Consider the following 72089-nt stretch of genomic DNA (forward strand, 5'->3'; position numbering starts at 1 on the left):
TCCATTCATTCCTATGGAACCGCAGCGGAGCCTTCATACTGAGTTTACACTATATACTCAGTGTGAAGGCTAAGCAAAGCATTGTGGGAAAGAGTACCGATCTCGATCCCACCTAAAAAGATCGTGTTCGGAATTCTGATCGCGATCGTGAAATTTTCTCGATCGCCGATCAGAATCCGATCTTTTCCGAACACAATCGCTCAACCCTATTAGGGACCTGGTATTGGCCCAGAACCCTAACCCTTTATGGGACTTAGTATCGCTGTACTGTTACTGTTCCTGTTAATCTGATTTGTACCTGTGGCCTCTTCAGATTGGAGCTCATTTTAGCACTTTATTTTAGTGTAACCCTCCAAGTTATTTTACATTTTAGTAACATGTTGTCAAGCTTTAGGTGTGTGTAGGAGGTAAGGGGGCGCTCCACTGAATCTTTGCTACAGTCTGACTACAGCTCTGTAGGAAGAATGAATAATACGTACTTATGTGGAAAATACTTGAAAATGTTACCTTTTTCGCCTCTCTCCATATTGTTCTATTTTATTACACAATTTACAAGGCTGCACTGTTTGCCTAAAAACCAGTTTGATGTTTACCTGTTCCCTCTTAGTTCTGCGAGCTTTTATAACTAGTATTAAAGGAGATCGTAATGGTCAGAGGTGGAAAATTTTTGCAGACCATGACCAAAGTCATATGGACGTTACAGAGGCAGAGGCTATGGGTCCCCCTCTATGTGCCAGAACTGAAGATAGCTACGTATTACAGGGATACCTATTCATTGGTAATGCCACATTTTCCCAGGAGCAGGTGAAGGTAAAGACTGACCCACACACAACTTTTTTAAACCACTCAATTTTTGCTGGAATTTTTTTGCTACATATTGGTTACTTTTAGATGGAGATGTAGCGGCGTTACCCCAAACCACTGCAAATGGTTATACTGCTGCAGCCTGATATTTTATTGCAAAAGACATTGGTTAAACTCCGTGCTGCATTGGAGTCCTGGGTTTGAATTCAGGACAACATCGGTAAGGAGTTTGTATGTTCTTCCCAATGTTTGTGTGGGTTTTCCCCGGGTACTCCGATTTCCTTCCACATTCCAAAGACATCCTGATAGGGTGTTTAGATTGTACCCGTTTAAAAACAGAAGGATCAGGCTTGTTGGAACCCAAGGTTATTTCTTTTACTTATATAGCGCCTTACAGATATTGTATCATATAGGGCTCACAATTTGTATTATGTCTACGGGAAACCGCAGTAACCCACACAAACATGGGGAGAACATACAAACTTCTTGAATCATCTTTCCCTGTTCTGAGAGGAGAATTCGGGAGGTACCCATACACATTAGATGGTCATCCACACAGGCCAGGATCAGCAGGTTTTGGCTAACGTCTATGACCACCTATAATTTTAATATCCAACAGATTCATAATAAATATCTAGAAGTTACAATCCCAGCTACTCGCTAAACCTACATCAATATCTGCTGTGCAAGGTACAACAAAAGCGAAATTAGTAAATCAATAGATAAAACTAAGACTATATGTTGTATAAATTGGCGATCTCTATAGTTATTGCTTTAACTAATACCAGGGTAAGTTCACACAGAGGAATTTGCTGCAGATTGGAGGAGGATTCCGCCCCCGAATCAGCGGAAGATTCCACCCAGATTCTGCCTCCCATTGTTTTCAATGAGATTGCAAGAAAATTCTGCTGCACACACTTGCATGAAAAAGGTGCAATGAGAGGCAGCCTCGGGTGTGGTGTCCAGAGCATGCTCACTAGATCGCTGATGAAGGTCGTATGACCGAAACGTTCCTCTGATCTAGATTTTTTCACATGACAATTTTGCCTTATGTTCATGGCGTAACAACTGCTTCTGTAATACATCATTGCACCTTTTTCATGCAAGTGTGTGCAGCAGAATTTTCTTGCAATTGATGTGGGGTTGAAGGACCTGTATCTGCTAAGCACCACAGCAGAACGAACTTTGAGTGTGCGGTACCATTGTTTTTTCTTACCATTGTTTTCAATGGGAGGCAGAGATTGGAGCAAGATGCTGAAAAAATAAGCGTTCTGCTCAATATCGCCATGGATTCCACAGCTTGAGACTCTCTGCCGCAACAGGGAAACTCGAGACTCCTGACGCAGGGAGCCGGAAAATGACTTACCCTTAATACTAAAGGAGTTAGCTAGCTTTTTAAAATTGATGCCCTAACCTATGGATATCAGTTTTAGATTGGTGGGAGGTTCTGCCGTCACCCTACAGATCAGCTCTTTCAGCTGAGAGCTACAATACTACTCACCATACCTTTAATAGCGGCCATGATGAGCACTGGGTCAATTGTCCTATTAAATCCTATGAGATCTTCAGTAGCCCATCGGACTTACCACAATTGGAGATGGTGGACCCCCATAAGTTCATCATCCAATTTCATTACAATTTTTTTTTTCTTTCATCACATTCTAAGGATTTGTTTTCCATGGGATGAACTCAACTTTTTTGCGCTGCATACAATTTATCAATGGGATTTCTTTTATCCATTTAGATTTTTCTATGCATTGTTATATAAATAATCTGTTATTTTTACAATACCTTGTATTTTTTTTTTTCTGGTTGAGTTTTTAAGTAAATTTTATTGAACCTTTTTTTTTTCTTGTTTAGTCTCCAGACAGCACTGGGGGTGGTCCCCCTGCGCTCAAACAGCACTGAGGGCATTCCCTGTGCTGCCTGCAGAATCTCTATTGTCCTGTGGCCAAACGGACAATCGCGTAAGAGGCCACAGGAAAATGGCTGCTGCACATGCGCAGTCGGCGCTTTCGGTTGAAGACGCAAAGAAGAGGCGGTCGCAAGAAGAAGATGGAGAGTCTGCAGACGGCACAGGGGACACCCCCAGTGCTGTCTGGAGACTCATTTGCATACGGTGAAGACCATTAATATCACCGGAACGGCGGCGTGGAGAAGACATCTAAAGGTAGGGGAAGAATAGCTTTTCTTAAGGCTATTCCAACGTGGTAGGCATGAAAAAAAGGATTCTAATGATAGAATCCCTTTAAGACTTAGTAGCACAGTTACCATAACAACCAATTACAGCTCAGGTTGCATTATTGAAACTTCACTACAAAAATGTCAAAGGGAATCTGATTGGTCAAACCCACTGATTTCGGGAAGACCAGCCATTTATCATACAGGTATATGGGAGCCTCCCAATTCCTCCCCGACAGGTGATGTCAGGGAAAGAATGATCAGGCATGTTGAATCTTAATCTTTGCCCTCACAGTAGATAAGCTAGGGGCCCACGTGGTGTAAATGTCGCAGTTAGGTAAAATCGCAGAATTCTTCTATCCCTGCAAAGTGAATGGGATTCTAGCAAATCCCATCAGCACAGTGCGGAATAATAAGCGCAGTGGGCATGCTTTGATTTCCAAAACCACAGAGGCTTAGGAAACTGCAGCATGTCTTTTATGCCTATGGAAATGCCAGCGGTTTCCCTAAAAATATAATGGAAGTAGAAAGTCTGCAGAAGAAACCTCTGCGTACATTCTGTGAAGAGCGCTGCAGGAAAACCGGGATGCGTTGCAACTGCAGTTTTTCCCTGCGGCCTGCTACGTGGGGCCTTAGTCTTAAGAAGGGGGAAGATTTATTATCATCATTTACATCATTAATCTGGTGCAAATGGTGCAGGGAATTTATGCAAGCTACAAGTTGGCATACATTTCCCTCCAGGTGCAGAGCCCGATGGAGGCTTGTGTCTCCTTTACGAGAAGGCATGCGCCTTGTTATATAGAAGGTCCTACCCCACCAAATCCAGGGCTAGGAAGATTGATGTTTCTAATCTGCCCCATAATGTTTTAGTATAGGGTCATGTAAATGGCGACGGCCCCTGGTTACCGATTGTGCCCTGTTTCCTCGCATTGAATATCAGGAAGGATCCTTTAGCGTTTGTGCCTTCAGATACTAATGAAAGGAATAAAAATACATTTTACACTTTTACTCCCAGAGGATTCCTTCATTCCCCGGTGTCTCAGGTTATATTCCTGGCTAAACCCTATTACTCAACAACACACCATCGCTCTCACTATGGAGAGGAAGAGATGCTAAAATTATCACCGGAGGAAGGGAGAATTTAACTCTTCACTATAAGGAAACAAGAAATAGATGTCACAAGTCACTTACCAGATCATGGAGCCAGAAATATTGGAATAACATTAAAATAAAAAATAAATGAAAATAATAATAATAATAATATTATTATTATTATTATTATTATTATTATTATTATTATTATTATTATTATTATTATTATATGAAAAAGTTGAATAACTTTACTATTTCCTATTTTGGTATCCATCTTGAATTATTTTATGTTTCTGCATTCATATACATAGATGCTTTTAATACTTTTAAGTCTCCTTTATGCAGACGCCATGTTAGATCATGTGACCTAAATGTTTAGTATTCTGTGTAAGAACCGAAGGTCAAAACAAGGAGCCCCAATAAGGGAACATGCGGATGTTTGGGGAGTTTTTGACTGCTTGTATGCGTAGCCTCCCTCCGTGGGGAGGTGGGGGATTCTTGTTCTTTATGTTATTTATGATGTTTCATTATCAGATTTTTTTTTAATGTGTTTTAACATAATTGTTGAATATAGTTTGTATCTATTTTTATATACATTCTAGTATTCTGAATTCTTTGTAGAGTAACGTAATAGAAGGTGTGGTTTTGGGGACATGGATTCAGGAAATGATTGGATTTCTAGTTCTGGTACATAGCCAATTCTTTGACTACACTTTCATGTATTACTGACTATACATATAAATGTGAGGTTCTTAGCGCACAGTTTGGTGAATTGTGCGAGCCCATCTGCCATGTGACAATGAACTCATTCACTGTGTTCCTAGACTAACACTTTACTTGTATAATAAATGCTGTACTCTACTATAGACAAGATCCCAGAGATTAAGTTGTTATAGACCTTCTGTAATAAAGAGTATATAAGAAGGTCATCTCATGTCCTATATAGGGTGTTAATGAAGGGACCTATTGGAAAAAGGCCACTGTGCAAAATCTGTAATAAAATATTACTGAGGCCTAGTATATACAGTACAGACCAAAGGTTTGGACGCACCTTCTCATTCAAAGAGTTTTCTGTATTTTCATGACTATGAAAACTGTAGATTCACACTGAAGGCATCAAAACTATGAATAACACATGTGGCATTATATACTTAACAAAAAGTGTGAAACAACTGAAAATCTGTCTTATATTCTCGGTTCTTCAAAGTAGCCACCTTTTGCTTTGATTCCTGCTTTGCACACTCTTGGCATTCACTTCAGTGTGAATCTACAGTTTTCAGTTTTCAGATTCCCACCACTGAACCTCCACCTATAGAGCCTACATAGTCACCACATACTGCTGATCTGTAGGTGACAGTTCTGATATTTAGTGCAGAAAATCCTCTTTCTTTCTTGAGCGACTTCCATGTTCCACCACATAGGCAGCCAAGTCACTATGTGTGCCCCTTATTAAAGTTTTGCTGAATTAGCACTTTGTCTACAATGTACATGCGGAGACACAGCGTCTATGACCCAATTTGACCATGTCCTATTTTTCTTAGCAGGAAGTCAGATGAGCGGGCAGGAGCGGGTGAGTATTGTTTTCCAATGGCCCTATTCTTTGGTGGAATATTATAATTTGTTTTTGCTACTTGTGTCAGCAGGGGCAGCCATCATTAGCATAATACAGAGAGAGAGAACTTGTCCCTGACATTGATTTCTCTCCAAGATCACCCGGCTTATCAAGCGCGTACTTTGTATTCAGATACTGCTGCCATGTAATAACATTCTTTATATAAGGTTCTGCATTCCATCGGATGACATACCATCATGGAAATGTGCAGGGATATAGGCTAAAATAACAAAACACAATTTACGGTCTGATAGAGGCCAAAGTTGAAGGTACACAGTAGCACAACAATGTCAGTACTGACACAAATGATGGCGGGAAAAAAATTGCTTAGAGGGATAAATACAAGTTACAACTGCTTCAGTTCAAAGGTGTTGGAGGAAACATTAATTTGTTCCAAGTTTATAGGGAAGGACAAAAAAGTAAGTGTTTTGGGAATAAACCGAAATTTGCTATTAGATAAGAGATAAAAAAAAGAAACCCTGCCAGCATTGAGTGAAGCGGCTGACTCAGTAACCTCCTACCATTGATCCAGATACTCTACGTTTTTGATGACATGGTGGTTAAGTGAATGGCAAAAAGGGCGATTGCCCTAAAAAGTCCACTATTATGAGGTCTCCGTCCCATTATCCCAATAACATAAGGCCCACTAAGAACCTTACACTAGGTTCACTTACCATAAACCTATGCAATGGCACCAATTGTGGAATTATCTATGTACATAATGTGTAACCTATTTTTTCTAGCACAGGTTACTGTACAAACAAGATAGGAGTCCACTGTATGCAAATACTACTGAGAACATCCATGTGACCCCATAATCTTCAGTCACCCTCTGTTCTTTCATAGTGCTACCCTAACCATCCTCTGTCTCTTACATAATCTATTCCCCATGGCCCCATTCTCTAACATACCAATAACTGTTTCTCACAATCAGGTCACCACGCCCCCAATAAACTACATTTTTGTAGTTCACCACCCAGGTATCACTATTATACTCCAGGTTGCCTCCAGGTAAGGGGTGTAAACCTGATACTGATACTAATATTCCTTCACCTCTCCTGGACTCCCTTGCCATACTATTCAGTTATCTTCCAGCCTCCTGGGTGACTTCATGGGCCCCGGGGAACTACTGCATCCTGTGATTGGGCCACAGAAGTTATTTGGAGCATGCCGGTACCGGGGCTGTTTTAACATATTAGTGGGCCCAGAGCACGTTTCATAAGTGACTCCCACCATTACCACCACTTAGAAATATCTGACTTGCACAAATTATAATACCCCTTAGTGGCCCCCACACAGAGTAATGCCTCCCTAGTGGCCCCTCCCTGTTTAATGTCCCTGTCCATCTTCCCTCACAGCATATGGGTTCATATAGTGATGTAGTACTGACCCCACTGTAGGCCGTTACACAGTAGTAATGCCCCTTTGTGCCTCCTACACAGTAATTATATCTTTTTTTTTTGGGCTGCATAGTAATAATGCCCACTGACATACCCCCTACAAAGTAGTAATGCCTACCTTTGTGGATCTTAAATATTATTTCTGTATCAAACCTCATAGGGGGTTACTGTTTTGGTGCAGAAAGTGTTGAATTGAGTACCTAGAGCCCACCAGTAAAATTTATTGAGGGAATACTCTATACAGCTACATACAAATATTACCTGAGACTCATTCAATGATTCCTAAAATGTCACAAACATAAATGTATTTCTCATTAGTAGGTTTCTATCCCCTGGGGTCCGCTGCCTGGCATTTGACCTCAAGTAGTGCTTTCTTAGCTGCAGTATGATTGAGATGATGGGGCCCATGCAGGAAAGATACTACCAAGGGCAACATCAGCACCCGGCTTACCCAGGCAAGTGCCGGGCCCCGAGCTCCTAAGGGGGCCAACTCAGCAGCTGACTGCAGCCTTATTTACTTACCGATTCCCGGTTCAGGAGTCAGGCCGGGCCAGGTAGTTTGGTTCAGACCAAATAGGTCCGAACCAAAACTGCTATTATTATACTCTGGAGTCTCTGCAGATCCTGGAGTATAATGATCAGAGGCCCAGGGGAGGTAGGCGAACATAATAAACTGTGTTACTTACCTCTCCTGTGCTCCGATGCGACTCCGTACCATCTTTGGCCTTCTTCAATAACCTCATGTGGGTCAGGTTGATGTTGTGACATATAATGACACCAGTATAATCTATGTCTTTGAGATCTTTGAAGAGGGCTAAAGACTGACCAGGGAGAGATGCCAGAGCCCAGGAGAGGTAAGTAACTTTTTTTATGTTTGTCACCTCCTCTGGACCTCCAATCATTCTACTTGAGTTCTGCAGAGACCCCGAAGTATGATATAGTCTGCATGAGTATAATAATAGTTTGTGGATTATGAGCCACAAAAATGTTGGTTATATTATAGTGACACATAGCCTGTATATGCTGTATAGTATACAATGCACGTACTGGGTCACGTGGAGGTGAACATGGACTTTGACAGAGATACCCTATGCATTAACCTGCAGTTCTCTACACCACAGAATAACAGGGAGCAGTGGAGTAGCTATAGGGGGTGCAGTGGAAGAAGTTGCTACTGGGCCCTGGAGGCTGAGGGGACCAAAGGCCTCTCTATAACATAAGACAACACCAGTATTGTACAAATTTTGCATTGGAGCCCATTAGGTTCTAGTTATACCTCTGGCATGAAGTCTATAGTTCCTTGCTCTACAATAGATTTCAACTGCGTCGCTGTTCAGAGGATGATACAGCTTACAGTTGACACCATGACAAAAATCTGGTGCCGGATGCTCATGGTGGTGCTATTGGGGATAGAGGCCCTGGATAATTGCTTCTGCAAGGTCCACACTTGTGTTGGGGTTTCCATTCATGATGTCCTTGGGGAACCGAAAAATGTAGACCCAATCTGCTTATAAACCAGTTACCTGCGGAAACCTGCATACACTATGATGGGGTCCATCAGCTTCCACCCAAAAAATGCGGAATATGCAAAATAAAAGTCTTGCTTGCAGAACTTTTTTTCTTTGCATTTTTCAAGCAGAATGGGGGACAGAATCCCCGAATGGTCACCCAATGCAGGTGTGACCATAGCCTTAACTTGTCTGCTCCTTGTGCTGCCTCTGTCTGTGTCATTGGTGTTCTATGATACAGTAATGGTTAATACCAGTATACCTGGTGATGAAGTCATCTCCACATTTTAACCTTTTACAGCTGTTACGATGTACCCTGACATTATAGTTTTGTTGGGCTTTATTTGCCCTCCTTTGCACAAAAGAATTGAAAAAAGATCATGTAACTAGTTCCTAAACTTATTTTTGGGCAAAAAAAGTAGTAACCCTAGGCTGTAGCCAAAGACCATTGCGGAATTTATGACAGATACTCATGTTAGGTAGACAATATGGACCATCATACTTTGTCTACCACATCGTTGAGCAATGGTCTAATAATACGGTATATACATATGTCTTCTCATAACAGGTGGGCTCTAAAACTGCGATCCCAAGTCATAAACTAAATCCCGCCAGACCATTAATAAATAAATATAACACAGATATGTTTTAGTGGTTTCTTTTTTTCTGTTCTCAAAGACTCTTTATTTCTAAAAGCGGAAGATTAAGTGCCAACGAAATCCGTACCTTGGAACCTTGGATTGTGGCTCGGCGTGATCCTAACACGACAATACATAACAGGGCAAGCTTTTCATCATGGCTGAAAACAGATTGTGGTAACGTGCTCTTCTCACATTAACCAAGAGGCCACTGGCAACCGGACACCGCGGGAGAAGGAATTCATGTCAAAGTCTTTTAATGTGAGATCACAATGTGATAATCTATTCTGGATTGTGGTGAAACCTTGTGTCTGTGCACCGGTTCCCAAGTGCCCCATAATTCTATGAAAGTTGGAAAAATAGGAATTTCAAGAGATGAATGTTGGAAAAGACATATTTATTATATTGCTATTAAGCTCGGGGAACTGGGATTCTTAGGAGAACAAAGACTTTAACTGTTAGTGGTTTATGGCTGAAGAGGTTCGGTTTTCATAGTCCATGTTCCTCAAGTCCGCACAATGAGGCTTATAGAAAGAGCACCTGTCACCTCTACCGGTCATGATCTCAGAGGTCCATTAAAAGGCAATTCAATAGGAAACAGCTTCTTAAACAGATATATTGGGCTATAGGGGCCACCAGTTCTGGTCAACTGGTCAATAGAAACTTGGTGGTTGCAAATTGGGCAAAGGTTCTTGGTACATGAAGTCTACTTGTGCGGAGAAAGATTATTACGATGGTAAAACAATACAGTAAGACAGTCAACAGATAGTAAAAGTTTCCTACGCTCTTCAGTTCCTTTTCTATTGGCTCGAAAATCAGTTTGTAATAGAAGTTACTGGGAGCCATTCCTAAAAATGCATTTACTAACATCTATATGGAGTTTTTATGGTCTTTGGCTTTCATCAGTTTCTTCCCACACGCCACAAAAATGTACTGATAGGTTAAATGGATTGTCCAGTGGGAAAAATGTTGGCAAAAGAGTAGGATAAAAATAAATCAAAGTGATACCTCAGTGATTACAATGCTTCGTGGTCCCCACTGGTCTCTACTTTCTGGTACCATCTCAACAAACAGGACATACTTGCTCTGAAGATCGCAGAGGACATCTGTTGCAAATTTCGGACACTGATCAAGATGGAACCGGGTAGCACAGACCAGCAGAAACCAGTTAAACCTGGGGTAGGGAACCTTCGGCTCTCCAGCTGTTGTAAAACTACAACTCCCAGCATGCATACTTGCTCTGCTGTTCTTGGAACGCCCATGGAAGTGAATGGAGCATGCTGGGAGTTGTAGTTTCACAGCAGCTGGAGAGCCGAAGGTTCCCTATCCCTGAGTTAAACAGTGGAATGTAAATGGGATTTGTCCTGCTGCTCCTATTGCCATGCTTAGTAGTCCCTGCTGGTCTCTGCTTCCTGGTCTAGGCTTGATACAGAGAAAGTGGTTGTTCAGTTAGCTACTGGTATCAGTCAGTGACTGGCTGGCCAGAATGTCCCTTTATTTCAAGATGAGACGAGGAAGTAAATATCAACGGGAAACAGGTAAATGTCAGAATATGAGTGTGGGATTGGCGAGATCAGTATTGCTTTATCATTATATTATTAATTATTATTATTATTATTATTATTATTATTATTATTATTATTATTTTATCCACCCTGAACCCTCTGCCTAATTTTTTCCCATTTTAGTTTGCTTTATATGAAAATACCCCTTGTGTGAAACAGGAATATTAAAAATTGTGAGCCCCAGTAAAGACAGTGACTGATGTTATGGGAACCCATCACCATGAAACTGCTGTACAATCTTCTGGCATCAAATGGCATCACAATGCTAAGCAGATTGATCCATAGGATTTTTTGGAGAAATGGGTTAGTATAAATTGTCATTAATTAAAACATCTGATTATTCTGAAGTTAGGAGTCTAGGTGGCGGTGTCTCGGACTTAATAGGCCAAATGAGTAGCTGCACAGACATAGCTGTAATTCATCAAGTAGGACCACCCACTATGCTCTAAAGTCCAGAATGAAGAGAAGTTTAAAGAAAACCTTTCACCACCCCCAACAAGTCCAGCTGTTCCACTGATTCTGGCACAGTCAGTATTTTTTCTCTAGCCCCCACCATTCCCCAGCAATCAATGCTATTAGTTTTGGTCCCTGATATACTATTTAGTCTCTGTACTGTCAGGTGGATGTGCTCAGGCAGGAGTGGATAAGGGGTGTGACTCTGAGCTCTGACCCTGCTGCCTCTGAGTGGAGCTCTGAGTCACACCCCCAGCCTGATACCACACCTTCTGACGTTATAGAGATGAAATAGTGTCAAAACGAACTGCACTTGTAGCTCAGGAATGGTGGAGGCTAGAGAGAAAATTCCAACTGTGCTGGAGTGGAACAACCTCTATTAACAGGTGCTTAGAATTGGCGGTGGTGGTGAAAGGTCCTCTTTTTAAAATATATGAAATCTTTTTACACAAAACTATATATCAATCTGCGCAGCTCCTTCTAAGATTCTAAGTCTAAGGGCCCGTGCACACGGAGTTAAAACGAGCGCATTTTAGCATAATACACGTGTATAGAATACACACGTAAAAATAACACTCCCATCGACTTCAATGAAATTTTTTACTTTTTGGGTGCATTCACACTGACTAAACGCTAGCTTATTCTGAACGTAAAACACGTGCAGAATAAGCGGCGTCTAAAGCAGCTCCATTCATTTCTATGGGAGCGGGGATACGAGCGCTCCCCATAGAAATGAATGGGCTGCTTCTTTCACTCCGTGCAGTCCCATTGAAGTGAATGGGGAGTGCCGGCGTATACGGCAAGCTCTGCTCATGCCGGAGCGTACACGCCGGCACTCCCCATTCACTTCAATGGGACTGCACGGAGTGAAAGAAGCAGCCCATTCATTTCTATGGGGAGCGCTCGTATCCCCGCTCCCATAGAAATGAATGGAGCTGCTTTAGACGCCGCTTATTCTGAACGTGTTTTACGTTCAGAATAAGCTAGCGTTTACTCAGTGTGAATTCACCCTTACACATGTAAAAAACGCGTTAAAATACGCGCCAAAAAACGCAACGCGTATTTTGACACTTTTTTTTTTTACACGTGTAAACTTGCATTAACTTCGTGTGCACGGGCCCTAAGAGTCTAAGATGGACGCATTTTAGGTTTAGAGTATCCCTTTAGTGATGTGTGATGTGGAATATGTTGCTGCTATAAAAGCAAATGTGTATGATTTACCACAAATTAAAAAATAAATACATTTTAAAAAAAATCGTCAACCTTCAGGATCTCAAGATTTGTGGCAGTTCTCTGTCTCCTGTCACTCATATAAAATATCTATTTTTGGATTGCAATGCGAGACAGAAAAATATGAAGTTAGGACGTCATCGTAAAGTGTCGCTAGTTTTAACTGTTTGTTTGACTGATTTGTTTTTATTTTACTTTTCTGGCCTTTAATATTTAATCTATTATTAAATTAAAAAATAAATAAAACAGTGGCCTAAAGCTTTTACGGAGTAGCCAGAGTCCAATTCATTTAGCCTTCGTGCATACTACTCATGGCAACAAAGTCACCCCAACACTGATGGGAATTTTTTTGTAATGTTCGAGAGGTCACTTAAAACTTTCTTCTACTATATGTAGCACTGTCAATGACTAGTAAAAGACTTGCATTTTTTTAAGATTCCAAGTTTTCCTCCTTTAATAATTTGTATTCGTCTTTTGGGTATACATGGTCCTCTCTCTTTCCTTCTACAGGCCATACCCTCATATGTCATACGCCATGATGTCATTGGCACGGCGCTGGATGTCCATGAAATTTGAATGGCAGTTACCTGGATGAGGGGGAGGTGAAGTCTACCCTGTTTCCCCGAATATAAGACAGTGTCTTATATTAAATTATCTTCCGATATATATGACCTGTCTTATTTTCGGGGGATGTCTTATGCAGAGGCTGGAGCGGGGGACAATCAGCAGTCATGCGGGCGCTTCCTTAGTGACTGACGGTTGTAGGTGGTCCAGGAAGTGAAGGGGGGGGGGTGTGTCTTATTTTTGGGGAAACAGAGTAACAGTATATTAAGCAGGTTTGTCCAATCAACTGTTCGATGACATAATTGGCGGACAGCTTAGTGGCATGAGGCTATGGCACATAGGGCTTTGATTTCAGTTATTTAATTACTGTACCATCTAGTAGTTCCCAGAAGAGTCCCAGTTGCCGACGGATCAAACTACGCTTCGGGCTAGGGTATTATGCAGTGACTAGCTTGGGACTGTCCTTGTTAGGGCAGGAAATATTTTGGAGTTCAGGATAAAGTATTTGGAGAGTTTCTGATACACCTACAATGGCGCTTCTCTTGTGATATCAACTTATTTCCAACATACCCCATCAGGCGGTAAGATTGTTCCTTTTAACAAATATGAATGAGGCTGCCCTATCGTTTATTATTTATTGCTTTAAGGACTGGCTAGTGGCTATCAGATTACAAAATATCTTTTGGTCCATATTATGCATATAATTGGTGTGCATACGTGTCTGACATATAGTATTTACTGTGTTTGACATCAAATATAGGTCATCAGTGGCGTAACTACCGTGGTAGCAGCAGTAGCAGCTGCCACAGGGCCCGGGACATTGGGGGCCCGGTGGCAGCCGCTACCGCTGCGTTTTTTTTAATAGGCCGTTACCGGCTGGCGTTACTCCAGCCGCTAACGGGCCCTATATACTTACCGATCCTGGCAGGGGCCGGGATCGGTAAGTGACACTGCGGGCCCCACAAGCACTATTATACTCAGGGGTCTTTTCGGACCCCCGAGTATAATGATCGGAAGTGCAGGAGCAGTAACTGAACATAAAAAACTGTGTTACTTACTTCTCCAGGCTCTCTCAGACGTCACATGATCGGGGCCTGCGTTCTTATGCGTCGCGACACAGGCTCCCGGTCACATGACGTCCCTGACGTCATTGAAGATGGCCGCCAGCGGGGAGTCGGGAGACAGGTAAGTTACAGTGTTTTTTTTTTTATGTTGTTCTTCCCCTGGGTCTCTGATTAATATACTCTGGGGTCTGAAAAGACCCCAGAGTATAATAATTGTTAATGGGTGTCCACAACGGGGCATAATAGTGGGTGAAGGGGCCACAATGGGGGATAATACTGTGTGCAGGGGCCACTATGGGGTATAATACTGTGTACTGGGGCCACTATGGGGTATAATACTGTGTACAGGGGCCACTATGGGGTATAATACTGTGTGCAGGGGCCACTATGGGGTATAATACTGTGTACTGGGGCCACTATGGGGGATAATACTGTGTGCAGGGGCCACTATGGGGTATAACTCTGTGTGCAGGGGCCACTATGGGGTATAATACTGTGTGCAGGGGCCACTATGGGGTATAATAATGTGTGCAGGGGCCACTATGGGGTATAATAATGTGTGCAGGGGCCACTATGGAGCGTAATAGTGTGCGTAGGAATGCGGGGGGTGGGGTCGTGCGGGGTTTTCTGTGTTGGTCGGGGTTTTCGATGTCAGCCGGGGGGTGGGGGGGGCCATGTCAAAGGTTCGCCACGGGGCCCCGCCATTCCTATGTTACGCCACTATAGGTCATCAATAATTGGTCTACAATATGTGTCATTAGGAAATGATTTTCAGGAGAATGGACCATCCAGTGTCAAATATATATATCTATCAAATCCATCGTACAAACACCATGGACACCCGATGGACCCAACTGAACGATAGTGGATCTGATAGTCTTCTGCAGTGTCTTTATTTTGATAAGAAAAAATGAAGTTGCCTTCAGAGCTATTTTTCCCCATATAAGGCTGAGGCTCCATGTTGCAGAAACTAAGTTTTTTTTGTGTTGTTGTTGCTTTTTTTTTTTTTTTTGAGCCAAAACCAAGAGCGGATTGAGCAGAAGGCAGAAGTATAAGAGCTTCTTATGGATTTCCCATTCCTTTTGTAGTCATTCTTGGCTTTGGCTCAAAAAACTGTAACAAAAACAGCTGCATTTCCACAACGTGGGGCTTCAGCCTAAAAAGAATCTGTAACGGAGGCTTCTATGACGGAGGTGTTAACAAAAATTCTTTTGTGTAATATTATATCTTCATTTGCTCAAATGTTACGGCTAAGAAGATGGACTTTTCTGCTTAAAGTAATTTTACAATTCTCATAGAAAATTTACCAAATTTGGTTGACCCAATGTGGTCAGATGATATGATGTAGTCCCGACCACTTACACTTACTCATCCATTAGTAGATATTTTTTTTATTTGACCCTTGAATATCACATACATGGATCTGCTTTGTGCCTTTTTTTTTTAATGTAGATTCTGAGCCCCAAGTAGGGATCACAATGTACATTTTTTTCCCTAAGACGGGGAGAACATAGAAACTCCTTGCAGATATTATTCCTGTTGGGATTTGGACCCAGGACCCCAGCGCTGCAAGGTTGCAGTGCTAACCACTGAGCCACCGTGTTGCCCCTTGCTCTGTTCCTTGTCATCAAAAAGGAGGATAAGATCCCGTCCCACAAAAAGTGGTAGAAAACACCCAAACTCACTTCCTAACCCGACCCTCCTTTAGTGATATATGACAAACCAGATCTTTCCAACAAGATGTACCATAGGCCTGACCTGTAAAATGGCGACCAATTTATTTCATAAGCTGTAAGTACTTTGTGCAACGCTTCTGTAACAGGTCCCAAATGGGCAAGAACAGAGAATATACCTTTGTGTCCAATTACACATTTCAGAACACTTTTAAATAAATATTTATTTCTATGCTTATTGCTTAAAAAATATTACAATATTTTTTTTTCTTTTCAAAACGTACCACACATTTCAAACTTGCCTATGAAGGATCCAGAATTTGTGATGTGCAGACAATTTTTTTTTTGAAGCACAAAACCAAAAAAAGTAATAAAAAAAAAAAAAAAAAAAAAAAAAAAAAAAAGGAAATAAATAAAAAGTATAATACTTTTCCCCTTGTCGTTATTCGTAAAGATTTATTAGGTTCAATTTTGCAAGTTATTTGAAAAAAAAAATTTTTTGTTTAAAATTGAGGGTGCTAATGTTTTATGACAGTTCACGCTGAAAGCAAATTCAATAGACAGATGTTACACTGACCCCTAGGAAGGCTGCAATGTCAGGTAGAAGATACTGTGTGCACATATAAACATGTTTACGTACAAGAGTCGTCCCGTTGACCTGGGTCTTGCATTTTTAGAACCACCACATGTTATTTAAGCTTTAGCGAACATATGGGACTATCTGCAGCTGCTGTATTACATCCATTAGTCCCAGTAGCCATTACATAGCCATGTGATAATAAAAGGCACCTACATTTTATTTTACTGCACAGAGCCTTTAACTATGACAAAACATGAGATTATATTGTGCTCCTGGACATTTTCTAAAAAAAAAAAGAAAAAAAAAAATAGAAAAAAAAATAAAATTTACCATCTGCTTCATAATATGTAATAAACAGGTAGATTATATATATATATATATGCATATATAGTAAACCTTAGGTGCCTTTCAGCAGCAGAGAAGTTTGAAGATGGTAGAACAATTGGAAAGGACAAATCCTTAAAGGTTACAGCATAAAAATTGGAAGCCTTGTATGGTTTTTGGGTTAGACTTTAACAGTGGTGAAAGTGTATATGAGAAGGTTGACATGTAAAGCTCTCAGCAAAGGCTATTCGATGCTGGAAACAAAAACAAAAAAATAAAATAAATAATTCCAGTCTCAAAAATTAAAGATGGAGTTCAGAACCCAAAAACAAAGAAAAAGTGCAGACTTGGGTTTGCACAGAATTCGTACGACTCACAGTTTGTCTATGATGTACATAAAAAAATGAACAAGGAGACCATACAGAATTATTCCAGGACTGAATCAGTAGACCACCGGCCTTATACGTCTATTTAAAAGGAGTTGTGTCACCATGATAGCCCCTGCCCATGTACCCTATTAGAGCATATGGACATGAATAGAGGAGACTTTGTGCCAGAGTGGCTCTTGCTCTGGTAGACCCAGCGAGTCCATGCATTACGTGGATGGCCATTCATATGAATGGCCAACATGTAAGACCAGATTTTCCCTGGCCATTCATATGAATGGCCAACATGTACAACCACATTTTCCCTGGCCATTCATATGAAGGGCCAACATGTACGTACACATTCTCCTTGCCAAAATGTATGACCACATTTTCCCTGGCCATTCATATGAATAGCCAACGTGTTCTACCAAATTTTCCCTGGCCATTCAGATGAATGGTCAACATGTACAAACACATTTTCCTTGCCAACATGTATGACCACATTTTCCCTGGCCATTTAGATGAATGGTCAACGTGTACGACCACATTTTCCTTGGCCATTCATATGAATGGCCAACATGTAAGGCCACATTTTCTCTGTTCATTCATATGAATGCTCAACATGTACAAACACATTTTCCTTGGCCATTAATATGAATGGCAAACATGTACGACCACATTTTCCCTGGCCATTCATATGAATGCTCAACATGTACAACCACATTTTCCCTGGCAATTCATATGAATGAGCAACATGTAAGACCACATTTTCTCTGTAGTGACTGCTGCAAGGGAAATAAATGACTGGCCATCACATTCTCCTAGAATACCAGCTGTTCTCGGGCATTGGCAAGCAGTTTATGGAGCCAAAGGACCAACTGATTTACAGTCACTGAATAATTCTGTGTGATGTTGCATAAGGTGGTTGTACAGAGTAATGGGCACAAAGTAGATTGTCACCTAGAGGGTCATTATTGTTTTTTTTCCCATTTTAATCCATGCGCCTTAATAATAAACTTGCATGAATTTACCACAGGTTCATAATGGCCTTTAACAGATAATGCTTACAGAGCCTAAAGCTTCGAAAATGCCTATCTGGCCTGTACATATTTCATTAAAAATAAACTCTATATAATAAATAAATATATAAAATAAATATAATGTTGCCTTTGGAATTTCTATAAATAAATTTAAGTTTGTTTTTGTATAGTATTTTTTTTTTAAATTTTTTGTTTCTTTTTTTTTCTTCCATTTTTTTTTCTTTTCTAAGAGGTCTTTGATTCATGCTCGTTGGGATGGCACCCCAACGAACAATTAAACTGAAAAGTCACTTATTAAAGTAAGACTGCACCCATCCATGCCTTTGTAAATGAGCGTACGACTTGAGCAGGCCTTCAGCCAAAAATCTTGATGAACCGGAGTATGGCAGCTATGCTGATATATGATGAATTAAGGGGTGATCAAAAATTTAAAAGCATGTCTATTTTCCCAGCATGCATCAGGCCTCATTCCTTCTTGCTTTGCTTTTATATAGCTCTTTGCCTTGTAATAGATCAAGCACTCATGGGCACAGCCTTTCCTCCAGGAGGACAATCCTTTAAGTGCAGAACAGAATTAGCATGTTCCATCCAAGCCTCCATCATATATTATGCATGCGACAAAGTTTGGCAACAGTGCAGCTGATGTGATGACCCAGCTAACCAATAAGAACCCAATCGGTGAAACCTTTTGATTTAATATAGTGGTTACTTTTTTTAAGGGCTCGAGTGAAATAAACGTCTTTGTCAACTTTGGCTTAGTATATCTTTATAAAGTTCGGGAACCTTTTCGGGGTCCACAGGCCTCGGTAAAAAATGTGTAAATTTCTGATGCCGTTTAGTCCTATTCCCTTCTCTAGGAGTCCCATCTTTATTCAATGCTACATAGTATCGACGTCCAGTGTCCACGTGTTTATAGAGGTTAGATGAATACGTGTTGTACCAGTTTTCTTCGAATTGTTCTCGAAATACACACTCTTGGGTCAACTTCTCCTGTAAGAAATAAACAAGAACAGAACTTCAATCTTTAGGTTTGTACAAAATGTTCTGCAAAATCTATTAGATCATTACAACAACCATAATAAAATCTGATGACATCTAGTACAGTGTGACATGAGAACTGATTGGTATTAAGAAATGCTCCAAACAATATGGAAAAAATTATCACACAAGATCTTCCAACAATTCTTCTTGGAACTCGTTTCATCCCAGATTTCCAAGACTTGCTTAAAGTAGTACCCCAGCCAATAATGTTTATCACCCCAACTATCTTTTGTACTTGGCTAGGTTGGGTGCAAATAGTCAGTCTGCATGAATCAACATTTTATAGAAGGCTATGGTCACACCTATGTTGGGTGACCATTTGGGGATTGTGTCCCCCAATCCACTTGCAAGCAGGACTTTTCTCTCCAGAAACCTGGAGGAACCCATTATAGTCTATGGGGTACTTAGGTAACCGCTTTTTAAGTGGATTGGGTTTCTGTTTATCGGGTCCCCAGGAGGACTTGTATAACAGAAATCCCAACCCAGGTGCGAACATAGCGTAATTGTTTAGTACTGAGGAAATTTTTTGTAAAATTGTGTAAATTTTCATTTCATTTGAAAGGAATGACATACTTATATATAGCTACACACACAAGACAACCATATTTTACATTATATAAATGATTTTCTTCTATGCAATGATAAAGAAGGAAAGAAAAGAATGTTCAATCTTCTTGTAACCAACACCAACATGGAGCCACAATCACAAAAATCACTATATCACTAACCATGGGAATTGCTTACTGGTTTTGTCCTTACAGAATGTGTCCCCTTGCAGATTTAACCGACTGCATGGAAATATACCACTTCAGCAGAAGGTTTAATTCTTGCAATTCATGCGGCTGTGTCTACAGTCAATAAATATTGAACAGGACTGCGTAAGATGCAAAAAGAACAGCACATACTCCATCCTAAGTTGCTTGTGAGATGGAGCCATGAAATGAAATATAAGAGATCAGCTGACGCGTTTCAGGGTGTCCATTCTGAGCTCCTTACTATGAGTATGGGGAAGAGAATGGATAAGAGAATGGATAAGAGAATGGATAAGAGAATGGATAAGAGAATGGATAAGAGAATGGATAAGAGAATGGATAAGAGAATGGATAAGAGAATGGATAAGAGAATGGATAAGAGAATGGATAAGAGTATGGATAAGAGTATGGATAAGAGTATGGATAAGAGAATGGATAAGAGAATGGATAAGAGAATGGATAAGAGAATGGATAAGAGAATGGATAAGAGAATGGATAAGAGTATGGATAAGAGTATGGATAAGAGAATGGATAAGAGAATGGATAAGAGTATGGATAAGAGTATGGATAAGAGAATGGATAAGAGTATGGATAAGAGTATGGATAAGAGAATGGATAAGAGAATGGATAAGAGAATGGATAAGAGAATGGATAAGAGTATGGATAAGAGAATGGATAAGAGAATGGATAAGAGTATGGATATGAGCTATGAGTAAGGGGCTCGGAATGGACACCCTACAATGAGTAAGCTGATCTCTTAAATTTCATTTCATGGATTCTTGTCAATGAAATTTTTTATTGATTTTTATATGAGGAATTAAAAGTTCAATTTTATATTGGATGCTGGATTTTTACGTATTCTTTGGATGGTGGTTTCCCAGTTGCCATCTGGTTGTCCGTGCATCTTCATTGAGCTCATACTCTATACATATGAATTTTTCACAAAAGACTTTTGTTATTTGGTTTGAGTGGTGTTACCTCTTGGTGTTTCGTGCTTGTGAGATGTACCTTATAATTCTCCGGGGTATTTTAGAAAAAAAAATCAGCTGACTACAATATCGAAGACAAAATCTGGGACATGGCCAATTTTGGCAGAATTGGTTGACCAACTAATGTGTATAGGAGTTTCCCCAACTTTCCTCTAACAGTAGAGGTGAGGGAAAGAGATTGGGCTTCTGGATTGGATACTTGCCAACTCTACCAGAATGTCCTGGAGCCTAATGAATTAAGGGGAGACCTCCAGAACACCAAGAATAGTTGGCAAATTTCCCAAGCCTCGATAGCTTTCTATTATTCTCCATGTGATGTATGTCATATCATAAAGGGGGCATGGCCAGTACATTTTCATGTCCACATTATAAAAAGGGGCATCGCAACCTTTCCCAAATGACTATGGCCTCCTGGAAAGGAGGAATGGCCACCCCTTTGGTGTCTCTTTGGGACAAATGCCAGCAGATTTTGGCAGGTAAGGCTTGTTCCCTCTATCTGTATTGAGAATACATGAGATGCTCATCCAAACCACGAAAACTGGGAGGAATAACAGTCAGACAAAACCATGTTTGGCCCACAGTTATCCAAGTCATACGGCTAGCCGTAGCCCTGAAGCTTATCTGCAAGATAATAGAGGTCTATATGGCAAATTATTTTTATTTTCTGCCTAGAATATCGCTATTGCACTTTTTATGGCACTTCTGATAACATTACTATTTTACTACTACTGTTTATACATATTAGGTTATGTTTTATGCTAAGTTGGGGCCATAGTAATAGAATGATTGAAAATCTTATTAAAAATTACAGATATATTTGCTGTGCCTCGAAGATTTGTCTCGGGGACAACTTATATTTTCTATGTACTTTCTGTCTGACCTCCTACTTTGGCAGAAAATGGCCACCAATAATAAATTAATCATGGATAAAATGATCATTTCATCTAGAACATGCCATATTTACGTTTCGGGAGGCCGTACGCGCTGTATGGGATGCTTCAGGATTGGCGCTCCGAAGGCTGTTATAATATGTACTGATCGGAGGCCTATTTCAGACTTTTAATTATTTATCTGCATGGATGGTAAAATGCATTATTTAATATGACCAGAGGAATCTCTTAACTGGGAATGACATGTACAGAGCTCGGAAGACAAACAAAGAGCTCGCCCCCGCCCCACCCCCCCTGTCCCCACTTTGTAAACCACAGAAGAAATCTAAATATTCTGTTATATAAACAGTAAAGGTTTATTCTACAGGACTGGTTAATAGGCCGAATCCTATAAGTGCAGTCTTCATGTATTTGCGCACAACATAAGATTCACTCAAATAATATAACTGGAATTGTTCCCAAAGATGTTACTTTAATGAGCCCTAGTGCAAAAACTATAATGAGGCCTCCATTCACTAGGTGTCATTCGAAATACTGGGATCTTCTAATGCGGAATAGGGCCCCTCCACCAGGACACTACTGCTACCTAAGCATCCCCCACAGTCATACCCCGGAATGTCTACTGTATGGGACCATAGATACTAGATTATGAGAAATTCGTCATCCCTGCAAATCCATCAGGTAGACTGGATACTAGATAGGATATCCTGAAAAGTTGTACAACATGACCAGCTATGGGATAAAATTGTGTGACCATAGACGACAGAGCAACAAAGTGTTTTCCAAAAAAAATTGATTCTCTTATTCCATTCATCTCGGAAAGATCTAAAGCCAAGAGGAAGGTAAAGCGAGGAGACATCTACCAATATATTTCACGACGATATAAAAAAAAAAAAAAAAAAATTTACCCCCTTCCTCCATTAAGTTCATCCATTACAGATTCTAGGGTCGATGTTTTATATGGCTCGCTTTTGGAGTGTGGGGAAAAAATTAGCTACGATATTCCGAAATGAGTGGTGCAACATGACTGGATGGGGAAAAATGATGGTACAATAGGAGACAGAGTGTGTATATATAAAGACTTTGAAGACACTGTCGTGACTGGACCTCTGTTAACCAAAGCAGTACAATGGAGCATATCCCACAGCGCTGTACACAGATCTCCACTAGAGATGAGCGAACAGTAAAACGTTCGATATTCGATATTCGTTTCGAGTAGCCGCTCAATATTCGACTACTCGAATCGAATATCGAATCCTATTATAGTCTATGGGGGGAAAATGCTCATTTCAGGGGTAGGCAACGTTTGATCAAATTACACTTACCCAGTCCACGAGCGAGGGTTGGGCTGTATCCTCCGAGAAGTCTTCTCCGTGCAGCGTCCCCGCTTACAGTCAAAGCGGCCATTTTCTTGTAGCGCGGGCATGTGCAGTTGGCTCTGCACAGGCCCGATGCCTGGCAGAGTGAATTCAGAGCCGGAAGACGTCGCGGGGAAGCTGCACAGAGAAGACTTCTAAAGGTAGGAGACGAACCAGTGTTGATTGGCTGACTGTATAGCATTCGGCCAATCAACGCTGGTTCTGCATCAAACTTTTCCATTCGAATAGCGAGTGGTACTCGATCGAGTACGAGTATTTGAATACCATAGTATTCGATCGAATACCTACTCGCTCATCTCTAATCTCCATCACTTATTTTTCCCTATCCCCCATTACTGTCTGAGCGTAATGACTAATCCTTTTCCACCCTGAACTAGTTCTACAGCTCTAATAATGTCTTGGCTGAGACGGCACCAAAAATCTAATGATAGCAGGCATGCCTCAAAACAATTGGAGACTCAGCGGGATATCATAAGGGACACTAGGGAAACGGCATCCAAAAATCTGAGTCGTGGGTGGGTGCTAGTTATGTGGTTTCCCCATATAATAGAATAGGTTCAACAAAGGTGAAATTGTACATTAAGAGTTTATAGGAGAGTCATCTGCAGCTAAATACAGAAAACCACTCCACAAACCAGAACCAGGAGGCGTAAAATACAGTTACATGCACTGCGAGGTACATTTTAGTTTGCAAGCCCTTTATTCGAACAATGTGTTTTGTGGATTCTGTGGTTGTTGGCAATCTGAAGTTATAAACACATGGGTGGGAAACGAAAAATGTATTTATATACTTTTTTGCATTTTGCAACAAGTAGATCTGTGCCGGCTAACACAATGGAACGTTTAATTTTGTATCCCGGGTCACAATATAGTCATTGTTTAGAATTTGGAACATTGAGGAGATGCTTGAAATTACTAGGCCTCTTCCTAGACTCGAAATATTGACAGATCCCTAATGTCAAATGATTTACCAGTATACCCATTGTTGTCGTATTTCTATGTTTTTGCCAACTTTATGGCTCTAACAATTTGCATCTTATTAGATTTTAGAAAATATAGTACTTTGGTATATGGTATAGCCTCAATATTAGGTTCACTGCATTCACAACTATCAGATAAAGAAGTTCATTAACCTTTTCCCTACACTTATACTTAAAAAAAATTAAAGTGAAAAAAAAATAAAAAAAAGTCCAAAAACTCTTACACTAAGAAATTTGGTCCAAGGTTCAGGAGATTCTAGCTACTTATATGGTGAAAGATTTCCCAAAAACTACTACCTATCCCACAAATATATATGGTCTGCCCACAATCTGCCAGAGTCTTATTACCTAAAGAGAACTTGTCACCAGGTCTGGAATAACATCATATGACAAATCATCTGATCGGTGATGTCACCGAACATCTTTAAGTTTTGTCTATCCAAATCCGTTCAGCCATTACAGTATTACCACCCACTTGGATAATGTACTGTATTAGCCAAGTGGGTGGTAACACTGGTTTCTCTGGGGCGGGATCTTTGTGTGCTGAATGTACTGCCCACTTGGCTAGTAGACCGTAACTTGTATCAGCACTCAAAGGGCTTATATCTTTGGAAAGGCTGAATATATTTTGACAAACAAACCCCCAAAATGTTAAGGGTAACAAATGGATGATCAGATGACAGGTCATTGGGCATTTCAGTCCCGGTGACAGGTCCTCTTTAAGACTACTGAGATACTTGGAGGTACTAAAAATGCCCATATAGCTTCACAATGTATCAGCCACAAACATATATTCCTTTAGACCCCATTTGCTATGATAAGTAGGGAGTCCCATAGAACATACTAGCAGTTATGATACCTAAACCTGGCTAACCCATGTAGAACCATCATTTTTTGGGCTGCACTTGTTATATATATATATATATATATATATATATATATATATATATATATATACACACACTCACCGGCCACTTTATTAGGTACACCTGTCCAACTGCTCATTAACACTTAATTTCTAATCAGCCAATCACATGGCGGCAACTCAGTGCATTTAGGCATGTAGACATGGTCAAGACAATCTCCTGCAGTTCAAACCGAGCATCAGTATGGGGAAGAAAGGTGATTTGAGTGCCTTTGAACGTGGCATGGTTGTTGGTGCCAGAAGGGCTGGTCTGAGTATTTCAGAAACTGCTGATCTACTGGGATTTTCACGCACAACCATCTCTAGGGTTTACAGAGAATGGTCCAAAAAAGAAAAAACATCCAGTGAGCGGCAGTTCTGTGGGCGGAAATGCGTTGTTGATGCCAGAGGTCAGAGGAGAATGGCCAGACTGGTTCGAGCTGATAGAAAGGCAACAGTGACTCAAATAGCCACCCGTTACAACCAAGGTAGCCAGAAGAGCATCTCTGAACGCACAGTACGTCGAACTTTGAGGCAGATGGGCTACAGCAGCAGAAGACCACACCGGGTGCCACTCCTTTCAGCTAAGAACAGGAAACTGAGGCTACAATTTGCACAAGCTCATCGAAATTGGACAATTGAAGATTGGAAAAACGTTGCCTGGTCTGATGAGTCTCGATTTCTGCTGCGACATTCGGATGGTAGGGTCAGAATTTGGCGTCAACAACATGAAAGCATGGATCCATCCTGCCTTGTATCAATGGTTCAGGCTGGTGGTGGTGGTGTCATGGTGTGGGGAATATTTTCTTGGCACTCTTTGGGCCCCTTGGTACCAATTGAGCATCGTTGCACCGCCAAAGCCTACCTGAGTATTGTTGCTGACCATGTCCATCCCTTTATGACCACAATGTACCCAACATCTGATGGCTACTTTCAGCAGGATAATGCGCCATGTCATAAAGCTGGAATCATCTCAGACTGGTTTCTTGAACATGACAATGAGTTCACTGTACTCCAATGGCCTCCACAGTCACCAGATCTCAATCCAATAGAGCATCTTTGGCATGTGGTGGAACGGGAGATTCGCATCATGGATGTGCAGCCGACAAATCTGCGGCAACTGTGTGATGCCATCATGTCAATATGGAGCAAAATCTCTGAGGAATGCTTCCAGCACCTTGTTGAATCTATGCCACGAAGAATTGAGGCAGTTCTGAAGGCAAAAGAGGGTACAACCCGTTACTAGCATGGTGTACCTAATAAAGTGGCCGGTGAGTGTATATATATATATATATATATACACATATACAGTAGTTACATAGTAGATTAGGTTGGATGAAGACATCAGTCCATCAAGTCCAACCTATAACCCTACAATGTTGATCCAGGGGAAGGCAAAGAACCCCATGAGGATTGTCTAGTGAGGTTACGTTCTAAAGGAAACCCCTATCAATATGCCCTATAAGTTGTTTATAGACATTATAGGACCTTTATAAGCGAGGGACACCTGACAACAGCCTTCACATGGCCCATTAGAATTGCTGACCAGTGGTCACACATTCATGTCCCTAGAATGACGGCATAGACTCCAACCACCCCCCCATACTCTCCCCCTCGACTCCAACTCCCCACCACGACCACTTTACTAGCTTTGGCAATGCCAAATATCCATTCGGACATGCCAATAAAGCCTGTTTGATTTGATTTGAGTGGTTGGTGCTCTAGAGGATCTCGTGAGTCTCTGCGTTACATAGGTGGCCATAGTGGAAACCCATGTCAAGAACATGGAGAAAATGCATTGGCTGGATTTAAACACATGAGTTCCATGTTGGAAAGCAGCAAGGTTAACCAACATTATGCTTTGTAAAAAAAAAAATTCCTGATTGCACACCATTAAAATTCCAACCTACACAAAAATGTACCCCTCCTATCCAACATGTGTAAAATACAGGAAATGGGTTTGAGCATTGCAATCATTTCCTCATCATTACCTTCCACACAAGTGTGCTACCTGCACTTTGTAGTAGCCGACACCTCTGTATTGCTCATTGTTGGACAAAGCCATGTTCACACAAGGCATAATGCATGGCAGAATCTCAGTCATCTGTCAAGTACTAACATACAGTAGTTGTGTGAAAGCTACTCTTCTCTAGTGTAAGTTCACACTTACCATTCACACATTTATAGCCTACCATAGACTGAGGTGTAGAAACTTGCTTCATTATCAGGTTTAAGATGGCCGTGCTAAAATGTTAGATGGGACCCCCCACAGGTCAAATGTCATCTGTCAACAAGTCAATGACACCGCAGGGAAAGTGACGCATTACACAGCGCCCTCCTAAATTATACGGTCCATGTAATGGTGGACAAGTTAGATCTTCTACACCAAGATGCTCTTTGTAACCACTCTCTGCCCCGTGCAATGGATGGGTCCCCTAAATGGCAGACCATAGTTCCCCATAATTTTACACCCATTGTTGGATTGTACCCATGTGTGAAATAGATTTGTGTAGGGGATCGCAGATAAATCCTTTGACAAATATACTTGAAATATGAGAAATCTTTAAAGGGATTGTCCGAGATCCAGGCATAATGGATAGGTCACCAGTACCTGATTGGTTCAGATACTCCATATGGACCAGCTGGTCTGCCTGCATTACCCCAGCACCAATGCTACAGTATATGGCTCTGTCCATTGCACTTCCAGTGATATACCATGTAGGCGGGGTTCAGTGTTAGGGATTCAAAGTGCAGGGAGTTAATGGCGGTAAAGACGCTCACCCCGAACACCCTCTAGGGTCATTTGTTGTACAGGAAGGAAGTATCTTTATTATAAGAAACCCACGCAAACATGGGGAGACCATACAAACTGCCTGCACATGTTGCCCTTGGTGGGATTCGAACCCAGGACCCCAGCTTTGCAAGGCAATCCTAACCATTGTGCTGCCTGGTGTGGGTGCTGGACCTACACGGACCAGAGACTGATGAGCTATCCTATGAAGTCTTCATTATTCTTGACTCCAAGACAACCCCATTATGTCACCTTACGTATAGACTCACAGTCTATCTCCGCAGTCCTCGATAGGATTTGGTCAATAACAAGACTGTTTTTCTAAGAAGAACTGATTTTGAAGGTTTAACGCATTATGACCACAGAGGAAGGGTCCACAACCCAAAACACCACTGGAAACAGTAGCTAGCCAAGGTTCTTGCTCTGGTGGGCCTTGCCTGTGTTATCCATGCTGCTATAACACACCGAATTTCCCCATGGTGGAACCATTAAAGGATTATATAACATGGTCAGTAAGCAATCTGAAGGTGCGGCATGTAATACTACAAACCAATGACCATGGAGCTACCTTGACGTCTAATAATGCTGCGCTTAGGAAACAGGATCGGAGGCGATCAGGCGATCACTGTGCCCACTTCAATACAAAATAACATTGAAGCCAATTCCAAAAATGGTTGAAATACTGCGAGATCATGAACGTCTTCGGCTTGAATATTAGAAGGTCTTTCTGTTGCGAAGAGATGCACCCGCAACACACAAGTCTGTCGTCCAATGATATCAGACAGGGTTCCATTGTTTAATTGGCGAGATCTACGGCCTTGTTGGACTATAAATAGTGGTTTCATGGCTATTGAATAGAAGGATGGGTAGAGAGTGCTATGTTGGCAGATCCTATTCTGCAGGCCTGTGTGATCTCTCACGGTGTCCTCTGGCAGAAAGGTTATGTCAGATGTGTATGGCGTAAATGCCCTGTGTTGTTCGGGTTCGAGCCCCCTTACACACTTTGTTTTGAAAGCCCTCAGGTTACTTTATTATGCAAGTTCTGCTTCCCTTTCTGACCAGGCCTTGAGCAGTCTCACCCCTTAGGACATTATCAGGCACATGAATGAAGATCTGTATGCAGAGGAATACCAGCGGGGGACTGACAGGTTTGATTTATGGTGGTCTCCTTACAATGCTGTGTATTCTTGTGCGTTTCAATACATTTTTGAGCACACATCTGACTTTTGTACATCTATCACACATTAACTCATCCAACAGCACAATCTGGTGACAACCACCCCCTTTAATTTAGACATCATTTTGCTTTCAATCTGCCCAAAATGTTCACAGGTCAAGCAAAAAAAAAAAAAGTTTTTTTATTTTTTTTATTTTTTTGCAAAAAAACTTATAAAACCTAACACTTTGAGTTATCACATATCAAGAACTTTTACATTTAGAGGACTTCTGTCTTTTTTGCTTACAGTGAAATTCTCCAAGTGCTTTATTTTAAATGATGATTTAGCATTAACTAATTCTTACAATATTCGTCGCAATAGTGATGGAAATATTAAAAAAATAAATGAAAATTTTTTTAAAAAAATATTATATATATATATATATATATATATATATATATATACATACACATACAATAATATATATATATATATATATATATATATATATATATATATATATATATATATATATATATACACATACATATACACACACCCCAAGGAACATGTGTGACAAATGGCCATATGCATGACTGAAAAATATTTTAAGAACTTACCGACCCATACAGTTCCCCTTTTTCGTTCATTCCTAGGTACAGTCCGCTGTCGACACCTCGAATGCTCACTAGACCCACAGCTATACTTATAAATTCCAGGATTCCTGTAAAACATTGCAATGGACTAGTTATAAAAGGGATTGGTCAATTTAGAAATAATATAACTAAATATACAGAATAAGTAGCGCAGAGAACAATGTTGTGTTGCCCTTAAGAGGTTACAGCAGGGGTAGGGAACGTACGGCTCTCCAGCTGCTGCAAAACTACAACTCCCAGCACGCATACTTGCTCTGATGTTCTTGGACCTCCCATAGAAGTGAATGGAGCATGATGGGAGTTGTAGTTTCACAGCAGCTGGAGAGCCGAAGGTTCCCTACCCCTGGGTTACAGAATGAGGACTCCATAGGCAGTGTAGGTATTGCCTATAGTATCCATAGGTACTGCACTCAGCCTCATTCACTAAGACAAGGTCACAGTTTTGTAAAGAAACCTCATTTTTAATCTCTTTTCCAAAGTTGTAAAAAATTGCTTTTGAAATTTTTTTTTTTTTTTATAATATAATATTATTATTATTATTATTATTTATATATATATATATATATATATATATATATATATATATATATATACACACATATATATATATATATATATATACACACACACACATATATATATACACACATACATACATACATACACACACACATACATACATACATACACTACCAAAAACATCAGGTTAAGGAGTATATTCTCTATACTTGAACACACGTGATCTTCCTTAAATTTCCTCTAGGGTCAAAATATGCCAACATGAGATGACCAGCTATAAAATGAAATAATTCATGTTCCTCTTAATGGCCAACAGATTAACCCAATAGTTTTTGGCCATCCCATTCCACTCATTTCACGATATTCTCTGCCAACAAGATAAGGAAGGAGACAACATAATAAAAATAACAAATTAGAAAAAAATCTTGGTGCTACTAGTGGTTCCATCAGTTTGCTACAGTATATTATAGACCCCAATATGTCACAAGGATTCTCAAAGCACTTCTAAAGGAATGGGCATAATGGTCTAAAGGCGGCATCCCCACATACACAATCATATTTGAATTTGCAGGCGATGAAAAGTTAAACAATTTTGCAAATATTTAAAAAATTTACAGATCTTTAAAGGTTTTTGTCTACCCATCGCTGGTCTTACACAGCCGTAATGATTTTACGGTCTGCAAGTTGCTGATCAGCAACACTAGTTGCTGATCAGCAACATAGACACCACAGATGTCCGTGTCCTGCCGCACTCGCCCATAGAGTTCAATGGGCGAGTCTGTGCAGTGCCGTGATTCACGGCCATTACGGCATGTTCTATAAATTGCGGACCACGGTTGCGGGCCAGCCACACCACAGATAAAATATCCGGTAGTGTAAGAGGCCGCATTGAATATAATGTGTCCGCAAATGGTCTGCAATTGAAAATACTCAATTGCGGATCATTTGCGGACTTACATTACAGTCGTGTAAGACCAGCCTTAGAGGTGACATCTGTTATTTTGATCGGTTACCAATGGAGAATACCATGAATGCAGGAACTTTCTATGGTCTGGCACTTGTCAGGACCCCAGCCATGATGTCCTTAAAGGCGTTGCAACATTTTTAATTACTTATATTTGCAAATATTTTCCAAATTTAAACATGGCTATATTCATAGGAAAACCCCTTTAAATTGTATCATCCGTATGAGATTTTATTTAATCCATGTTACATTACATATTAGCCGAGTCTTGAATCTGAAGGACAAGTATGGCAGAGTTCTTCCTCAGTTTCTCTGCTCTTAAATAACCATTAGTCATATAACCATCTTCTTTCTATCTCAATTGTCCATTGCCCTTTTCAGCCTAGATCACGAGAGCCATAAAACTGCTTCCTCTGTCACCTAATGTCCATCAGGCGGCCTTTGTGGTGTAAAGCAGCCACGTCACAGTCTCATCCATAGTCACTGCTGTCGTCTCCCACTGGCCAATGTTTGTCCCAACCCTGAATCTTTAAGATTGTCTGATCACTGTTTTCAGGGAACATCTTATACAGGTGAAGGAGGGATGGCGAATGAAATGGGACAAGATGATGGTACAAAGAGAGAAAATAAAATAAATTAAAAAAAAAAAAAAAAATTATATATATACACACACTTAGATAGATAGATAGATAGATAGATAGAAGATAGCAGAAGCGGTACAATAAAATACCGTAAGAAAAATTATGTAATAAATATACTAGAAAAAACATAAATGTTCACTTAATTTATAATAAAATAATATGCACTGAATAGACCATAAAATAAGAAAACATGCAATACCATGCAGTAAATGTACAATAAAATAAACGACAACTTCTGAGACGAGATTAATTTTAACCATTAGCAACCTAGTAAAAAGTTGACCCTGTATTCTGAATTCCATGCTATATATGTTATAACCAGGAGTTAATTCCTCCCAAGACACTATCAGAATGATGCATTGCAGATAGCAGGCTAGTGTCACAGTCATAAAACCAGCGGCACACTGCACCCATCCCTGAAATCCCTCCTTACATCATGTTGTGACTGTGCAGTAAAAACGCTTCTATTTTTAATCCCAGTGAATTAGCACATAATACATTAATACAATGGAATTCATTTTATGTCTGAGGTTTGGAAATCCAAGGAAGGCATCCTGACCCTCCCCATAGTAAAAGAGACAACAAGTCCCAGCATGGATAACCCTCCCCCCAAAAAAATAAATAAATAAATAGGAAATTAAAAATTTAGAAAAAATAAATGTCTTTAACCATGTGGGCAGGTTTGCAAGATGTACAGTCGTATTAAAAATCCTTATACTGACCATCATCTCATTTTTCCAGATATAAAGATATGTGCAGACTGCAAAAATCTCTTGGGGGTTTCTTTGTAAGGTCCATTCAACAAATTGTAATATTATTATTATTGTTTATTTATATAGCACCATTAATTCCATGGTGCTGTACATTATTATATTAATTCCATGGTGCTGTACATTATTATATTAATTCCATGGTGCTGTACATTATTATATTAATTCCATGGTGCTTTACATTATTATATTAATTCCAAGGTGCTTTACATTTTAGGGTTTAGATACAGTACACAAACAATACAAACAGATAATACTAACAATGACCGACTGGCACAGTGGGGTAGAGGGCCCTGCCAGCGAGGGCTTACAATCTATGGGGGAAGGGGGACAGAGACAGAAGGAGAGGGGGAGACTGTACAGATGGCGGTGCGGTGATAGTGTTATTGGAGGTTGTAGGCCTTCCTGAATAGGTGAGTCTTCAGGGCCTTCTTGAAGCTTGTGATTGTGGGGGTCAGTCTTATGTGTCTTGGTAAGGAGTTCCAGAATATGGGGGATGCACAGGAGAAATCTTGGAGACGGTTGTGTGAGGAGGGGATGAGAGAAGAGCGGAGTAGGAGGTCATTGGAGGATCTGAGGTTACGTGTGGGCAGGTAGCGGGAGATGAGGTCAGAGATATATGGAGGGGACAGGTTGTGGATGGCTTTCTATGTCAGCGTTAGGAACTTGAACTCTATTCGCTGGGCAACGGACTACCAGTGAAGGGATCGGCCGAGCAGCAGATGAAGAACGGGGAGGGCGGGGAGGGAGAGGTGTATTAAGTGATCGGCATCATTTAAGGTAGACTGGAGGGGAATGAGAGTATTTGCAGGTAAGCCATGGAGAAGGGTGTTATGGCAGTCTGAGGGCCCGTTAACACAGAGTAAACGCGCATGTATTTTGGCAAAATACATGTGTAAAAATAAGACTCCCATTGACTTCAATTACTTTTTTTTTTTTTACACGTGTAAAAAAACATTTCAAAATACACGTGTAAAATGTCATTGAAGTCAATGGGAGTCTTATTTTTACACGTGTATTTTGCCAAAATACATGCGCGTTTACTCCGTGTGAACGGGCCCTAATAATATAGTAATATAAACTTCAGGTTATGACTGGTACAAAATTCCCATAGTTGTATAGGATGGTTCGCTATTCGGAGGACTTGGCACAAAAAGTGCAAAGAACAATGTGGTGGTGTCAGCAGCTTACCCCAATGGTAAGAGCCGGAATCTACTACATTTTAGAAATTGACCCCATAGAGATGCTTGCAAGAAAAAGCTACAAGATTGTGGATTCACCAGTGGATAAAACTCTACCAAACCCACAAGCTTTACTCTGTCACGTCCTTCTCTCCTCCAGGTTAAGAGACTTATCGACTTATCACCCATCTAGAGACCAGATGGTAAGTACATGATTGTTGGGAGTCCCACTAATAAAATGGAGGCTCCTCAATTCAATAGATAGGCGGTTGTGCTTACACACTGCGGCAAAGTCATTGGGACTGAACACTGAACACTGTACCCTAGTATCTCATAGAGGTTTAACAGATCAGAGGTGTGACCATCACTAAAGTCAAACTGGGGAGGTGGATGCCCTGTATTTGTGACTTGTGGAGGTCTGAGCAGTGGGACCCCAGCAATCATTCCACAACTGTGGAGTCAATGGGCCAAACACTGACTCCAACTGTTCTATATTTCCACAGCCCAACTCTTAGTCCTTCTCCATCATAAAAAGCTAGAGGCTGTGGTCAGAGAGAAGCAGTGGAGTTCCTATAAATCATGATAAAAGTTAAGGATTGTATTCCAAACTATCTAGCATCCTATTCATCTAATTACACAATATTGATAATTGTATCATATAATTGCTTTCAGACTCAGACTCCACTCAAAAGTGGTCCCAACGCCAACTCTGTGACTCTAATCCACAGCCCTGGATCATTGACTTATCACTTGTCCTGTGGGCTACACCATTGACAATACCTGCCTATTTCTGGGAGCCAACGACTTAATGTGTGTGGTAGCATCTCAACTCTTCTCCGACATCAGAGTTTGACCCATTGGGCCAAATCTCAGGGGAGATAAAGGCCACCAGAACAGTGGCTCACTGGTTTACATTAAGGACACATGCATCCTCAGCCAAGGTTAGCTACATTTGTTGGAGGAAGAATAAAAGCTTGACCAATAGTGAGCCTGGATATCTCAAAAAACGTAAAATTAAAATCCGAAACACAAAGCTCTAAAAATAAACAAGTACTGAGTAATTGACAAGATGGACGATGCACCGATAAGCCCACAATCAAATCCCAATTACAGTGGAAGTCACAGGAGACCCCTCCTCTTGTACAGACAGGGTCTACACAAACATCCTATTCTTCATTCAGTATACTGGGGTAGCCTGCAGCCAGTATCACCGTACAATGATTGCGACATATGCAAAGGAAACGCACAACTGGGGCATGTTACATGTGTGAAGTGTGGCAAATGTATTGACACAACTTGACCCTATTTGCCAAGAGCAATTTTAAAATCTGACTACACAACACTTCAGAATCCTCCATTGTCAACACTTCACCTTTCATTCCTGTCGTCTCATAAATGATTCATGGGCTTTGCACATTTTATCTAAGAGCCTGAGACGCATCTGAGCAGCGCGCTCTGTGATTCCAGCTCCGTGCACACAGGCTTCACATCTATTTTATCAGCCCCGATTGGATATAGTGTGTCAAGGCTTTCTGCACTTCAAGTGTCTGACACCTCAGAGCAGCCACCCCATGTCAATGCACATCGCCAACCCCGGAACGAAATATACTCATAGCTGGAAAAAAATTAGATTGGTAAAACTCTACCCGAAACAGAAAATCCACCCCGCACTGTATGGCGGCATTATCTGCCGACAATTTATAGCAGCTGATGAATATTTCATATGGGAGACTTCGCAACGCAGGAAGTAGAATATACATGACTTGTATTACAGGGTTCACTACTAGAAAGTTCTAATAAAAGTTACAAGATGACAGATTATTCCTCGTCCTTCAGTAGAAATGTATTTATAACTAGAGCGCGTGAGGATTCTGCCGGCGCAAGCATCTACTACTTCCCCAAATCGTACCGCAGTGGTAAAAACTGAACACAGGGATGGCCAGATCATGTATAAACTGGCCCTCGTTCTAAAGGTATAGACACAATGTAAAGCAGGGGTAGGGAACGTACGGCTCTCCAGCTGTTGCAAAACTACAATTCCCAGCATGCATACTTGCTCTGCTGTTCTTCGAACTCCCATGGAAGTGAATGGAGCATGATGGGAGTTGTAGTTTCACAGCAGCTGGAGAGCCGAAGGTTACCTAACCCTGATGTAAAGTCATCCAAACCCATTAATTTTGGCTGGACTACCTAACTATCTTAGGCCCGGTTCACATCTGCGTTTGGGCCATTCGTTCCCCTCTCCGCATGAAAAATTCGGATACAACACGCACCCCATTATAGTCTATGGGGTCTGCGGGTTTCCTAAGGTAACAGCTTTTTGTGCAGATTAGGTTTCAGTTCGGGGGTCCCCAAGTGGTCTCCCCGAACGGAAACCCATGCACAGATGTGGACCAGACCTTAAGTGGGGGGTCATGCCAACACTCCAAAAATGGATAACCTTGAGGGAAAGAAGAATCAGGCATGTTGAATTTCAATATATTGGCGTCCTGCTCTTACGTGTAAGGGCTTATTCCTCTTTCTCCACCGAAAACACATGTACACATAGCCAAATCCAGCATGCTTGCGTATGACCCAGGGGGATCGGAAGTAGGATAGGTATGGAAGGTTTATGTTGGTCTTAAATGGACTCTACCACCAGAACCCAACCAGGAGATCGATTGATCCAGGTGAGCCTAAACCGATAGTGATGTCCCCTTGTGAATAGGTTTATCCCTTACCATGATATTACTCTCAATAAGCAAATAAGTACTTTGGAGAAAAGCGGGCGTTGACGTTAACCGCTTAGGCCCCACCCTCATTGCTCCAAAGAGAGGATTTACATATTGACCAAAACAGTGATATCTCAGCAACGGAGGCAGCGATTCCCAAGGGGAAAAACACGGTTGGATTCAGCTGACTCTCACCTACCTGTCATCAGAACCCAGCCCCGCAGATAGACCCCCCCTATACGTAACCCATACAACAAGCAGACAAGCATCACCTGCAGAATCGACCAAGGGGATTCTCTAATGACAGACACCTGTATAATATTGGTGAAGTGTGTTTAGCTTACAATCCAATTCCCGAAAATAATCGGTTGTTTTAGTTCTCAAAATCTAGATTTCCAGCCAGGATAGTATATTTGGGACTTCATGTTTAGTTTAATTGACCTATCTAAGGTCAACACGAACAAGCAAATTTTCAAGGCTCACTATGAAAGTAGAATTTGGCGTATTCGCAGTAATACACGTATAGGCGAACTCTCCGGCGCTCTCTGTATTCCTGATGTGCTGTGATGTCTCAGCTTTGCCCTTTACCATCGAGCAATGTGAAGCTTTACCGTGCCTACAAATGAAACATTCACTTTTTAGTAGAAGGTGAAGCAGATTTTTGAGGATTTGTCAATTGATATTCCTTTGTTTAGGAAGCGGCCTATCTGTCCGGCGCTTGCGGCTGCTTGCATTCATGTGTTACAATAAAATAACTCACTTCCATATTACTGGGTCCACTGTCTCCCGAGCCTCATAAAAAAGCACTTACATGGATTTTTGCACAATTAATTTTGAATCTCTTACAAAATAGACTATGCACTAATCGATAGCAGCCATGTGCTGCATAAATCTAATAAAGCAGGGGTTAAATCCCCCGGGAACTACATGTGCAGCTCAAAAACAAAGCAGGGATGAAATAGAGGGATGCATTCCTCAAATTGGTCTATGCATTATTCAAGGTACACACATGGTCCGTGCTTAGCCTGCCGTGTCCAGAGAGCAGGGCTTTTAATTCGAGACTTACAAAAAATAAAAATTATTATTATATTATTATTAATACAAATGTATATATATATATATATATATATATATATATATATATATTACATTTTTATTTGCATTATATTTAACTGTAGGTAATATTATTTAATATATATTTTATTAATTTGGCATTATTGGTGTTAAATCTGACCTATTGATTCTTTAAAAGGTCCCGGTATACCAGGAAGGAATTCAGACATAAAACGAATGATAACTTTTGTTATCTGTATTTACGTTTTTCTTTCTTAAAGAAGGGTCCATTTCGGGATGATGTTATTTACGTCATATGGCAATTTTTTATTTTTTTCTGATTTTGGAAACCCCAAAAAATTTACGATTGCTGTTTTATTTCTATTTGATACATTTATATTACAAAAATAAATGTAATGACACCATTTTGCTGGTTTCCCTTGAACAAAATTCCATCGTAAATTTGTGATTTATAGTAAATTATCATCATCTACATTCTGCATTTAACCTTAAATTAAGAATTTTGATAATTTTTTTCTTCCTATTTTTTTTTCTTGATTTTAAAGTTTCTCTAATTCTGTATTATTAAATTAATTATGATCCTTATCATTTATTACTTTGTCTGTTACATCATGGCATGTCTGAGAAGCATAGGCCCAAACCATGGTTCATGTATGTCAAATTTATTTTGATAATAACTTAATTAATGTAATTAAATAATTTAATCAATTAATTTTTTTTAATGGGAATCCTTGACCAAATCAAGACTAAGGGCGGCTTCACACCAGCACCCGATCTCTGTTCTCAGGTTTCTGTCTGCAGAAGACGGAAAACTGTCAGACTGTGTCCGGCCGTGAGCACCGGGGGAGTGTTTTCATCTCTCCACAGCTAAACCGTGTCTTTTAAAAAACGGACACAAAGTCCTGCATGTCCGACTTTGTGTCCGGTTAAAAAAAAAAAGTTTTGCATCGGAGAGCACAAAACGCTCACGGCCGGACATTTTCCAAACCCATTCATTTGAATGGGTTTGAAAAATGTCTGCAGGTTTCCGTCTCCTGTCCAGTTTCGGGCAGGAAACGGAAACCTGCATAACAGAGGCCGGGGCGCAGATGTGAACAAGCCCGAACCTTGACTAGACTTATTATTATTATTGATGTATTATAAGAAGAACCATTTGATGAGTAAAGACAATTCTCAATGGCTAACCCTAGTGATGGATACTATTATAGGAGTCACGAACAAGTTCTTGAGAAAGCTATCCTGAAGCCCTGAAGACTCGATGAAGCCTATTGGTATTGTGAAGAAATCCTATTTCAGTTCCTTAGAACCTGGCTACGCGTCCCCCAGAAGACTTCAGGAGTTGTCACATTTACAGGAGCCATGGGATGGCCATTGGAGTCCTTAGGATAGGAAAACAAAAAATTGTATTGGCTCCTCTAAAGTAAAGAAATTGGAAACTACTTTATCATCGACGACACCTAAGAGGAAGATTTTTCATTTAATTTATTTAAAGATTTTATATAGTTTTTATATTTTAAATGGATATTAAATGGAATTAAACAATAATAAATAAACTAGGCCGGCACCGTCCATCTATTTATCTACTGCAAGGCAAAGGCATATGAAATTCTTCATCCATTTACCAATGTTTCACAAGTAACTGATTTTCTGGCCTTTCCTTTGCCTCCTGTTGTCCTTTTGTTCCTCGATTTGTGCTGCCTGTGGACCACACACTGCTCTCCAAATGTCTCACAAATAATGGAATCCATACGGGCCGAGGCAGGGAGAGGATCGCTTCTCTGCTTAGTATGACTCGCTCATGCAAATATCTTCAATATGTTATCCCTGGATAACGCCGCATGTCACTTTCACTTTTCTTTACAAGCCGTACCAACCCATTGTTAACCTGTTTGGGAGCGAAGACTGCAGATGCTTATCTATATACACAATGCCCGGGCCTTCTCAGTACCTGGAGTGCTTGGCTAAGCTGCTACGCAACACACCGCGTTGTTAAAAGCGAAACGCCGCCATCTGAACCAAAGAGTATTGGAAAACTGCATAAATAGAAAATTCTGTGACAATATGAGCCTTTCTATGTAACTATACGAAATGTCGCACTTACCAAGAGCACTTTAGGAGTTTCTTTTAACGCCCAGGGCCCACATCTATGCTACTTGTAATACTGGATCCTCATAGGAGGGGCCTATAGAAAGGTCCCCTCATGTTGACCATTATGTCTGATGAGTAGGCAGCAGGGTATAAAGCAGATTAATATATAGTTTAGGGATAAAGATTCAGTAGAACATTTTATTCATTGGAGTCTCTGCTCTTTCTGTGCTTAGGTGTCCAGTGGGCGGTCCTACTTAGTGATCTACAGTTTACCGGACTGCCCACTGGACTCTTAAGCTATGAGCAAGGACTTACAAATCTATATATCAATTGTCTCCTGAATTATAAAATGCTGGAACCCCAAAGAAAAGCAAGTACAACGTGACATTTCCCTTTAAGGGACCCTTAGAAACAAGGACCCATTAACTAACTGCTCAGTGATAAGCCTCAGTACAGCTCTAGCACAAGTTGTCACCCATCTTTGCCAAAATCTCATAGGACATACATATATAGCTGCAGCCATCTACTTGTGCTTCAACCACAGGCCACTGTATGATCGGCCACTCCCAAGTTATCAGGATTGGCCTTAGCTGTAGATATACTAGTAGGTATGGTTAGGTATATGAAACAATTAGGACTGTAGACACCTTTATTAGGTCAATCCAATTATAGCAAAAGTAATGGTTCAACATAAGTTCTAAACTCTGCAATTTCCAATCTGGCCACTTAGCTTAATTATAGATGGATACCAGCCAATCCTGTAGGGTTTTTCGCTGCAGTGGTCACCTTATTCAGACAGGATTGCAATGTATATCTCAATTGGAGCATAGCTAGATCGGATCACCCACAGATCGGAGCTCTAGTCTATTATCTGGTTCTGGTGAAAATCTGACCTCTGGGAGCCACAGCAGTTGCTGGCAAAGCCCTATGCCTGGTATCCATCACTATTTTTAAAGTCCCATTATAGCCAAAGGCAAAGTACAGCCATCTCATTCTAGCGACTGGTGGGGTCCACTATTCGGACATTGATGAGTATTTAGTGAGATAACCGCTTTAAGCATAGTCTCTTTACACTACTTGCAATATTGTAGTAGCTTGGCCAAGGCACCACCAATTCCCATTAGCATGCAGACAAGAGACCATCTTAAAGGAGTTCTCCAAGACGTCAGAATAACGAATGGGGCAGACACTCATCTTCTGTGGTCCACTTCTGGCTCCAGTCAGTGTGCAAACAATCAGTCGATCAATAGGGTGGTGGCCCAGACATATACTATACAGTATACTGATGACCTATCCTAAGGATCGCTCATTAATTTGAAGCCGTAATATCGTTACAAGTTATTTGAATCATAAAAGATTCTTTTACCAAGCCACATACAGTAATTTTAGGCTGGTGTGGGAAAATGCTGCAAAGTCCGAATGCTTTCAGAAATATGAATATTCATAGTCATAGAGTTGTCAAAGGAAGAAAAGAGCAATCTAAATCCCAGCAATTGGTATGACCACTCTTTGCCTCCCATCAGGTACCCTTAGCATTTGTGAAGGAGCTCGGCAGAGACATTGGAGATCTAAGCCCAGATCTTCTGCAGATGTAGGCTTGCTCCAATCCGTCTAACTCTTCATGTCATCCAAGACAGACTGGATGATGTTGAGATCAGGGCTCTGCGGCGCCGTATCTTTACTTCTAGAACTCCTTGGCCAAAGGGTAGACACAGCAAGTATTGGTGGGATTTAGATTTCGCTTTTCTTCATTCACTTCATTTTGTTAATTGACAGAAATAACTCATTAACCCTTCTGTGTCTGAGAGCATTCTTACCATTCAGCACTTTTGTATAGTCCAGATATTTTGGCACCAACACACACTCATCGTACTATCATTAAATATAAATCTGCTGCCATATCATTGCTCGTAAAGGAAGTAATCCAAGTAGCAGATACCGTATATAATGAGGAATCGCTTGGCCTTCCATCAATGTAGTACATTTCCATCAGTCGCATATTTTGGCTCCAACCTCTACTACTCGAACCAGCCAAAATATTGGTATCTGGAAACCTTACAATTTGTGGCCTTAAAAGATATAAGCACCTACTGTCCTATATTCAGGGGCCAATAGAGATAATGAATGCGTATTGGATAGTGATTTGCATTAGAAGAGTCTGCATTAATAAGTGCGGTCCGACCCTATAGATCAGCATGTAGCAGTACAGTGATTGATGAGACTTGGCCGCTCGTGGGGCTGAGACAGGTACGGGCTATGGGAAGTGCAGTCAGCAGTTATACCATCAGTCACTTCATTTATGGCTACCAGGAAACACAATTCATTTCATTAGGCCCGAGCATGGTCATGTGTCACAATTCCAGTCCAACTCATTGAAGTCCGATGGAGATCTGTAGGAAAGTTTCTACGACAAATATGGCACAGCTGGCGCGGTGGAGACTACTACCTCAATGGTGATGCAAATGCAAAAAGAACCTGAACTTTTGCCTACATACTTGTGAAGACCATTAACAGTTTCTTTATTAACGGCTTTATATTCACAGCAAGTCATTTACTAATGTCTTTGTCAAATCCCGCCATCTGAGAAAGGCTATTGTTTCGCTCAGCTTAAGACGAAAGCAAAACTTATTATAAATTCACTTTCATATAGAAGGTCCTCCTACCAGAAGGGAATTGCAGGTGGTCTTCCTACTGGAGGGTCCCCATTTAGTGGCTGGATGGGCGAAATTGCAATAGTAGACGACGCCAACATCATACATGCACACTGTCCCACAAGATCCAGGAGACACCCAAAATAAAGGGTGACCTTGCAGATTCCCAGAATAGCCGGCAAATCTCCAAAACCCAATAGAGTCCTCCATGGAAGGGCTCATTCTCTATGGGACATGGGCACACTATGGGAGGTCACATCACAAATAGGAGGAAGCCTGGGTAGGGACCCAGAAGAACCCTAATGTGAACCCCATTCTTCTTGAGTGCATGTACTGTCCTCCCTACCCTGGGTCCCTGTAACATACATGATTCCATGACTATGTGGTTCCAGGTAATAGTACTTATATGTGGTATATGACGACACCCTTTCCAATTAATGGACAACCATGTAGTACACGGTTGGGTTGGGCCCCCGTCATCTATAATGCGAATGCTAATATATCCTAAAGTGAGAAGTATTTTCCAAGTATTTTCCCAATGTATCTTTGATTACAATGTTATCAAGTCCCAGGCTAATGGCGACCATACACCTTCAATAGCTTTCGACCAACAGATATCTCTACCGATTCTCCCATTCATACGAACGCTTGGTTCCACTAGGCAACATATGCATTAAAAAAAATTAAAATTTATCACACCTTCTCTCTTACAGAAAGTTCTTCCACACCACCATATACATTAAATAACCAACAAAAATTGGTAGATTCCACCAACTTTGCTTTTATGTGCATAGGGGCCATAACCGATAACTCCAAAGGTAAGATTTTTCATCTAAGAAGATTCTTCATAAATGTTCCTTATCAAGAGTATTGTGCGGAGAGATAACTGCACGCTCATATCCATGACATCTACTACATGGTTGCTTAACCTTCCACATCAGCATATTCATGAATTTTTTTTATTTTTTATTTATCATTTATGACAGGTCTTCTTATCATTCCAGAAGGGTATATACTCAGAATTCTTGCACCTACGGCCCATTAGTTTGTTACCTTTCACACGAGTTGAGCGTTTTATCTCCTACTGTAACAAATTTTATCAGGGCTGCGATCTAAACATTGAACAAATAATCTCCTGGCCAAGGACGAGAACACATCCATTACTGGAAGAGTCTACGTTACAGAATACTTATACCCAATTGTACAAATACTAATGTAGTAATATTGATAGACATGGATGGCCATCAACAAGTATTGACCTCTGTAGGTCTAGCAAATGTCCAATGTGGTGGACCTACAAAGGTCCATAGATCTTTTGAATCTGTATTAATGAGTTTTAATTAAAGCTTGTATTATATATTCCTAACCTGTATACTTTGGGTCCAACTGCACGCTTTTTCTCTCCGTGCTTGCCGAGTGGTTGGCCATGTCAAGATATATGTTAACTAGAGATGAGCGAACACTGTTCGGATCAGCCGTTCCGAACAGCACGCTCCCATAGAAATGAATGGAAGCACCTGGCACGTACACTTTGCCGGCGGCCGGTCACCGTGCCAGGTGCTTCCATTCATTTCTATGGGAGCGTGCTGTTCGGAACGGCTGATCCGAACAGTGTTCGCTCATCTCTAATGTTAACCAATCAGAATTTTACCTCCTACTGCTCCGCTATTACACAGAGTGACAGACACTGCAGCTGCATCCTCCTCCTCCCCCTCTCTCCAATACACCATGTTTCATTAGATGGATCGATTTAGCAACTAGATGCTAGTGCCACAGGAAAATAGAGCTACCGGCTAATGGAAAATGCCATTTTTAATATCGCATTTAAACACAGAATAAAAATAAATAAATGAGATGAATTTTCCAGCCTTATATATTTGTTAAGGCACCTCTGCTGTTTCTCAGATTCTCTCCCAGAATGTCCAGCTCATGTGCTGGTGGTCACGTGTCCAGTAGCTCAATCCTTTCATCTGGACCCTCCTGTAAACAGTCACACAAGCCAGGCTATAAAATATAAACATATTCATTGCCTCTAGACACATTAGGTGGACATTGTGAGATTAAATCAAAGGACACCAGGGGGCAACATAACATGTACATAACACAAGAGGAAATTAATATTTAATCATGGGACAACCATCTTAAATCTTTCACCACCGCCAAGTCCAGTTCTTCAAATCATTTAATAGCTGCTGCTCCACGGATTCTGACACAGTTGGATTTTTTTCTCTAGCCCCCACCATTCCTGAGCAATCAATGCAGTTAGTTTTGGTGCTTGTTATACTATTTAGTCTCTGTACTGTCAAGGGGGAGGTGTCAGACAGGAGCAGACAAGAAGTGTGATTCTGAGCTCTGACACTGGCTGTCTCTGATTGGAGATCTGAATCACACCCCCTACTTGACCCCACCCACCCACATCAGGGATCAAAACAACCAGCACTTATTGCTTGGGAATGATGGGGGCTAGAGAACTTGAATTGTTGGAGGTGGTGAAAGGTCCTCTTTAAGTCAAGGTTAACTCTATCTTCCATAGGATTGAGGTAGTCTATGTCAATGTTTTGGTTCTTTCTGCCTTGGAAATTAACCCATCATGCACTAACTTTCTGAGCTCATATCTTGTGTTTCAAACAATCACAACTCCAGTGTAAAGCGCAGACCATCGAGAGACTCTCTGATGTGATGAACCTCGATGTAGACCGTCATCTAAAACTGAAGTCAATGACTTATCCCAAAAGTCACCAACCACCCAAGAAAACGATGAGTAATAGCAGGTAGACATCACCCATAGCTAGATACTGTACCTACATAACTACTAGACAGAGCCATTCCAGATTAAACTATGGAGCTAGAATTACAGGCGGAATTGTTCGGAATTGTAACCTGGTACCTTAAGTCACATAAGGCACATTGTAGGCGGGGGCCAGAGGACATATTTTGGTTTTAGGCCTTACGTTCGGCCTCAGGAATATCTAGAAAGATGTAGAACAGTAAAATCAACGTCCAAGACAATGGCTAATATAATCACATATAGGCAAATATCACCTTCCCTTACAGAGACCAAGACGTATTTATACCGCGAGCCCAATTAATAAGCCGGGTAAACAATGGCCGGCACCTAATCTATGTCTTACATATAACTGTACCTAAGGGCAAGGAGAAACAATCCCATAATCCTAACCCCAAGGCCTACAGAGAAAAGAATTCCTGTCCTCTAGGTAGAGATTACATAAAGGTAATTCAATGGATTTTTCCATTCTTCTCGAACGTTTTTGATGTTCATTTTTTTCCCTCCTTTCTTGTGAAAACAGATTTTTTTTTTCTTTCGGATTTTCTTTTGGTAGAATAGGATGCTTAGACAGCTCGAAGTCAACAAAGTTAGGAATGTCGAGCCAAGAGGAGGTTCTTTCCCAACAGGTTTGCACAAGTTACGGTAAATCTTTATAGAAACTCCTAGGCCTATCGGAAGACGGGCTTTATAGTCCCAAGGAAACAATAGAACATGTACAGGACAAATGTGCGATCAAGAGCAGAAATCCTATAATCTGTCCAAAATACCTGCTCTACAGACACCGACAACTTAAAAGCACATTTGTTCTTGCAAAAAAAAATATCGCTATTTGTGAATTCCTCCCATTTTCTAATCACTTAATCTTTTTTTATGTAGCGGAATATCTCACAGGCATCCAAGGTTCTTAAACAAAAAAAAAAGGCGTTGGGGGTTTTCAGCTGTTTGCCCTCAGAAGGATATTTTTTCGTTTTTTGCGAAGTGACAAAAGTTTCAAGTTGGAAATGTTTTGTCGCATCCAAAAAGTTATTACGGTTTAGCTTCGGCTTTTAACTTCTGCCATTCCAATAAAGAGATCCATTGAGAAGATATTTCATGTTAAAGGATTGGACGGGATTAGTAAAACATACCTGCTTTCTTCCACAAATAGCGCCACACTTGTCCATGGGTTATGTTTGGTATTGCGGCTCAGCTCCATTGGAGTAAATGAGGATGAACTGCGATGCCACACACAATCGGGCAACAGGTGGGCCACTGTTTTTGGCAGAAAGTTATGGTTACCTGAATCCCTATAATACCTTTATATTTATAGGGAAAAGGTGGAACCACTGTAAAAATCACACAGAGCAATAACTTAGCACCCATAGACCTACTCGGGGCGCTATTGTACCTACGCAATGGCTATCATGTAACATCAGCGCTGTATTCTACACAACTTATACCATTAAAAAGGAACAGACATAAGGGTAAGTTCACACGTGAGTTTTTTGGACCAGAATTTGACACGGAGGCCGCCTCAGATTCTGGTACAAAAAATGGCTAACCGTGACTGGTTGCCGATGCAGTGCCCCAGCATCCAGTCGCGGCTCCAAATTAATGGGTCTAGTCGGGAGGGAGGTGTCGCGAGGCGGACATCCATAGCTGAATCGGCAATGAAATCTGCCTGAAGAAAGGGTATGAAGCTTTGGTCAGACAAGAGCAGTACAACTATTCTAACCCATTAAATACAATACTAATAATTCTAGAATACCATTAAAGAAAATTATTTCATTATGAAGATTTTTTATGAAAACGTTTTTCTGACTCCACAACCCTGGGTCAAATGTGCCAATTTCACCAGGACCCATCAAAACATACGACGTCCATAGGGACTCTCCCCCAAAAGCCAATGAAGTCCAACATGCCAATGCATACTCCAATAGGCCACCACCCAAGGTATCAGTTGCCTTATTCCCCGCTCCCTATCGGGAACATATGGTGAGCTGAGCAGCTGGTGCACAACGTACATATTTGGTAACCTCATACCTGATTTTTTAACTATTTAACTATATTTTTGTCAGCACCTATTGTAATAAGTGGAGAAGATGGCAAGTTCCAACTTCTGATGTTCTTCTCCAAGGGACTGGGGGGTGACTATAAGGCCGACAACAGTTTAATGGACGTCACACAATGGTGTGATGAAAGAATCCCATTTGTGTATGTATTATATTATTCATAGGTATATCCTTGGTGAATATATTGATTATGCCTGTGTTATCAGTCTACCTTGATGGTATGTGTGTATACAAAAGGGGCAGATTATTCAGTTTATAATAACGTTCATGGGCAAGAGTGTCAGCTATGGATAGTGGAAAGTGGCAGAAAAAAAATGGTATACTCTTATGCATTGTACGTGACGGTGTGACCAAAGACAGCTCCCATAGGATTCAAAATGGCCGACTATATTTTCAGCTTCCTGATCTTTTCACTGTGGAACATCTAATACAATTTACTTTAATAGTAGGAATTACATATACGAGAAGATTGTTCTTAGAGGCTCCAAATGACATAGCAACATATATGCAAATACAGAAATTCTATAGACAATTACAGGCGCCCCTCCCCATTCGCTCACAGCCTTCCCCGGGGTAATACTATATATGTATTGCCAGTACAAACACAAGCAATACGGTATATACAATCTACCGAGAACCAGGCTCCCCAGACCATGAGTGAAATTTCGACCCTGCTCCTCCATTGATTGTTTATACCTATTAATCTCATCTAGTTAGACTAGACTTCCCAGATACACAACATTAAGACGAACATTTCTCCCCCGAGGGTTCCTATATTACATACATGAGAATCTGCAAGCTCAGGACGGGTTGATGGGAAATATTATAAAGCAAATAATACCACCACAGTATCCTGTGAGTCACCGGCCGTCCACCATCATCAGCACACATTAGTGACCCGCCAGTCCGGCTGACCACACAGATAGGAAGGGGCTGCTCGTGAACTACAACACAATGATGGCAGAACTGATGCAACGCTGGATATTTATATTACATCTACATGGCAGGCGGTCAAAGTGATGATCCATGACTGTTATAGTCATCCAGCAGACCGTGTGAGCGGAGAACATGGAGCGAAGGATGAAGTTTTGGTTAATACTGCTGACAGGTTGAACTTTTTGAAAATTGCTAAATGTTTGTGATGTATATGTTGTAATATTGTGGATCACACACATAGGCTCGCCTGTATACAATTCGTAGGAATTGCAGTACTTACCGAGGCAGCAAAAATTTCAGAAGGCTACATTTAGACCCATAAAGCTAAGGCTTGGTTCACATCTGCATTCGGTATTCCACTTGGGGACCCCCGAACGGAATACCAAATGCAATGACAAGCGGTGAGCTTATGAAAGCACACGGACCCCATAGACTATAATGAAGTCCGTGCGTTTTTTTGCGCGGTGTTCGTACTCCATGAAGTACTTTTCTCTCCACATGATTCGTGCGGAGACCACGTGGAATACACACAGACCCCATTATAGTCTATAGGGTCCATGTGCTTTCAGTGCTCACCGCTTGTCAATGCATTCAGTATTCCGTTCAGGGGGTCCCGAAGAGGATTCCCGAATGCAGATGTGAACCAGGCCTTAGCTCACATCTGCGTTGGAGAGTCTGCTGCTGATTTTGTCTAAAATTGGCGGAGAGAAAAGTCCTGCACGGAGGGCTTTTTTTTTCTTCCAGTTTCAGTATAAAATTGACGTTAACCCGACTGACTCCATAGACCATGGCGTGTCCGTGGGTAATCGCTTTTTTAGGGCATGGGCTGTCCGTCTTTTGGGTCCCGATACGGACAAGAACGACGCAGAGACTAACGCTAGTGTGAATCTATTGTAACACATATAAGGGGGAAGACTTCTGCTGTACAACCTGTCAGCCAGTAAAAGGGTCAATCTTTCCCCAGGACGGTACACGCCATATTAACCAACATGGTGCACCTGGGACTTTGAGGACCCAATTTCAATGCCAAATCCTTCTATTCTCTGGCAGCAACTTCTAACCAGTTCACATCTGCGTTCTGGGATTCCGTTCCCCTGCCCGCATGAAAAATGCGGAGAGAAAACACCTGCAAGCAGCACTTTTCTCTGCACATTTTTTTGTGCGGAAACCACACGGACCGCATTATAGTCTATGGGGTCCACGGGTTTCCTAAGATAACCGCTTTTTTATGCGGATTAGGTTTCTGTTCTACAGGTCTGCTCGAGGAACGGAAACCGAAGCGCAGGCATGTACCAGGTCTTAGTCCCCTCTTCACATTAAAACACAAACACAAGTGAACCAAGTGTACAGGTGCATAAAAGGGTCAGGCGGAACAGCTGTCGGTATTGAAGGTATACGGGGACCTTAAATACACAAGCTCCATAAACTTTAGACAAAAGTTGCTGAGTGCAGAAAATTCAGAGTCAGCTGCAAAACGAGATTGCTGGTTCAAAAAATGATTGTATCTGCTAATTTTTTTTTCTTCCACGCCATAGTCAATATTTCTACAGTCACAGCTTTTCTGTGAAGACTCAACAAGTGTTTCAATCCAGTGAAGATCAATGCAAATAAAGATACGGGGGAGGGGTATTAATTAAGATTAATTAATATGTTCCGAGAGGTGCAAGACTTGCCAGAATCACTAAGAAGTTACGGTTTCTTAGCCATTCTTGCACATAGAGGTGCACCTATATTCAAAGAATACCCTTGTGTCATGTCCCACCCACTCGGACCCCGAGCTGCCCATCAGACCAGCCCAAAGGGTTCCTCTAATACCATAATTGTCACAAACTTTTTCAGCTTCTGCAGGAAGGAAACAAGAAAACTCAAGAGGAAATGAGTCTTGATAAAAGACCAACCAAAATAAAGACTAAATACCAGAACCCTGAATCAATGCTCCGAGCCTTCAATCACTTTGATCCTGAAATCACCTACAATTCACAAGGAGCAGGGTTGGGTGGATATATAGAAATTTGTAGAAATAATAGAAACTTTTCTGAAGGCTGCTGCGTGCCATTGCTTGCATAGAAAAGCCTGCGCCATAATAAACAAACCTGGAGATTAGACATGATAGCAACTCCTCTCACCTTGCTTGCACTGAAGCTCTTGACCTGAGTGTAGATCAGAACAAATCCCAGGTGCCCAGTAGTCAAGACTCTTCAAGAAGTGCTACAGAGCCATGACTTTTGGGGTCACCCTAGGCCTGTGATCTAATAGTTGCAGTCCAGTATTGATCCTGCATTCAATAATTTCACAATGGATTTTATTCCCCATGTAATTTTACATAAAACTTTTTAAGGCTGCAACCCCACGTTGCGAAAATGCGGTGTAAACAGCACGTTTTACAGAACCTAGAAAGTGGATGGGATTACGGCTAGTCCTATCAGACCAAAACAGTGCAGAACTGATGACATTCACTACAAGTACCAGCATGCTTGACTCCTGTAAAATCAACCATGGTGCCCATACACCTTCAATAGCTTGGACAGCTCATTCAGGTGACAGCTACTCCTCCCGACCCTTCCATGCACCATACTTGTCAACATTTAAGATGTTTTGTGCCGGAGAACATCACATACAGGTCACTAATCCAAATTTTAGCCAATGTACTCCTATGGTCATGGCCAGCGCCCGTTTGAACATCACTATGTCCCTTTATTGTGACGTGGGTATGAAAAGGGGTTAGTCACGGCCCTTTGTCAGACATAGCCAGCACATAAAGTGCTCAACTCACAAGGGAAATACTAGGGCCAACACCTGGGCCTGCTCTTCCAGGCGGGCATTGCTTTTTTCGGGAGTGTTGTGGGAAAGTTGGCAGTTCTACCCTCCACATACATGCTCGGCTTGTCCTAGCATGCACACTATAGTCTAAATGGGGAAAGGATTCCTACAGAAATCAGGGTAACGTGAAGCTTCTGTTCCCCAGTGCAAAATCTGTCTTTGACTCAGCCTTACTCAACTTTCTCAGACTCCTAAATGGCAAACCTGTTCAAGCAAGAGCTCTACGATCTCCACGCCTGTATGGCTCCAGAAAGAAAGATTTACCATCGAGGACCCTAAGGCCGCAACTTTTGGGAAAGAGAATTTTTGGCTGGGATTGTTTGACCAAATATCCCCACCATGAATGGATCAGTTGATGGAAAAGTGAGTGGCCATTGTAGGGTAATCCTATTGGTGGACAAATATATGCCACTTTCGTCTATCTGTGCCGCACTCGCTACTTTATGCAAAAGTGAATGGAGACCAACAGCACCGATAGCTCTTCACCAGAGACACATAACGGGAAAGCCAATAGTGCGCTGAATTCAGTGCACTGTCGGCTTTCTAGCGGTATATAAAACCGCATGTGCCCGAGAACCCGAAAGGTCCTCTAAAGGGAATTGGTCAGTGTGAACGTGCAGTCCAGTCCAGAGAGTTCAGCGGGCGGTATTATAGTAACTTACAGCCTTCCTTCTATAATCGAGCATACAGAGATAGCTGTCAGTCACTGAGTAGGACCACCCACTGGACTCCTAAGCCCACAAGAAGTTAAAATGCATAAATGACAGGTTATGCTGAACCCTTTCCCACCAAGCTATATATCAATCTGCTCAGCTCCTCCTGCTCTATAACATGGCCATTCGCATTTTCAATGTAATAGGTTCCCTTTAAGAACTTGTCTGTACTTTTCTCCCCCTCCCCATATATAATCCTGTGATACAAAGCAGTTCAGTGTAATAAAACTATCATGCACTTTATATATGCCAATGAGGAAACACAAGTCTGCTTCACTGCCTGGTATACGGAGCTCGGAGGAGGAAGAAGACTGCAGTGACTGCATACATCCGATGGCATCCACGTGAACGCTCGTGTCCCAACATTTAGAGGGCATCAGGAACAGCACAGCAAAATCAAAATGGCAGTTGTGTCAGGATCCTATGTATAGATGTACTTTGAGAGAATCTGCAATGTTCTGCAGTAGACGGAGGAGGCAGAGAGAGGAGTGGTGCCCGGTGTCAGGATGCCAGGCTTTGTAAGCACATTTCTCTATGTGGATGAGATGCAGCATTAAAACATCTTCTGTGCCTTGCGTCAGCCGATGGAGGTCACCTCCTCTCTTGACTTTGCCATTCTGCATGCTCCTAGGTTTTTGTTTTTTTTCTTACTTTTTTTTTAATGCTGTGCGTGTAGCGGTTCTGCTGATGCTAGAGGTACGCCCACTGGATAAGGAGTTACAAAGACTATATGCCCGACTGCATTACAGTATTCCAGCCATACATTATCACCCTCACAGGGGCATGTCACCCCATAGGGTGGGCATTCTGCATAGACCTCGGCTTGTTATAGTGGGAGGAAAGACTCTGCTTCACCATCAAGGTGCTGAGAGAATGCGGACTAATATGACCTCAGGCTGGGGTACATGGGACGACGGAGACGTCTGGATAGTGAATAATCTGAACATCAGTCGGAGTACTGCATAAAAGGGATAAGGAAAGTACTCGCCACCGCACAGTATATACCCGTATACATCCAAACAGAGAGTCCTTACTAATGCAAAGCAATTTTCTATATTATATCCAGTAATATGTGCAGTGAATACACTGCAATACCCCAAACCGTTACGGTTTTGGAAATCGCGGCATGTCAATTATACCTACGTAAATGCCGGTGGTTTCCCTATAGGTATAATGGAAGCACAAAGTCCGCAGAGGTCCTGTGAAAAGTGCTGCGGGGAAAAAACTACGATGCGCTGCAGTGTTTACCGCAGTGCTTTTTTCTACTTAGGGCCTGAACCAACACTGGGATGACCCATCCTGACCGATCAGCTGGTAGAAGAGGCCCCCGCAATTGGGTGAGCGCTGCAGAGCATAGAGCGACATTGTACATTTGTACAACGGCCGTGTTCGCCATCACAGCACAGCCCATTCACTTGATTGGGTCTAAGCAGCGATCAGGCCATGTGACGAAGGAACGTAACATCACATGGTCTGTATAGCAGAAGAAGTGTTCAAATAGCTGATCAGCAGGGGTCCTGGGTGTCATACCCCTACAAACCTTCATTGGATTACCTATGATAGTTTGACATGTTCAAATAAAATAGGCCTATCTGTCCTCTACCCTACCATGGCTGGTTTGATCCCATACACATTAGATGGTGGGGTGGTTCGGCCAACATTGATCTAGTGTGTATGACCAAAATAATAGTGGTTAACACGGTACCCATGATATTTTGGCACTCAATAGAAAGATTTAGTCAATTTCTCCTCCGCACACAATAAGGGACACTGACACAATATACAAGTCAATGGGAAAAAAACTGAATATACTGAAATTGTTTGCAAATCCTGACTCACTAATATGTTATATGCAATAGCAACGTTCCCCAAAGGCTCTCCAATCCATCATAGTCTGTAGACTAAACTACAAGGTTGGGTGTGCCGGGTGATCGACGTTATCAGATGAACATTTGGATCATAAATCCATCTGAGCTCTGACATAGAAATACTAGACATTAGAACGGGATTTCCCTTATGATCAACATTTACAGATCAGATTGGGAGGATTTCTAGATATTAGATCAGAATTGTAGGATTTCTATGAATCATTGGAAGCATTTCTAAGTAGAAGACCAGACTGGAAGAATTTTTTATGTATCAGACCAGTCTGAACTCATTGTGATACATAGAAGTCCTTCCAAACTAATCTCAGTGGATTCATCTTTGGAAGGACTTCTATGTATCAGATCAGATTGGAAAGATTGTGACGAATCAGATCAGACTGGAAGGATTGCAATGAGTCAGATCACATTGGGAGGACTTCTACTGTATGTATCAGATCAGATTGGGAGGATTACAATGAATCAGATCAGATTGGAAGGATTACAATGCGTCAGATCAGATCGGAAGGACTTCAATGTATCAGATCAGATTGGAAGGATTGCGATGCATCAGATCAGATTTCTATTTATCAAATCAGATTTGAAGGACATCTATGTATCAGATCAGATTGGAAGGATTGTATGAATCAGATCAGATTGGGAGCATTTCTACGAAAGACAATACCATGATCAGTATGATAGAACATTCACATACTGTAGCAATTAAAGGGAAGGGTCAGGAGGTGGTAGTCTACAACACATCGCCTTTAACCTTACAGTATAAACACAGCCATATTTACATATCAATTATTAATGAGTATCCGCTGGCAGCCACAACCATGCAGCAAATGTTCTCCATGTTATTAATGAGTTGTGACATGACGGGCGCTCAGGATTTTCACAGTGACAATTACTTAAACCAATTAGCACCAATCCACATGTAAAACAAGGGGAGATAAGCGGTAATCTTACAAGCTGAAATGCAGATTTCCCATGCTCCAGGGTAGGGGGGAAAAAAAAGTCACACGAATGCAAAAAACTCTACAGAAAACTTCACAGGCTGAAATCCCGGCTGTCACTGAATGACTGCAGCAAATACATATTAACTCCATGATAAAGGAGTCTCAGGTATGCTAAGGAAGGAGCGTGGCCATAATATGACATTCCTATAATATACAGGCCACTGGGCCTTTTATGATGTGTGCTCTATAGTTAACCCATTCACTGCTTACATACATAAGCAGGTGGAAGGCAAATAGCTCAAGGATCCCCTTAAAGCTGAACACTCCCATATAAAAGGTGCTGCCCCATGACCCGGGTGCTCCTTGATACTATATTATACACTATTTTTACATATTTGTATTAATGTTACATTCATTTTGCAAACACTCCTGGATTTAGTCAATATGATAATATTCACTATAAGTGGAAACATTTTGAATAAAAATAATCTTCATTGCTTTGAATTACTTTTTCGTCAAGGATGCGAATTATTAGCTTAGAGTTCGCCGTGCTTCATGCCATATGACCGATAATACCAACAGTTGGCTAGAAGAGTTACGTTTATGGTACCCAAATTTTCTAAACTATATAACTATATACAGATATTTCGCAACATATATTCAGATACATTGTGATTATATATATATATATATATATATATATATATAAAAATAAAATATTTAATATATATATATATATATATATAAAATTTAAATATATATATATATATATATATATATATATATATATATATATATACACACACACACACATATAGATAGATAGATAGATAGATAGATAGATAGATAGATAGATAGATAGATAGATAGATAGATAGACACACACAGATACGTACAATTATACTATATACAGATAATTTTTTCTATAAAAATATTCATAATCAATATTTGGCTGTTCATTACCCGATCAATGTGATATATTCACTAATAAAACCCTTCTCCGATTTTCCCCACCACCATACACATCCAACCATATTGTACATTGATTTTTGAGCCAATTTACAACAAATTTGCAGATTTATCATTGACATAAAACAAGGATAGGATAGTTCTTCTATTTGTGACTATCCCCAGCACAAGCTTCCTTCAGTGATGCCATCCCCATGTACACTTCCCCCTATACTATTCTAGTTCCCGGAAACGAACATGTTAATAAATGTCCTGTCAATTCCAAGCAGTGGGAAATTGAGCGATTCCCGTAATGTGTGTAGTAGCGCCGCAGCTGCTGCTCTCTCCTCTCTGCGGGCTGCCCCACGTGTAGGAGAAGCCGGCGGGATGTAGGACCCGGCGGCGGCGCGGCACACACATACACACACACTAGACACCTGCTGGAGGCGTGGAGCCCGGGCTGGGAGCAATGCAGTCCATGCTCTTCTCCCCAATGTACCGTGTGCTGCACACCTCACTGCATCATGCCTGAGCCTAATGGGGTGGGACAGCTCCCATGGGGAGATCTGCTGCCATCGGAGAAACGTGAGTGACCAGAATAGAGCCCTGTTCACACCATAAACCGCTATGGAATACACCCTGCAAGTACTTTCCAGGTGCAATGACTGCTGCAATGTGTGCACCCAACATCATCACCCCCTGCCTATGCTACTCCCATCATCCATCTGTTATAAGTGGTTAGAGCATTATAACTTTAATCAATCTGCTCCACACACAGCTAAAGCAGCTGCACAGGTTATCCCTGCAAACTGCAACATCTCTGAAACTTGTAGCAATGCAGAACAATGTCCCAGCAGCATCCTATGGGTTAATGGTAGGGGGGGGGGGGGGGTTCTTATGCTATGCGCCCTCCAGTCTCCAGCTCTTAATGCTGAGTCACAAATAGCACCCTATAGAAGTAGAAGCCAATGGCAGCCTCTATATAATTAGTCCAGTCTATGGGTTTATCCATGCATCCAGCACATTCACAGGAATTTGGGGAGGGGGAGCAAATGGTAGCATAACATTTGTGCTTCTATATTGTCACCCTGCACCACACCTCTCTAAATAGAAGTGGGAGATCAATAATAGCCAGGAGGGGAGGGGGCATCAATGACATTATGAGCAGGGTCCTGACAACGACTTGATATAGTCACCGCCATGATGCCAGCCTATACCGTAGCAGGGTAGAAGAATGCAGAATGGAAGCCCCAAAACTTATCGCTTGGCATGATACCAAATCTGTTGTGGTCCTGCCTTGTACCCTGATATTCACTACCATAATGCTAACATATACCATAGCAAGGTACAAGTATGCAGAATAGAACTTTGCAGCATTAGCGCCCCCCAAACTTGTCACCTGGCATTGGGAAGTGACCCACCAAATCTATTGTGGCCATGTCTTGTCTCCTGATGTTCACCACTATAGTGCCAACACATACCATAGCAAGGTACAAGCCTGTAGCCCTGCACACAAAAAAATGCTAATAGGCACTCTACTGTTGCCTGGCATCTGCAAGTGACCTACCAAATCTATTGTAATCCTACCTTGTCCCCTGACGGTCACCACCATAGTGACAACACATACCACAGCAAGGTACAAGCACGTAGACGAGAACTTTGCAACATTGGTAACACCCAAAACTTATGACCTGGCATCAGGAAATGACTTCCCAAATTTATTGTGATCCTACTTTGTCCCCTGACATTCACCATCACTGTGGCAACACATACCGTAGCAAGGTACAAGTCCATAGTACCCATTAATACCTCCCAAAACTTATCCCGGGGAATGATACAGGCATCTGGAAAAGACCTACCAAATCTAGTGTGGTCCTGTCTTGTCCCCTGATAGTCATCGCCATAGTGCCAACATATACCATAGCAAGGTACAAGCATGCAGAATAGAAGTTTGTAGCATTAGGACTTGTCACTGTGCAGGATACAGTTACCTGGTATCTGGAAATGACCTACCAAATCTATTGTGGTCCTGCTTTGTCCCCCGATAGTCATCGCCATAGTGCCAACATATACCATAGCAAGGTACAAGCCCATAGTACCCCCCATAACTTATCCCTGGGAATGATACAGTTACCTGGCATCTGGGAATGACCTACCAAATCTATTGTGGTCCTGCCTTGTCCCCTGGATAGTCCCATTAGGAAATATTTCTAAATGGAATCCAGTCCTGCAGTAAAGCTGCCTTCTTCTGAGAATCCCCTTTAAGTGTTCCAAGTCAGTGACTGCAGAGCCTCTGGGCAGCCCCCCAGCCTCAGCCTGGCTCAGGTGGTCACTCAATAAGACAGGGTTATCCACTGGCAGAACAGGTACATTTCCAAAAGACACAGCATCCTGCACAGCAAAATAGTTCCCAACTTCACCCAGGGGAGCCATGAGCCTTGTGTAGGTGCTGTGCAGACAGCTGCAGAGAGGGCAGGTGTATATATAGGTAGGTAAGGTATATAGCCTGTATATCCTGTGAATGACTCAGTGAGGGAGGGGGGAGGATGGTGCCTCTCTCTCTTCAATCCATCAATAATACAAGATAGTGGGCTGACAGGTTCAAGGTCAAACCTATGGCAGCAGCACTGGCAGCTCAGCAGCCACTGGTGACATAGTGCTGGCCACACAGCTCAGCAGGCAAGCAGGGCTCCTTGTCCTTCATCAGCATGCCAGGCACTGGCAGTCAGCAGGGGGGGCAGGTGGAGTTCCTCCATTGGGTAGAAGACCAGCAGTGCTCATGCCAACTTCCAGCAGCCTGGCTTGTTTGAGGATGTCCAGGCTACGTCAGAATGTATGGATCCTGACTCCAGGGAGGCATGCGCTGTCTTGGCTGGAGAATGCACTGCATACATCAGGAGAAAGGCAGGGAAACTTTTCAGGTGGCAGCCCCTTATCCCTGTGTGTGTGCAGGGGGCACAGGAGGGTGCATGGGCTGCTGCCTGTGCCTGGGAACAGGTGTCTGTGCTGGGCACACAAGTGCTGCTGCTGCTGCTGCTGCTGGGCTCCAGCTCTGTAGAGGAGGCTGCTCTGGCTTTTCCATCCAGCTCGCAGAGTGGCGCAGCAGCAGGCATTGGGCTGGGTTTAAGGTAGCCTTACTGCCTGCCTGCCAAGCCGCGTCCTCCCGGGTCCTACCGCCCGCTGGATAGCTCCGGCACACACACAGGCACTGCTCTGCGGCAGGCAATGGGCTGTACATGCAGCAGACACTGGCAGGCAATGCAGCAGAGAGCAGGACATGTGCTCCAACTTAATGCATCCCAAAATCTCTGCTATTCCACCAAGGCTAGGACTAGAATATAGGATCTTATATTATATATATAGGATGTTTTATTACATTGTGTGTTTGTTATAATATATAGGACTACACTGATAGATTTATCATCACTCATCTACATATATTATATATTCAGATTCACTGTACTATTCTATTTTTATTATGGTATTTATATAATTAATTTATGGTATTGTATATATTGATATTATTAGAGTATGTTATACTATATATTATTTAATATTATAGTATTGTATTATATATTACTGTATTATATATTTATAGTATTGTATTACTTTACGCTATATTATATATACATCATTACATTACATTGTATATATATATATAGTATTATATCACAGTATTTTATATATTTATATCATTGTGTTATATTTATATTACATTATATATGCATTATATTACATTATATTATATATATTATATTACAGTATTTTATATATTTATAGTATTGTATTATATATACATTATTACATTACATTTGATATATATAGTATTATATTATCTTACAATATTTTATATATTTATATTATATTACAGTATATTTTGTATTACATTCTAATATACATTATTATATCACATTACATTATATATATTATATTACAGTATTATATTTATATTACATTCTATTATATATACATTATTATATCACATTACATTATATATTATTATATTACAGTATTGTATTATATTTATATTACATTTTATTATATATACATTATATCACATTACATTATACATAGTATTATATTATTTTATATATTTATATTACCTATTTATATTATGATGTTTTATATAATATTTATAGTATTTAATTGTAATTAAATAATTATAATTATTAAATAATTATTGTTTTATTTTGTATTTTGTTAATATAACGACCTACATTATATATTTCTTCATTTTTTGGGGGGGCGGGGGGGGGATTTTTTTTTAAAGTCCAGCCTGTCCAAAAGACCACCTCTTTGAAGAGCATGAATTATTCATACTGGATCTCTCTTTATTTCAATTGATCGTAAAATGATTGTTAATGATCATAAAAATGGCGCGGCGTTGGGTCACCGTACACCACACCCATTGCCATACCCCCTGCCAGTCAAATGGCAGCTCAAAAGTGGAAAAAAGTCACAAATGACTGCACCAAAACCCGACTGGCGCCTGCTTTGTACACTAAAAATCTCCAGTTTGAGTTTTGCACCCTGCACACCTTTTTTTTTTTTTCAAAGGTGGGTGGAAGGGCAACCCTAGCCCAGTTTTCGGGCATAAATGATGCCCAAAATCCATGCCAGTAAGGAGCTGGCGTAAATGTCTGATCAGGCACACGGACCCCGAAGTTTCTATCATAAGGGGTCTCAGAAGAAACAGCTAATGAATCATGGTCGATCTTGGTCTATGTCAGAAGCCACCACATGTGTGCACAGATTCTTAAAGCGGTTGTATAAAATAAATGAAAAGCATAGCAGAAGAAACAGTGCCACACTTGTCCGCAGTCCCTGCCCGGTATTGCAGCTCAGTCCCATTTATTTGAGCTGTAGGACCATAAAAAAAACTGGCACTGTTTTTAGAAAAGGGTTTTTCAAAAATGGAAAGCGTTTCGTGTTTTCCGTGTCTCAAACTGCTCCAACAAGTCATATAATGTATGTAATTCATCATATATGGTAAAAAGTTTTAGTGGTCTGTAAGCTTCTTGTCTTATAACGCTCTCATAGATCAGTCACACGTCATAGAAATAGCTCATAGAGAATATACCTGCATTGAGTTCTATAGGATTGACACAGCAAAAGTATAACTTTATACTGTAATTCTAATTCACAACGTGAATGAGGCCCAATATCTGTCTGTTATATGTATCGCCTCCTGGAGGAACCTTCTATAAGATAATGTTTGCTTCTTAGATATTTGGGGTCAAGGACAGGTAACAAGGACAGGATACAGATGATGTGTAATACAATAACAGTGACAAGCAATATAAATGTGGTTAATAGTAGGGGGAACAGCGCCCCTAGTGGGCGAATTAGTGTATTACACCCACTGATTACAAGCAGATTCTTCTTCTGGAACTTTTTTTTCTTGACTTTATCATCTGCTTCTAGATATGAAAAAGTTACAATGTCTATGACGTCACCTATAACAGCGCAGAATATATTTTATCGCCAGTAAAAACGCCTAAAAAATGTGTGAAAAACACCCGTGTGTAGAAGCATGTCAATTTTTTTTTCAGTCCAGTTATTGGGGTCTGTTTCTGGGAAAACTGGTTTATAATCAATATAACTTTTATTACGACCTCCATAGTGATTGCTACCCAGCTTTCTGGGTATCCTGAGCAGTAATTGTATAGTTAAGCGGCATTCTGTCTGCAAGTACTCATTTGATATTTTTCAACGGACTCCATGAATGATAGGAGACAAACCCGGTGTGGGCTGTTACTGTAGTCAGGGGCGAACCTGCCTTTTTCGCCGCCCGAGGCGGACGACAGAAGCCCCCCCTCCCGGAGGAGAGGGCGGGACGGAGCAAAGGGGGCGTAGCGGAGCGGCGTTAGCAGGCAGAGAGCAGGCAGGGAGAGGACCTGCTCTCTGCCTGAGCAAGAGGGGAGGCCGCTGGAGCAGCGCTGCATCCACAGGGCCTCCCTAATCCACCGCTCGGTGACGGTGATGCTAAGCCAGTCCAGGACAGCTTGTCCTGGACTGGCTTAGGTAAGCAAAAATGCCGCCCTCCCTGGGGCCCTGGCATAGCGCCGCCTGAAGCAGTCACTTCAGGTCGCCTCATGGGAGGTCCGGCGCTGACTGTAGTTACCACCCAGCTTTGCCAGGGGTAGATATAAGCCTTAGGGTTTATCCATAGGAGCACATGATGTGTGTTTTTTCAACAGCCAGTTTAAAGACAATGGGGCAGATATATAAGACTGGCGCACGGTGGCGCACGGTGGTGAGTGAAGCTCACAATGGGGGTCGTGGCTCACGTTTGCACCAAATCTACGCCACAGCTTCATCCCGCTACAGATTGATAAGTTCACCCCACTGAGAATGAATGTGATTTATTAAAATGGACAAAAAACAGAACTGTCTTAGTTGCCCATAACAACCAATCACGGCGCAGGTTTCATTTTGAATTCTGCTCCTGAAAAATGAACGCTGCGTTGTGATTGGATACTATGGACAATATAGACGGTTTTGCTTTTAGACGATTTTAATAAATTTGACCCAATGGGTCCATTATTAACCTTTGTCAAACTGGATTTGAATCCAAGTGATAACTGCTAGGCCCGGTTCATATCTGCGTTTGGAAACATATACGCATAGAAAAGCAGTAACTTGGGAAACACGTAGACCCCATAGACTATAATGGGGTCAGTGTGGTTTTTGTTCAGTTTCCACACCAAACATGCGGATAGAAAAGTCCTGCAAGCAGCACATTTCTCTCCATATGTTTCATGCAGAAACCACACGGACCCCACTATAGTCTATGGGTTCCACGTTTTTTCCTAGGTAACTGCTTTTCTACAGGTATAGGTTTCCATTTGGAGGGATCTCCAAGCAGACTCTCCGAATGGAATACTTAACACAGATGTGAACAGGGCCTTAAAAACAAATCAGTGGGTTGGGTAAAAAAAAAAAAAAAGAAGGAACAATGAAATTCATCGGATTGTTACAAGGAATGAAAAATGAACGACAAAAACTGACAAATGGGCAGGAGCAACATGGTAGCACAGTGGTTAGCACTGCAGCCTTGCAGCGCTGGAGTCCTGGGTTCGAATCCCACCAGGAACAACAAGGAGTTTGTATGTTCTCCCCGTGTTTGTGTGGATTTCCTCCCATTCTACAAAAGACATACTGATAGGGAAAAAAATGTAAATTGTGATGCCTATATGGAGCTCACAATCTACAGAAAGAAAAAAAGAAACTGAAAAATGGACATGAAACAGATCATAAGACAGATGCACAACAGCCAATAAAAATGCACCAATTCATCCTGTTTCCAAAGCCAAGAAACGGACATGAACGGAATTTTATAATTTGCACCAAAATATGCAGATCACTGGGATCATCAGCTGTAATCAGGAGCGGAAGTGTTCCGTTTCCCTGCAGCGCCACCCCAGATAGAAGTTGAAATCAATGAGTTGGGTCCTCCAAAGAAAAAGATGCTATTTGTGGTTCTATTCTTCTTCTCATACATGAAGGTTGTGAACAGGAAATCCCCCCCACACACACACACACACCATTACAGAATTACTGACACAAAACGCATTTTTGACATATCCTTAGGACAGGGGATAAATATGCAATTTCAAGAATGGGGGTTCTCATGTTCACTGTATGAATGGAGCAGTAGTGCACCATTCACTTCTATCGGACCCTCTGATTTGTAAATTGCTGTGAAATTCGTTCCGTTCTGGAACCCTGTTCTCATGATTGTTGAAAACCTTAACATGAGACCCTCAATAACAAGACATTTATCACGTACATAGGTGATAAATATATTTCATAGGATACCCCGTTAATTCGAAATATGAATTTAAAACAAATTATTTTGGTGATACACATATATATCATATATATACAGACCAAAAGTTTAGACACCCCTCAAATGGTTTTCACTTCACAGGTGTGCCCTGTCAGGTCTGATAAGTGGGATTTCTTGCCTTATAAATGGGGTTGGGGCCATCAGTTGTGTTGTGCAGAAGTCAGGTGGATACACAGCTGATAGTCCTACTGAATAGACTGATAGAATTTGTATTATGGCAAGAAAAAAGCAGCTAAGTAAAGAAAAACAAGTGGCCATCATTACTTTAACAAATGAAGGTCAGTCAGTCCGAAAAATTGGGAAAACTTTGAAAGTGTCCCCAAGTGCAGTTGCAAAAACCATAAAGCGCTGCAAAGAAACTGGCTGACATGAGGACCGCCCCAGGAAAGGAAGACCAAGAGTCACCTCTGCTGCTGCTGCTGCGGAGGAGGAGTTCATCCGAGTCACCAGCCTCAGAAATCGCAGGTTATCAGCAGCTCAGATTAGAGACCAGGTCAATGCCACACAGAGTTCTAGCAGCAGACACATCTCTACAACAACTGGTAAGAGGAGACTTTGTGCAGCCGCCGGCCTTCATGGTAAAATAGCTGCTAGAAAACCACTGCTGAGGACAGGCAACAAGCAGAAGAGACTTGTTTGGGCTAAAGAACACAAGGAATGGACATTAGACCAGTGGAAATCTGGGCTTTGGTCTGATGAGTACAAATTTGAGATCTTTGGTTCCAACCACCGTGTCTTTGTGCGACGCAGAAAAGGTGAACAGATGGACTCTACATGCCTGGTTCCCACCGTGAAGCATGGAGGAGGAGGTGTGATGGTGTGGGGGTGCCAAGCTGGTGACACTGTTGGGGATTTATTCAAAATTGAAGGCATACTGAACCAGCATGGCTACCACAGCATCTTGCAGCGGCATGCTATTCCATCCGGTTTGCGTTTAGTTGAACCATCATTTATTTTCCAACAGGACAATGACCCCAAACACCTCCAGGCTGTGTAAGGGCTATCTGACCAAGAAGGAGAGTGATGAGGTGCTATGCCAGATGACCTGGCCTCCACAGTCACCAGACCTGAACCCAATCGAGATGGTTTGGGGTGAGCTGGACCGCAGAGTGAAGGCAAAAGGGCCAACAAGTGCTAAGCATCTCTGGAAACTCCTTCAAGACTGTTGAAAGACCATTTCATGTGACTACCTCTTGAAGCTCATCAAGAGAATGCCAAGAGTGTGCAAAGCAGGAATCAAAGCAAAAGCTGGCTACTTTGAAGAACCGAGAATATAAGACAGATTTTCAGTTTTTTCACACTTTTTAAGTATATAATTCCACATGCGATAATTCATAGTTTTGATGCCTTCAGTGGGAATCTACAATTGTCATAGTCATGAAAATACAGAAAACTCTTTGAATGAGAAGGTGTGTCCAAACCTTTGGTCTGTACTTTATATATTTATTATAGCACTAATATAGTCTGTGCAATGGGATACAAGTGAGACATTTGCAAAAAAAAAAAATCCAGCAATGTTACGTGAGCACTATCTGAGACAGCTGTTCTGATACAAAGTCACGAACGTCACCCTCATTTGCAGTATATCATCCGGTTTTGAAGTGAACTTGCCTCCAAGCATTATTTGATCATGAGTCAGGTTTACCATCAAGATTAAAGGCCATTTTTGCAGAAACCCTGTCTATAAAGGTAGATAGTGATTATCGGGACAGATATTTTCCTGGACGTCCTGTCGGGAATTCCACTGTTAAATACTACAGGCAGCCACTCCCTATCCTAAACTGGCTGGTAACAGAGAGCAGTAGATTGCATACAAGTACAGTAGATGTGTAGAGGATAGATGTAAGGTTATTGTTTAAAGGGATTATGACAAAAAAAATAACTAGAAATGAAGGGGCCACACGGTGGCTCAGTGGTTAGCACTGCAGCCCTGCAGCGCTGGGTCCTGGTGTTCAAATCCCACCAAGGGCAGAAAAACCATCTGCAAGGAGTTTGTATGTTCTCCCCGTGTTTGCATGGATTTCCATCCCATATTCCAAAAAGACATACTGATAGGGAAAAATACATTGTGAGCTCTGTGTGGGGCTCACAATCTACATTAAAAAAAAACTAGAAATGGCGGGGCCCCAAGGTGAACATTTGACATGGACAAGACATCACGTGAGCCTGCATGTGTCGCAAAGAATATGGAGACAAACCCGGCCCACATGGGATGTCGCCAAGTAGGCCAAAGCCTTCCAGAGCTCAAGTAAGGTAAGTAACAGTGTTTTTTATGTTCCCTCACCTCCCCTGGCCCTCCGATCATTATATTTGGGCATCTGAAAAGACCCCCGAGTATAATGATAGTGGGGTTTGCGGGCCCGCGGCATCACTTACTGATCCACCTCCTGCTCACAGGGGAAGCGCTGGTGGCCATGATCAGGAGCCAGGATCAGTAAGTAAATAGGGTCCGTTTCCTGTTGGAGTTACTCCAGCAAATAACAGCCGATTTAAAAAAAAAAAACAGGGGCCTGCTGGGCTCCAAAATCTCCCACTACTGATGCTACTACAGTAGTTACGCCCCTGCTTGGGGGGGGGGGGGAGTCTGTGCTGAAACCCACACCAGTTCTGAAAATAGGGGGTGTTTGTGAATTCTGCCTGGCTGCAGCCAGGTGAAATGTTGGTGTACCCCTTGCTGAACAGGCCTGCACTCCTGTTCACTTCAATCGGTGCGCCGGGTATATCTGAAGTATAGCACTTGGCTATTACTGGCGCTGTCATTGAAATGAATGGGAGCCCTGATGAGTCCCCTGCTGCATGGGCTCTGGTCAAGCTGATTTTACAAGAGAGAAAAATACACCTGTTCTCAGGATTGGGGGGGGCGATCTCAGCGGTCAGTCCCCCTATACTCTATACTTTTGGTGGCATAAGGATAAGGCTAGGTTCACGAAAATACAAAATGGAAGAGACTCCGAGCGCCAAATATGGTGTAATAACTTTGAGGAAAAGTGATGGTATTAGACCAATGTGAGGCTTTTTACCTTTGTGTGTTGTGATGAGTCACAACACCATATACACATATAAATAATGACACGTGGTGGCAGCAGCAATCCCCTTCCGTCAAACGGATTTGCACAAATAACAGTACACAGAAGTCCCTCAGGGTCTGGAACCAGTCGGGTGGGGAGGAATGGGTTGGACCACGCACAAACCAACAGTTGGACCGATCTAGATCCATATCGGAGGCAAACTAGAAAGGCTGCAAGCCAATTGTATGTGCACTTGAGAAAGGGCTTACCGCCCGAAACGCGTTGTGCTTGGTTACAATAAAATTCTTGAAGATTATCGGTCCAACTGTTGGTTTGTGCGCAGTTCACCCCATTCCTCCCTAGCCGACTGGTTCCAGACCCTGAGGGACTTCTGTGTAAGGCTAGGTTCACGTCTGTGTTGGAGTGTTCATCTATTGCAGAATCCACCGAAAATCAGTATTAAAAATGGCAGAAATTTTGTATTGTAAATTGTAGTCTATTGGGTCTGCAGTTGTCTATGGGTAACCGCTGTTTTAGTGGACAACCGCTCCATCGTTCGGGTTCCCCCAGCAGACTCAAACATCAGAGAGCCCAGTGCAAGTATGAACCTAACCTAAGACCTATCATGGTTTCCTCCGGGTACTCCGGTTTCTTCCCGCACTCCAAAGACATACTGATAGGGAACGTAGACTGTGAGTCCTATATGGGACAGTGACTGACAATGTCTTTACAACGCTGCAGTATATGATGGCGCGATACAAGTAAGAAAAATAAATAAGTTTTATAAGACCCTATAATTGTGACTATACAATTGTAAGATGGCAATAAGCTCCATATAACCAGCTTTTCTATGACGGATTTATTTTTTCGGTCCTATAAGACTTCTAGTTCATGCTCTGCGCTTCGTGTAATCGTATTAAATGGCTACAATGTAATAAAGCATCCTCGGGAGGTGAATTATGATCCCCGCAGATATGGAGCATTGGCATGAACTATGTATCCAGTTGTTGTAGAGGACGTTATGGTGGAGGATTATCTCTGTCTTTTACTGCATAGCACGGAAAGGCTTAGGGAGAATCTGCCATAAAAATATGAAAGGGTTATTTGCTATTATATGTGATGTGACCCTGCAACCCAATCCCTTTTCTAAATGTCCTCGGCTCTAACTTTACATTACAGAGTGCTATGTCTTTCTTGGAGTTGATCCTTTACTTATCTCCTGTGCTTTCAGTTATTGCCAGCGTTGGCATCTGATCAGATGGAGTAAGCAAATTAAAGGGAATATCCAGCCAAAAGTGATTTTTTTTTTTGACACGTCATGTGTTCGTATAGGACAATGGGGAATTTGCAACAATTAGTTCCAATCACATCTAGCAAAAGTCGCTGCGAGCCGTGAACTGAAGTTTGTATACTGCATGGTCCTGGGCCATTGTAAATGTATGAAGCCAAACTGCAGCCATCTAATTTCCCAGATAGCAGACAGAAGCAATGGCGCCTTTATGCGATGATCACATGACCATTTTGTCGTGAGTTCACATCTACATTGTTCAGTCCGTTCTTCTGGTCCATTGTAGATACAGAAGAATGGATTAAACATAAAATCAGTATTATATAGTTACATAGTAGATGAGGTTGGATAAAGACATTAGTCCATCAAGTCCAACCTATAACCCTACAATCCCTACAGTGACCCAATGGACACCTGGCTAACCCCATTATAGTCTATGGGGTCTGCAGTTGTACTTGGGTAACCTTACCTGTTCTAGTGGACAACCTCTCCGTCATTTGGGTTCCCCCAGCAAATTTGAACATCAGAGAGCCCAATGCAAGTATGAACCTAGCCTAAGACCTTTTATGGTGTCCTCTTGGTACTCTGGTTTAATCCCACACTCCAAAGACATAGGGAATGGCTAAGGATGGACAACAGCAGAATCCAAGGCCCCTGATGACAATCATCGGGTCCATTGAGTATCTCTTGTTTGTTTTCTTACGTCGGATGAAAAAGTTTTGCTTGCTGAACTTTTTCATCTGTGATTTTAGACGGACTTTGCACTGGAGACTTCGAACTGAGACCGAGGCAGATGTGACTGTAGCATTAAACAATAAAGATGGATCCATTCCATAACAGGCAACAAGGCACCCTATAATGGAATCCATAGCCAGACAAAAACGGTTGCAGAAAAACGGCATTTTTGCAGAACTTTTTGGACCAAAGCCAGGGGTAACTTCAAAAAGTATGCAAAATGTAAAGGGGCTCTTATACTTCTCACTTCACTGCTGGCTCTCAATAAAAAAAACTGCGGCAAGATCTGCATCAAAACCTGCACTTTTTGTGCAACGTGTGGCCTGAGGCCCCACGGGCCGGAAACGCCGTGCTAAAGCGATGCGGGAACAACCGTGACGCGAACACATCACGGTTCTTCCTGCAGCGCTTTGAACAGAAAGTTCACAGAATTTTCCTCTGTGGACTTTCTGTTACCATTATATCTACGGGAAAGCCGCTGGCGTTTCCATAGATATATGCTGCGATTTCCAAAACCACGCCGGTTTTGGAAATCGCAACATGTCTGTGCTGCAGTTTTTACCGTAAAGTAGGCATGGGATTCACATGAATCCCATCCACTTTCCAATTATGCTGCGATTTTTCCCGCGGCGTTTCCGGCCCGTGGGACCCTGACCTAAGAATGGAAACGCTGTACCAAATCCTCAGCTGTAAGCATCAGGGAGTGTTTTCACCCTTTATGGCCACATTCAGATGGGGTAGAATTTGTGACACGTGTTCTTTACTGCAAATCCACAGAAATTTACCGTAGAATACATTTATAAAAGCCTATTCACATGTAGTGTAAAAATGCTACTTCTACTACTTTTAGGCTAAGGCTCCATGTAGCGGGTCGCAGCCAAAAAGCGCTGTGGGATAAACCCCGGTAGAAACGCATCGCTGTTTCCCGCAGTGCTTTTCACAGAAAGTCTGCATTGTTTTCCTCTATGGACGTCTGCTTCCATTATACCTATAGGGAAGCCGCTGGCGATTTTATAGGTATAATTGACATGCTGTGACGTCCAAAAGCACAACGGTTTTGAATTCTGCTGTGGGTATTTTTCTGCAGTGAATCTCATCCGTTTTGCAGGGACTGTAAAATTCTGCAGTTTTTGTCACAGTTTTTGTTCCACTACCGCCAAACCCTGACATTAGTCATTGCAATTTTAAGGGTCAGTCCTACTGACAGGTGGCATCAGTGGTATTACTCTGTATAATGGTAATATCCCTGTGTGTACAGGGGTTTATCTAGCTGCACCTTACTGTAGGAATAGCTGGCCTCCAAATATCATACTATAACCAAAGTTGTATGTCGTAGTCATGTCTGTAGACTTGTGCCTTCTAAACCCAGAGCTGGAGATTACAGATTATCTATGTGAACACTCATTATTAGTAATGTCTACTATTACCTTGACCCAGAATAAGTCTTTGTAGTTATTATGTCAGTTAAGGGCTTGTTCAGACAATCACCTGAGGAGTGGGGAGCATCGGTTCCTTGCACAATACTTCTGATGGATCACACTATGATTTCATCGCATGCAATGTTGTCAAAGTATCAGTCATTTACGCTGGGTTCACAGCAGCGTTCGGGTCTCCGTTCTCAGGTTTCCGTCTTCTGCATGCCGAGTCCGGCCATGAGAGGCGGTGAGCATTTTATGCGCTCTGCAGCGAAACCTTTTTTTTAAACCGGACACAGAGTACTGCATGTCCGACTCTGTATCCAGTTAAAAAAAAAACTGATTCGCATAAAACGCTCACTGGCGCTCACGGCCGGACACTTTTCAAACCCATTCAAATTAATGGGTTTGAAAGATGCCAGCAGGTTTCCGTTTTCTGCACAAAACCTGCAGAACGGACTCCCGGGCACAGATAAGAACGATCCCTAAAACCTGAAGCAAGCGTGCAGATTAAAGGGGTATTCCACAAAAAAAAATATTTATTCTCTAGCCATATAAATAACTGGTCGTGGAGGTCGGACCGCTGAGACCACCACCAAGCCTGAGGTCAGCGGATCTTTCACCCCCATTGCAAATGTAACTGCAGTGAAGGCAGGCGACACAGATGCTGCCTCTCTCCCACTTATATGAATGAGTGCGCTGGAGGTTGCCACAAGTCCTGGTTCACGCCTCGCTCAACACATTATGCGAATGTAGATGAGAATGCCTTGGCCCGACAGATTTTTATAACTTTTTCTAATTTTCTGGTGTGAATCTCAGGCATCAGGAGTAGATTTTTATAACTCATTCCAGATTTGTGGTGTAGATTTGAGATATCAGTAAAGTGGCATAATCCTAAATGTGATGGGGCCGGTGGCCTCTCCATGTGCTGTGCCACGTCCCCTATCAGGAAAGGGACAAGGACAGCATAAAGGATTTTTTAAAAAAGTCACTATTTTGTTTGTGCAAAAATTCTCTGACAAATACTCCAGTGTCTTTCATTGTTCTTAAAGTGTCACACAGCTTTTTATCATTATCGTTTGCCTGCAGCGAGGGTAGGAACGTAGGAATCCACAGCAGATATTGCCCCAATTCCGCCTCCCATTGTTTTTAATGGGAGGCAGAAATTGCAGTAGGACGCGGAAAAGATCAGAATTCTGCTCAATCTTGCCACGGAATGCACAACTGAATCAGCCGCGGATTAGGCCCATTCATTCTGAGAGAGCAGCAGAAGAAAGCCACGACCGGGGAATCGTCATTGCATAGCGAAACTGCAGCCGAATACAACTGCAGAAAATGGCGTAAACATTGCGGTTTGGCAGGATCCCATCCACACATTGCAGAAAAATATGCGCAATGGAAATGTAGTGATTTCCAAAACGGTCACATTTTTGGAAATCTCAGCATGTCAATTATACCTACAGAAACGCTAGCAGTCCACAAATATTGATCCGCAATCTATAAAAAAACATGTCTGTATTATATTAGTATGTCATCTGCAATTACGGAGCCACAAAAAGATATGTAGACTGGCTGCTAATGCAACCACGAATAGGGTATTCTCCATAAGGTGGGAGTCATTTTCTACGGCCCAGATACACGGTTGTAAAAACGGCAGTCATGTGCATGGAGCCTGGAGCATGTTTACAAACCAATCCAGCTGTATATGGAGACTTGGAGTATAATCCATGATCATGTGGTATTGGTATTTTAGGACTTTTCTGTAGGAACATCTGAAGCTCATTGATCATACTAGATGATTCCATTCATCAATACATCTATCTATAAGGAACATGGATGAATCTTGGTATTTCTGAAGTGGGGGATAAGCAGTAGGAGCATGGCCTGGAGCACTAAACCAATGAACTTGGGCAGATGTCAGCTTCAGGCGGTACAACTATGTACAACACGGCAATGAATGTCACATAAAACTAAGGGCCAAGGGCTTGTTAACTCAGGAGCAATTAGGAGGCACAAGTTAAACATTCAGACTGAAGGGTAATGAGGAGGCCGAGCTCATGGAGGGCGTCTTCAGCTAACCCCATGAAACTTCCGAAGTCACAGGATGTTCCGAAACCTTGAGGTCAAAGGTAAAGCTGCCAGTGATTGGCCTCCGCACTATTTTTACTACCGACTCTTTATACATTGTAGTTTATGTGCGTGTACGGCATAAATCTGAAGGCAACACTTGGGAGTATGAGTGGCGATATGTTCTTCAAAGTGGTCTATTGTGTGGTGGAGACCTCTTGTTTTGTCTTGTCTACTTGTGTCTCAAATTATTTTATTATTCATTAGATGAATGTTAGGCCTGGTTCACATCTGAGATTCGAGGTTCGATATTCGTTTCGAGTAGCCCCTCAATATTTGACTACTCGAATTGAATATCGAACCCTATTATAGTCTATGGGGGGAAAATGCTCGTTTCAGGGGTAGGCAAC

General features: G+C 41.6%; 1 protein-coding gene across 1 annotated transcript; it reads right to left on the reverse strand.

Annotated features, from left to right (window-relative positions):
- Positions 1-17736: 17736 nt before the first annotated feature.
- FGF9 (fibroblast growth factor 9) lies at positions 17737-58338 on the reverse strand. Its single transcript, XM_075266077.1, has 3 exons — positions 57471-58338; positions 29600-29703; positions 17737-19086 (listed from the first exon to the last, which is right to left on the reverse strand). The coding sequence occupies exons 1-3, from the start codon at positions 57745-57747 to the stop codon at positions 18841-18843; spliced, it is 627 nt and encodes a 208-aa protein (XP_075122178.1). The 5' UTR covers positions 57748-58338; the 3' UTR covers positions 17737-18840.
- Between the last annotated feature and the right edge of the window lie 13751 nt (positions 58339-72089).

The sequence above is a fragment of the Leptodactylus fuscus genome, chromosome 2, assembly GCF_031893055.1.
Source record: "Leptodactylus fuscus isolate aLepFus1 chromosome 2, aLepFus1.hap2, whole genome shotgun sequence".
In the NCBI taxonomy this organism is placed as follows: domain Eukaryota; kingdom Metazoa; phylum Chordata; class Amphibia; order Anura; family Leptodactylidae; genus Leptodactylus; species Leptodactylus fuscus.

Bases quoted from the DNA above. Each gene is read 5' to 3' on its own strand.
- FGF9 (XM_075266077.1), bottom strand. From the start codon at position 57,747: ATGGCTCCCCTGGGTGAAGTTGGGAACTATTTTGCTGTGCAGGATGCT. The intron at 29,704-57,470 runs GTAGGTCATTCC...AATGTTTTACAG, and splicing joins GCAGGACCACAATAGATTTG to GAATCCTGGAATTTATAAGT. The intron at 19,087-29,599 runs GTAAGTTCTTAA...TATTTCTTACAG, and splicing joins AAGGGGAACTGTATGGGTCG to GAGAAGTTGACCCAAGAGTG.